Genomic DNA, 72,089 nt, shown 5'->3' with positions numbered 1-72,089 from the left:
ACTACTTATGGTGAATTTACACAAAAACTCTTAAGTAGATTCAATCAAAAAGAACCATAATGGTATTTTCAAGAATTAACCGACCTCAAGCAAATCAAAATTATTGAAGAGTTTGCCAACAAAGTTCAAAGCCTATAAGTCATGGTTCCTGACATATCTCAAAGGAGAAGGGTATATATGTTCATTGAAGGTCTTAAGGAACATATCAAGATAAGGGTGAAGCCTTTTGAACCTCAAACACTAGAAGAAGCCATCCAAAAAGAAAAAATGATAGAATGTGATACTTCAAAGGAAAAAAAAAATATCAGTTCTCCAAAAACAAATTGAAATGAAGGACCAAAAAGGGGACCAAAAAAATATTTTCTTTGTCAATAGCCATGGGATAAAGACAATCGATGTAAAGAAAGGAGCAAATTCTTTAAGAAGGGATTATTTTTCAAGTGCAAGAAACCATGGACTAAGGAGCATTGATGCAAAAGAGGGCAAATGAATAATCTAGAGGAAACATTTAATAAAGAATCTACAAAAAGGGCTAGAATGGAGGATTATGAGCATGAGATATTAGCTATCATCACTCAAGGAAATGAGAATAGGAATTTTTGACTTAAAGGAATTGTTAAAGGATAGAAGGTGACTACCTTGGTAGATATAGGAGCCTCACATGATTTTTATCAGCTAGCAGCTTGTGGATAGGTGAAAGATAGCCACTCAAAAGTTTGAGGGATTCAAAGTAATCGTGGGTAATGGCACCATGGACCGGTGTACCAAAATTACTCCACAATTAGAAATCAAGATAGGAGATCATATAATCAAGAGAAACTTCTTTTTGGTCAAACTAAAAAATGACATCATTCTAGAAATGCCATGGATAAATTCCTTGAGAAGGTTTACAATGGATAGCCCAAACCTTGAGATATGTTTTCAACACCAAGGGAAGGAAGTAATATTAAAGGGAAAAACTAGACGACTCTCCAAAAATGGTATCATGTAACAGAATGGAAAAAATACTTAGGCACAATCAAGGATAATGGATAGCTCAATGTATGATCCTTGATGAATCCTCCACCAAGAACTAGACTACATATATTGACATTCAACCCATATTTAGGAAGCATTAGAGGATCTTTGAAGATATTCTGGTAGGACTACCCCCAAAAAGAGGATTTGAACATTCAATTGAATTAGAAGGAGCAAAACCTATAATCACCACTCCTTATCACCACCCTCACAAATTTAAAGAATAAATTGAAAAAACCATTAATGAATTATTTGAAATGGGACATATTCAACCTAGCAGCAATCCTTTTTCTTCTTCAGTAGTTCTTGTAAAAAAGAAAGATGGAACAATGAGAATGTGTATAGATTATCGATCCCTAAATAAAAAGACAATTTAAAAAAATATCCTATTCCTAGAATTGATGAACTAATGGATGAATTACATGGGGCCAAATACTTCTCAAAAATTGATCTAAGATCAAGATATCACCAAATTAGGATGAGGAAGGAAGATATTCCTAAAACAGCCTTCCATTGTTATTCTGGCCAATTTGAATTCCTAATTTTTCCTGTTGGCCTCACTAATGCACCTGCAACCTTCCAATCTTGTATGAACCATATCTTCCGTCAACAACTAAGGAAATTTTTACTCATTTTCTTTGATGACATTCTCATTTATAGCAGGACATGGGAAGAACATCTCAAACACATTGAGGAAGTTTTAACCATTTTAGAAACAAAATCCCTATATGCAAAATTATCAAAGTGCAAATTTGGACTTGAGGAAATCATTTATTTGGGACACAAAATCAGCAAGGAAGGAGCAAGTGTAGATGAAGAAAAAATTAAGGCAATCTAAGAGTGGCAAACTCCTAAAAACTTAACACAACTAAGAGGATTTGTTGGATTATGCAACTATTATCAATGTTTTGTGAAAGGATTCTCAAAAATTGTCGCACCTCTCACGGACCTAATAAAAAAGGGAGATCTCATGTTCTTACAACTACAGCCATATAGACAGTCCACTCTTAAACAAAGTGGAGCAAAAAAATTAAAACCTCATTTCTGTAGACCGTACAAGGTATTACAAAGTATTGGAGAAGTAGCTTATGAACTTGAACTCCCTGAAGGTAGTAAAATCCATAATGTATTTCATGTGTCCTAACTTAAGAAATTCATTGGACAGTATACAACTCCTTGCAGTGAACTACCCCCATTAGATAACAAAGGAAAACTCATCTTATGTCCTGAAATTATCCTAGAAACTCAGGAAAAAAATTAAGAAACTGCACCATCAAAGAATATATAATTAAATGGAAACATCTGCCAAGTGAAGATGTCACTTAAGAAAAGGAGGAAGTTCTTAAGTTGCTTGAGGACAAGCAAAATCAAGAGGGGGAAACTGTGATGATCCTCAAATAGGGTATATATGTGAATATAAATTGTAACTTGTAAATTAATATATCAAAATTAGTTGTACCTTGTGATTTAATTTAATTGTACTTTTGTAATTTAACATTATAATATATCAAAAATTATCATAATATAAATATGTTTTTCTTTGTTTAAAATATATTAAAATTTTCATAAGATAATATTATATATATAGGGACATTACAGAGACAAACCAAAATCTTGCATCAACACTCACAATAAAATCACATGTAGTCGAAGAATAAGGGATTAGTAGTGAGTACGATATATCATGGATGAAAGTCAATATGAAGATTGAACTCCATTACTAGGCAACTAGTAGGGAAAGAAATGAGCAGATATAATCATAACAATATTGAATAAGACAAGAATGAATATCAGTTGACTAAACGCTAATAATGGTTACACCAAACTAATACAATTAGCTGACATATTTTTAAGCATTGGTTATACAGTAGATTAAGGAAGGATTACCTTAAAGAAACTAGATGGCAATAAGTATTAACTTGGGAATTAATTGAAGATCATATGATCAATGTTAGTTATGCATGAATTAATATTATCATGAAAAGGTGTGATTAGCAAAGGAGCATGATGGAAGAAATGAGACTGTCTCATTCACTGCATCTCTTCACTTGTAGAAGACAATATAAGAATGCATGCTTATCAGTCCTTGAAGGGGAAAGAAAATTACCTATTTATCTATTCCAGTTTGGATTGACTTTATTTGAGTGAAGGGCCTCTTTGTATAATTGGCATCAACCATTATAAATGTTAAGGACAAACCATAGCGGCAGTTCACTAAAAGGAAATTACCTTTTCAATATTTTAGAAGGTAAAATTATAAATTTTATATATATATGTAATTGTTGTTAAATCTTACCTCTTTCTACAATTTCTTTTGCATCCTGTTTACATCTTACTTAGCTTGGATTCTATAGATGATGGATACAATATTCATTAGAGATAGATTCTCAAGGATGAGGTTGGGACTCCGTAGAAGATGAGTGTAATGCTCATTAGAAATGGATTTCGATATTGTTAGGGGGGCTATTGGTGATTGTCATGGTCACCATAGTCTCAGGGTTCATATCCAAATTTAGGCAGATATGGTTGTAGACACCTAAAAATCCTTTAGAAAATAAAGTATTTTTATTTTTTGAAAGAGTCCCTAATGACATCATCATTTATTAATTATTTATTTAATTTATTTATTTATTTATTTTTATGTCATTAAATCCCTTTATCTTAATTAAAAATATTTAATTAAGGAATCCCTCCCAAAAATGTTTAAATCTTATTTAAACATTATTTCCTTATTTATTGATTATTTAATTAATAAATTGACCAAAAATTCTAAAATAAATAATTTATTTATTTTTTGCCCAAAACTTGGCCAATTTCCTTAAGACCACTAACCTCTTCCAAAATTTTCTAATCTTTCTTTAATTTTGATTAATGGCTAATTCCATCATTTTCTACCCTTAATCCCAACTCAAAATATTTAATTAAGGTTAAATATTAATCCTCGTGTTTATTAAAAATATTTTAATGAATATCTCCTCAACCCAAACCCATGAAATAAATTAAACTTTATTTATTTCCTAAGAAACCTTTTATCCTCATCTTAAGAAATTTTAGACTCTTCTAGAAAGTCTTCATCCTCATCCTAAGCCTATCTCTAAACCTCCATTTTAGCCTAATCCACCCCATCCACCCATACTAACCAAGCTTAGCTACTAACTCACCCACCCTCATTGAATGCCATCCACTTGCATATCTCTAACATCCCTAATCTAAATCCTAAATCACCTCTAATCCCCCCCTAACCTTATCACATTCCCTAAGAAAGCTTAAGACTTTCCTAAGCCAAGCAAAGTCAACAATCTCCAAAATATTCCAACCACCCAGCCATGAATGCTCTTACAAGGCCATAAAGACTCTTACAAACCCATTCATTGCTCTTACAAGCCATTTATGAGGGTTTTTAAGGCCTTGAGCCTCCTTTGTTGACTCATCCTTGCCCTTTCCTCCATCCACTCACCCTATGACATGTGTCACTCCCTAATTGGTTGTAAGGAAGCACAATCCATGTGCTCTCCTCTCATGCAATCTGAGCCCTCCATGAGCTTTTTCCCATCCTTGCATCTTAGCCCTCAAATCCTCAAGCCCTTAGCCTATAAATTAGATCCCCTCCCAAGCCATTTCATCACAATCCTTAAGCTAAAGTTATAATGTTATTTTGAGAAGTCAAAATTCGTACTTTTTACATACATCCACATCCAAATCTCAACATCCATTGAAGCAAATTTGAAGCCCTTTGAGCATACATACCAATCCTTTACTTAGACTCATCTACCAAGCAAAGAGTGAAATCCTATTGGGAGAGTCCATTCATTTGGCTCACATTCTTAATTAGGGGTTCCTCTTTAGTCTCTCATATATGTTATATTGATCTTGTTAGTTAATGCTTTGGTTTTTAAATAGATTAGTGTTTTCTTGCTAACATATTAGTGTATACATTTTGGCACGCCCGGTGGGACCCTGCTATGGGTTATTCAATCCATGTTTTGTTATTGTAAACTAACAATCTAACATTTTTTGTTGTTTGAGTGGGTTGTAGGGTGTTTCTCTTATTTTTGCAAGTTGAAGGACGCATTTGGGAAGAAAATATATCCTCAAAAAAATTTTAAATACCAAAATATATATATATATATATTGGAAAAACCCGTGCCCATCAGATATGTTCACGCAGTGTCGTCTCCGTTGTATCATCTCTACAGTTTGGCGTCTCCACCTGGTGAATTGTCGTCTCTGCCAAATCAACTGTCGTCTTTGCCTAACAAACTGTCATCTTCACAGTTTGGCGTCTCCACCTAATCTCTTGTTGTCTGCGTCGCCACCAAACTGTCATCTCCACAACCTTAATTATTGTCTCCGTACTTCAGCGCCTCTGCTTGGTTTTTCGTCATCTCTGTCGCCACCTCTAGTTGTCTGTCATCTCCCCCGCCGCCTCTGATTAATTGTCATCTTCACAGTTTAGCGTCTCCACCTGGTTTCATGTTTTCTGCGCCGCCAGATTAACTATCATCTCTGCCTGATTTTTTGTTGTTTGCGTAGATTAGCATCTCTGTAGTTCAGCATCTCCTTAGTTTGGTGTCTCCGCCTGGTGAACTGTCGTCTCCACCTATTATTGTTGCCTAGCTGCACCATCATCATTTTTGTTTTAGCGTCTTTGTGGCTTACTAATCCCTATACTTTTTATTTTAACTTTTAGTGGTTCCGTAGAATAGAGGTTTTTCTAAGCATTTTTATGTCTATGAAAAAGAACAAAAAAAGTTGATTTTATTTTCCCCATAGTTAAGCTTCAATTTTTGAGATCTTTGGGTGACTAATCAAATTGGCTTTTGTAGCTTTGTAGGTTGGAGCATCTATGAAACCACTAACCATGTTTCTTGCAGGTTCTCCATACATGGTTTAATACTCTTGAAAAATGAACTTGAATGTTTAAACACTTTTCTTTGAATGCATGTTGCAAAAATGAACTTCAATGTTTAAACACTTGTCTTTGAATGTATGTCGCTTAAATCAATCTTAAATGCCATGGATTAAAATCAATTTTTTTGGAATGCATGCTTAAAACAAAAAACATAATCTTGAATGCAAAAGGTCAATTAATCATTACAATATCTCACACTTCATCTTTTGGGGCATAAAAAGAATCCACATTTTAGAAACTTTCTAAGTTATAAAAACCAAATAAAGACGCTTTGAGTGAGTTTGTTGTCGGACTCACCTCCTTTAATCACCCATCATTCTAACCATTGGTTGCAATCTCAGTGCCATATATGGGGATGGGTCTACCTAAGAGGGTGTTAAGTGCTCCACAAAAATCAAACTCCACTTACTTGTGCTTTTATTAGTTTTTCTAAGTTAGAAAATTCTTTGAATGCACATTAGTCTCGCTAACACTTCATTTGGGCATTAAAAATTTGAACAAATCTTGACGTGGAGGGCCTCTGGGTGCGCGCTTGAAATTGAATTTCACACATATTTGTTTTGGGCTTAAAAAAAACTCACACTCAATCTTGAATGCCTTAAAGAAAATCAACTGATACTTGACATGGAGGGCCTTGAGGCGCACAGGTTTATTTTCTTGTTGACCTTAACTCTTCTTCTTGCTTGCATTCTTCGATCGATTTTACTTTTTGTTGACACTTCAAAATTGGAATAAACATTGTATCTTAAACATGAGTGCTTGCAAACTCTAGATCAAAAAACTTAAGCATCAGTTGGAAAAGAATTCTATCTTTTAGTCCAAGATCATCCAAGTCTTCTCTCCCCTTGTCGTCTTTCGAGGCCATCTTGGGTGCATAAGATTAGGATCCAAAATCTTATTTAAGTTTTAGGAGGCCTTCTTGGGGATTTCATCACCCCTTGGGACAACCTCAACTCCAGCGTTCTGATGGAGTATAAAGATTGGGAGGTGAATCCAAAGACACCTCTTTTGGAATCAAGATTTTGTCACTCGGGCTAAGCCTCAAGGAACTTTATACCCTTGAGAAGTGAAAGAGGAGAAGTGGGTTACCACTCCTCTTAGCTGTGTGACATTTTTTTGGTTTCATCTACGGATTTGGGCCTCACATACCTTGGGTATATCGAGGACTCCCTAGCTAAACCAACTGTCAGCCTTGTAGACAACCATCTAGGATGTTAATGTGTTTGAAGTGACTGATCGAAACATTTGTAAAACATACACACTCCTTGGTGCAAGTATCACATTCTAAGAATCACAAACTTCTATCTAGTTGTTCCTATCTATTGCTTGATTTTTTACTTGTTGAATGAATGTTTTCCAAACTTGGTCAATCCTAGCTTAGGGCACACTTAGCGTAGTCACTGCCTGTTTCAGAAGTTGAACAAGTTGAAGCAAAACAACCACAATCTCTCAAAGCCAAACAAGATTCAGGAATTTATGTCAGAACAACCCAAACCCAAACAGAAGTTTCACAAAGCCAAACTCAAGCCATCCCAGGTATATCAAGAAATTTTAGCCAAGAGAAAGGAAGTAACACCAAGCCCTCGAATTGCCAAACTCCACAAAGCGGAAGACAAAGCTGTCGACAAAGTCCTTCAAGTTGCCTGGTTAGATCGCACCTTAAAATTTAGCAAACATCTAGGAGTTAACCTTGCTTATGCCTTACCAACTAGGCATGATTTCTATGATTGGACCCCCTTGTTTCTCCACATCTTCTTGCATAAGCTTCACTTTTGCATTAGAGTCATCTTTGTAGGTAAGCCAGCCATCCTTAGTCATCCCCTTAAGCATTTTAGTTCACCATCTCATTTAGATCCTTGCCTTAGAACCAAACCAATCCCCTCAAACCTAGCTAGCATCCCAAAAGCCTAAATTTTCACATCCAAGCCTTCAAAATTGTTGTCACCTTACCAAAGGTTTTCCATTCCTACCATCTTGCAAATCCACCAACCTCACCGAGATTATCCCTCTAATAGAGCTTTGTCTAGGGTAATCTAGCTTTGTCACTTGTTATCCCTCATCACCTTGAGCTAAAGGTTGGGATCCACAAGTAGTCAATCTCGTGTTTTTCCTAAAGGATCATCAGTCTATCCTTAAGTTGACACAATCACCACCAAGCTTGCACATAGGAAAGCAGACCTTTCATGCTTTGGCAACATATCTTTGAAGTTAGAATCCCCAAATCAATCCTCCTTAGGTTTGTCATATAGCTTTTCCTCAACCTAGGAAATCATTTGCATAGAAAAGCCTTCCCCTTTTGCATCCATCAGCATTGTTGTATCTCATCCCTAGGAACATTTTGCATTTTCATGCCACCCGTCACTTGCTTAGCCAAGAAGAAGAAGGAAACAATGGAGCCCTATCATTTGGATCAAACAACATCACTCCCCTTGAGCACTCAACCATCCTTCAGCCCTGAGAACACTATACCATCACCTACTGACATTGAAGCTTTCATGAACCAACCAGGAAATGCAGTATTGGTGAACGCCATTATAGACAAGAATAAAGAAACAATCATGGCTAACTTTCGAAGGGACAACATAGGAGCCTTCGAATTTGGAAGACCTCCTCCCTTATCTGATCCATCTCACCCATTGTTTGCGCAACTACCATTCCCGATAGGCTCTTATGATTCAAATTATCCTCAATATGTGCCAAAAGAAGAGCTTCAAGCCAATCCTTTTGATCCAACTGACCCAAACATACCATCCTCCACCCAAGTTGAAATCTCCATTCCACAAGCCAATCCAGCTACCACCACTCCATCATTGGTCCATACCACTCCATCCCAAACCCCCTTTGCCCAAAACACCTCATCATTTACTCCCTTCACTATTGCTACTACTGCTCTCCAACCCAACCTTCCAAATCCACTCATCTCCCAAATCAATGCTAGCACCTTTGGCCAACCTCAGCAATATACAACTAGGATGCCACCCATGGGGCCAAGTAATCAAACTTTCATCACCCCCAGTTTGTTTACCTCAGCTTAGAGCACAATTCCATCATTTCCACTAGGTCCTTGGAGCTCAGTGCCATCAGCCACAAATCCATAAGCTACTGCCCTCACTCCACAAAGCTATCAAACCCCACAAGCTACTACCAATGTTTTGCCAAGCTCTCAAGTGACCCAAGCTCCTGCCACCACCCTACCAAGCTTTCAAATCCAGCCACCAAGCTATCAAGCCCCATCAGTTCCATTTCCAAGCTTTCAATTCCCATCACCTCCACCACCAACTAATCCATTACCTCCTATTACTAACTATTTTTTTATGCCACTTCTAGGAGGAAATCCACCACCACCAACCACCAATTACTTGGCCTCTTTTTCCATGCAGATACCTTCCCAAATGGGGGCACAACCTACATATATTGGTCAAACTCCTCAAATCCAAAGTCAAGGTCCACAAGCTCCCCGATCCTTTCCCCAAGCTTCACAACCATCTTATACCTTACCTCCACAAAGCAATCCATTTATCCCACAGCCAGCTTATGTTCCTCAATCCCAACCTCAAATCCAATATCAGCGGCAAGCCTCACAACACATGTAGCAATATGTGCCACCTCCACCTTAGCCACCCATCATCCACCATCCAATTGCCCAAGACATGTACAATCCCTACCAGCCCATACCTCAAAGCCATCCATATTCCATTGACCCATCTAGCACATTCCTACCTCAGGGCACTCCTACATTGGGGGTACCCCAGCCATCACCCATTAATTCAGAATGGGAAGCCATGAAGACAACTTTGAAGAACATCCAGGAGGGAAATGATCCAAAAACCTTCAAGTTTGAGAATGTGTGTCCTTACCCATTTGACAGAGCCATTACCATGACACCATTTCCCAAACACTTTGAGATACCCAAGTTTGACAAAATCAGAGGAAAAGGGGACCCTGTCACACATATCAAAGAATTTTACATGCACTGTTAAGAAGTGGCATACGGTGACGTCTTCCTCTTGCGTCTCTTTCCCAAAAGCTTGGCCAGACCAGCTTTTGAATGGTTTTATAGAATCCCATATGGCACAATTAAAAACTTTGTTGAATTGTCTGAGGCATTTGTAGCCCAATATGCCCATCTTGTCGAAACAGAACTATCCGTAGTTGATCTTGTCCGCACTAAGAAAAAAGGTGGAGAAAGCCTTCCCGAATATCTCCAAAGATGGAAAACCCTTACCACTCGCATATCTTGCACCTTGCCAGAGTGCCATTTGGTGAAAATGTTTATTGATAATGCCCATCCCAGCTTGGCTCACCACATGACCATGAACTGTTTACAGACCTACAAAGATATCAAAGAAAAAGGAATGCTCCTTGAGCAAGGACTCATTAAAGATGGTGTGGTCAAGATTTACAAGGAGGCCAACCAAAATCAATCACATTCCAATGACAAGTCTAGGTATTGGAACAAAAACAAGCACGTTGCAATAGATGGGGTTACCGATACAAGACATGTGAATATTGTTGGTCCTTCCCAAAATCAGTCCAACCCACCGTATCAATCAAACAATCAACAAGCTATCAACTACCAACAGCAGAATCACCAAAGCTATCAAAGCCACAATCCAAGACCCAACTTTCAAGGGTCTAGCAATCAAGCTAATGCCATCAATGTAGCTACAAGACCAAAGCCTAAGTTCCAACCTACACCTAGAAACTATACACCCCTTGGTGAGCCATTGGATGTCATTTTTGAGAAATTGACTAAGGAAAACCTCATCAAATTTTCTCCTACCCAGCAAATTGACCCAAGCCAATCCAAAGCTGCATGGTACAAAGACAATGAGTATTGCAAATTTCATAGGGTAAAAGGTCACACCACCCTCAGATGCATAAAACTGAAAGATTATGTGCAGGACCTCATTGATCGGAAAGAAATCATCGTTGGTGCCCAAACCTCTCTCAATGCAGGCTTACAGATCTATCAAAATGCTTTTCCTCCTCACAACAACCAAAATCCTGGAAAAGCACCTATCCAAACCAACAACAACAATACCAACAACCGCCTGCCAAACCAACAGCATGGGAAGAACAATGACCACACTTCATCCTACATAGACTGTGGTAGCCTTATCGATTGTATATCTGAAAAAAGAGCCTTCCGTCAATGTTATCAATATCCAAGGCCCAAACAATGAGTGTGCAGTCACCACTCAAAGAGCGCGATTGAACATCGCAGCCCCATTAGTCCCATCAGCACTATCAACCCCAGTAGTATTATTAGCTCCGTCCAAAAGCCAATACAATATCTTGGAACACCTCGGGAACATGCCAGCCCAAATCTCCATTTTAGACCTTCTCCACACTAGTCTTGTGTACAAAAACATCCTTGACAGTGCTCTCATAGAATCTCATGTCCCTTCAGACATCAACACTACTAATTTTCATAATCTCGTTGGACACCTATCCTCCTCATGTGCCCTATCATTCAAACCCACCGACATACCCGTGGTCGAGCCAAATCACACCCTTCCGCTTTGCATAGCCATCATGGTATCCAATTTTTTCGTAAAAAGAGTAATGATAGATAATGGATCAGCCTTGAATATTTGTACCCTAAAATTCATAAAAAAAGCTAGGTATACTAAGGCAAATATTATCAATGAGGTTATCACCATCAAAGCTTATGACAACTTGGAAAGAACCACAAAAGGAACTATTTTGTTGCTAATCAAGGTTGGGCCAGTCATCAAAGAAACACTATGCCATGTTATTGATTTGAACCTACCATTTAACATCCTCCTCGGTCGCCCATGGATTCATGCCATGAAAGCCATTCCATCCACTTACCATCAGTGCGTCAAATTTTTGCATTAGGGTATTGAGGTAACCATCCATGCCGATCCAAAACCCTTTGCGTACTGCAATGCGGTTGAAGCTTCATATACAAACTATTGCCCTGGAATTGATATCGGCACAGCCATCGCTAGTTCATCCCACACTTGTAATGACCCAAAAACCATCCTCGCCTCCACCCTATCTACTGTGAAGATCAATAACAATGGCTATGGAGAGTATAGTCTGTCAGATGCATTTGTTGTCGAGGCACTCCCACTTGATCCACACGACCATGGATGACTAACATATCACAAATCTAAGGAGATTCCACCTCCTCAATACAAACAGTTTGGCCCAACAACCTTTGTATCCTCAAAAATCCCTCTTCATGAGGAGCTCACTCCAGATATCAACAATTGGTTACATAAGGATGCACCTCCAAGAAATCAAGCACGCCTTGATCACTTCAGCCAGAAGTATCCCCAAGAACATAAGCTCATCACTAACAAATGGAACTATCAAGGTGGTGGTCTAGGACCAGAAGAAAGAGGCATGCAGTGCCCCATCGACGCACACAAGTGGGAATCGAAGTCAGGTCTTGGCTTTGGCATACCCACAACTGGGGGCACTAATGAGAACGGTCATGCTTTTTCAGACATTCACCACAACCTTGTTGAAATCGAAGACATTCTTGAGGAAGTTGAAAAGAGAGCCTACGATGATATCCCAGACCAAATCTTCCTCGTAGACTCTGTTCTCCAAGAACTATCCATCCATTTCATTGACCTACCACTCGCCCATTCACAACTCACAGATTGGGACCAACCAAGCGTCATACACATTGATGAGTTCACATCAGAGGAAGCGCTTATGAGATTCATGGGAGCTGAAACACCTCACAAGCAAACAAAGCCAAACTTAGCATATATCTACAAGTTGGATCCAAAAGCATATTTTTGAGAAAATCCCCAACCTAGTTCTGATACACCCAAAACTGGAACTAAGGCGAATCCGAGACTAGCTAAGGCAGCGAAGTGAGCCCCTCAGTAAGAAAATCTAGAGTCACAAGTAGAACATGAAGATTTAGCATTGCCTCTTCAAGATAATCGACCAGAGGTGTCTTGTATTCTAATTGAGGATACTAGAGAAGTCAACATCGGTTCTTCAAAGATCTCCAGACTTGTTCATGTTACTGCATCTCTATCACAAGACCAAGTTGACCTCCTCTTTGATCCCTATCAGGACATGCCAGGATTTGATCCAAAGCTTGTAGTTCATCATCTTGCAGTCGATCCAAAGATCAAGCCCATCAGACAAAAGCTTAGAAAAATGCACCCCAAGGTGGCATTACTGGTCAAAGCTGAATTAGAAAGAATGTTAGCTGCTAAGGTTATCTGGCCTATCAACTACTCATAGTGGATCTCCAACATGGTCCCCATCACTAAACCTTCCGGTGACATCAGAATCTGCACTAATTTCAGAGATCTTAACAAAGCTTGTCCAAAAGATGATTTTCGCTTGCCCAACATAGATATGATTGTAGATCTTACAGCTGGACATGAAATTTTGTCCCTCATAGATGGATTTTCTGGGTATAATCAAATCAAGATTGCAGGAGAGGATCAGCATAAGACAGCATTCACTACCCCTTGGGGAACCTTTTGCTACAAAATGATGCCTTTTGGCCTAAAGAATGTTGGGGCTACCTATCAAAGAGCTATGATAGCCATTTTTCATGATCTTATCCATAGCATTTTGGAGGATTATGTGGATGATATCTTGGTTAAATCTCACACCTTCATGGATCATCTTGCTGACTTGGAGAAAGTATTTGATAGGTTAGCCAAATATCATCTCATGATGAATCCCAAGAAGTGTGTCTTTGGGGTCACATCTGGCAAGCTTCTAGGCTTTATAGTTTCTAAACGAGGTATAGAGATCGACCCCAAGAAGGTCAAGGCTAACTTAGACATGCCTCCTCCCTAGACATTACGACAGCTTCGTACTCTTCAAGGAAAGCTTCAATCCGTTCGGTGCTTCATCTTCCAGCTTGCAGATAAGTGTACATCGTTTGCACACTTACTAAAGAAGGATGAAAACTTCAAGTGGGATCCTTTATGTCAACGCAGCTTCGATCATCTCAAGCAGTATCTCACCAATCCCCCTATCATGGTTCCACCAGTTCCTGGTCATCCCTTGATCTTGTACATATTAGCAACGTCTACTGCTCTAGGGGCACTTCTAGCACAGCTTGATGACTACGGCAGAGAAAGAGCCATCTACTACATCAGTAGAACCCTAGTTGGTTATGAACTCAATTATACTCCTATGGAAAAAGCTTGTTTGTTAGTTGTCTTCTCAACTCAAAAGCTTCGCCACTACATGCTAAGTCATACCATCCAACTAGTCTCCAAGATAGACCCTCTCAAGTATATGCTCTCTAGAATAGCACTTACAAGCCATTTGGCCAAATGGGTTATGCTCCTTAGCGAATTTGACATCTAGTATGTGGACAGAAAGGCAATCAAAGGGAAAGCTATAGTAGATCACCTAGCTGATGCACCTCTAATAGATGCATATCCTTTGATCACAAAATTTTCAGATGAACATATCTGTCTGATTGAAGAACAGCCCCCATGAAAACTTTATTTTGATGGCTCATATACATCTCATGGATCAAGGGTAGGAATATTGTTGGTCACACCTCAAGGAGATTACATTCCAAAAGCCTTCAAGCTACAATTCCCTAGCACCAACAATATAGCTGAATATGAGGCTCTCATAGCAGGATTAAAGATAACTACAGAATGGAACATCACTGAGTTACAAATCTTCGACAATTCTCAGCTCATCATCAAGAAATCCCTAAATGAATATCAAACCAAAGATGAAAAGCTATTACCCTGCAAAGAGCTAGTTGATCAGCTAACCCAACATTTTACAAAGCTTCAGTTTACACAAGTGCCTCAAATGCAGAACAAAGTAGCAGACGCTATGGCTACTATCGGCTCGCTCTTGGAAATTCCCCAAGTAGTTATGCAGTATGAGTTTTTAGTCGAGCAGCTCCTCACACCTGCCTATGCGAATGATGACTCAAATTGTGTTTGTATCTTGGTTGGTCCCCAATCCCCTTGGTACCATGAGATTCACGCTTACCTTAAAGATGGTATCATCTCCCCTCACCTCACACGTACCCAACGCCAAAACCTCATCCGAAAATCATCCCGCTATGTTATCATAGCTAATAGCCTATATCGTTGAGGTTATCATGATACTCTCTCTCAATGTTTAGATGAAAATGAGGTCACGATGGCGTTAAAAGAAGTACACTCCAAACTTTGCGGTGCCCACACGAGTGGTATTGTCCTAGCACGATAAATCCTTAGAGCGGGCTACTATTGGCCTACCATTGAAGAAGACTCCTGTGACTTTGTCAGAAAGTGTCTCCCATGTCAGCAGCACGCAAATCTTGTGCATGCTCTAGCACAAGATCTATAGCCTATTGCACCACCTTGGCCTTTCGCTTATTGGGGCCTTGATCTAGTTGGAACTATCACACCTCTCTCATTTGATGGACATAAATGGATAATAACAGCTACAGACTATTTCACTAAGTGGGTGGAAGCAGTCCCCCTAGTCTCAGATACACAAGTTCAGGTCTCCAAATTCATCTTGTACCACATTGTTTGCCGCTTCAGCATCCCATCCACCATCTTCACCGACCATGGAGGTAACTTTGAAAATATCAACATGGAAGAATTATGCACTTCCCTCTGCATCCATCACCACTTTTCTAGCCCATATTTCTCACAAGGTAACGGGCAGGCAGAGGCAACTAACAAAACCCTCCTCAAAATCCTAAAGAAAGTTGTCAATGATTTCGGCCACGATTGGCACCTACAAATAAATCCAGCCCTATGGGCCTATCAAACTTCCTTCTGTGCATCCACAAGCACAACTGCATACTCCCTAGTTTATGGTGTCGAAGCGATACTACCTATAGAGGTTGAACTTCCCTCCTTGTGCATATCTTTGCCAGGGCAAATATCAGATGAAGAATACAGAGTAGCTCAGCTCACCCAACTAGATCTCTTAAACAAGAAGAGACAACAAGCCTATGATCATCTCACAGTCTATCAAACTCGTCTCAGAAAGAATTTTAACAAGAAGGTGCTTCCATGACACTTTCAACTGGATGACATGGTCCTCAAAGAAAACATGAAAGTCCAAGTTGATCGAGAAAAGAAAGGCAAGTTTGAACCTACATGGCTTGGTCCTTATGTTCTCACTGCCTCCTTTGGCTCTGGAGCCTATCAACTATCTACACCGGAAAGAGAACTCTTGAATGATCCTACTAACATCATTCATCTCAAGAAGTTCTATGCTTGAAGATCCTTGGTATACCCAACTTCTGAAAAATACAAAAAAAATAGTAAAGAGAAATAAGTGTCCAATGGTGAAAACTTGGCAATTCAAGTGCCTTGGATAGGTACCTTGGTGAAAACCTGATAATTTAGGCACCTTGTGTACTAAGACTAATCCATTATCTATCACTATCATATCCCTCATCCATTCACCCACCATCCTATAAAACACCTACTTGTTCCAATGGTGTTCCGACCAAATATCCAAAATCTAATGGAGCTTGTAAATACCTCATGTACAGCTTGTAAATCTTGTACCTCATCTTGTAAATCTTTTACCCCAGCTTGTAAATCTTGTATCATCCCTTGTATCATAGCTTGTATATCCAAATCTTGTCCAAAGCTTGTACCATATTCTAGCTTGTATTATATACCAAAACTTGTATCCTAGTTTGTATCCTATCATATACACACAAAGAACCCCATTTTCACTTAAGCTTTTCACAAACCATCTACCTATCCGCCTATCAACTATTACAGACATCCCACCCTTCACAAAAATTTCCATCTCACAAAACCAAAACATGAACAACCTTGTACATTTGTAACATATCTTGGTCTGTTAGCTTGTACATCCTCTTTAGCTTAGTACCATTGTATCTATCTAGCTTTCGTGTCAATTCCTCCTTGATCAGCATCTTGCACACATCGTACAACCCTTGGTTAGCTATTCCAATGCATCCTTTAGCTAGATCTCCTATCACTAAAGTGTTATCCTCTTAGTTCAGCTTGCAAGACGCATCACTCATCCAGATCCATCAGCTTAGGTGCTCTCCAATAGATCCTTGTAGGATATAGCTTTCCTCATGTCTGATCTTGGTCCGTTAGTACCTCGTCCTACCCATCTCGTTGGAAAACTGTTCTCTTTTGGGATTTTCGCTTTCTTTTGATTTGGAATCTTCCCTTTTGGGTCTTAAAGTATCTTTTTCAAACAATCTTTTTGTTCCCTCCTCAAGGTTGCCATGATCTTTCATATCATGCTATACTGCGAATGGGGCAATCTGGGTGTAAGGTCTTGATCAAGTCTTTTGTTTGTTTTTCTTTTCTGCTTGTGGGTTACCTAGTGTTGGTTCCACTCTAATTCTTTCGAGATTCATGTGTGATGCTGAGAGAATCCTTGCGTGTTTGTTTTGAGTCAGTTCGTCAGTCCTCTGGACGGTTGGTGACACGACCTTGATGTTCTTGGTAACCTTGAAAATTAACCAAAAGTCCTATAGCAAATCTAGTGCTCAACTACATGGTGGTACTTCTCTTTGAAGTATCCCCCTGCTCAAAAAGCTTCAATGGATTCCCTTCATCTTCATTATCCCCCATCCATATCCAGCATCTGTCTCTCCTATCCCAGCTTATGCATCAGTATCTCTTTGAATCAATCTTCACTTTTAGCTTTAGGGATCCACAATCCTAGTCTTAGGGATCCACCAATCCAATCAATCCACCAAGCCTCATCTTTCAAGATCCACAATCCTAGTCCTAGGGATCTCCGAAACCCATCTTCCGCTAATCTGACTCTTTGAAATCCTGTTGCATCAGCTTTATAATCCCCTCATCCATCTCCCTCTCCTGGATTCCTTTTTATAGCGCTCCGCTCCTTCATCCTCCACTTTCCCTAAAGTCTTAAGCTTGCTTCCTCTTGTGCCTCGGATTCTCCTTTATCATTCTCCCATAGTGAGAGTTTGAACTAATTTAGCCCTTTCACTTTGCCAATCTGAGTCTCCTTGCTTATCCCGAATTCTTGTATTTTTCAAGAAGTCATCGCGCCTCATCTTCTCTCCCTACCACCTTCTTGAGGGGGCATCTCACAGTCCATTCTCTCCTCTTCTACTCTGGCCTTGGGCATCTTATTTTCTTATCTTTGATGCCATGCCACTTGCGGCATCACATCAAACAGGGGCAAAATGTAGACACCTAAAAATATTTTAGAAAATAAAGTATTTTTATTTTTTGAAAAAGTCCCTGATGACATCATCATTTATTAATTATTTATTTATTTATTTTTATGTCTTTAAATCCATTTATCTTAATTAAAAATATTTAATTAAGGAATCCCTCCCAAAAATGTTTAAATCTTATTTAAACATTATTTCCTTATTTATTGATTATTTAATTAATAAATTGACCAAAAATCTCAAAATAAATTATTTATTTATTTTTTGCCCAAAACTTGGCCAATTTCCTTAAGACCACTAACCTCTTCCAAAATCTTCTAATCCTTCTTTAATTTCGATTATCCCGTCATTTTCTACCCTTAATCCCAACTCAAAATATTTAATTAAGGTTAAATATTAATCCTCATGTTTATTAAAAATGTTTTAATGAATATCTCCTCAACCCAAACCCATGAAATAAATTAGCTTTATTTATTTCCTAAAAAACATTTTATCCCCATCCTAGGAAATTCTAGACTCTTCTAGAAAGTCTTCATCCTCATCCTAAGCCTATCTCTAAACCTCCATTTTAGCCTAATCCACCCCATCCACCCATACTAACTAAGCTTAGCTACCAACTCACCCACCCTCATTGAATGCCATCCACTTGCATATCTCTAACATCCCTAATCTAAATCCTAAATCAGCTCTGATCCCCCCCTCCCCCAACCTTTTCACATTCCCTAAGCAAGCTTAAGACTTTCCTAAGCCAAGCAAAGTCAACAATCTCCAAAATATCCCAACCACCCAGCCATGAATGCTCTTACAAGGCCATAAAGACTCTTACAAACCCATTCATTACTCTTACAAGCCATTTATGAGGGTCTTTAAGGCCTTGAGCCTCCTTTGTTGACTCATCCTTGCCCTTTCCTCCATCCACTCACCCTGTGACATGTGTCACTCTCTGATTGGTTGTAAAGAAACACAATCCATGTGCTCTCCTCTCATGCAATTTGAGCCCTCCATGAGCTTTTCCCCATCCTTGCATCTTAGCCCTCAAATCCTCAAGCCCTTAGCCTATAAATTGGATCCCCTCCCAAGCCATTTCATCACAATCCTTAAGCTAAAGTTATAATGTTATTTTGAGAAGCCCAAATCCATACTTTTTACATACATCCACATCCAAATCCCAACATCCATTGAAGCAAATTTGAAGCCCTTTGAGCATACATACCAATCCTTTACTTAGACTCATCTACCAAGCAAAGAGTGAAATCCTATTGGGAGAGTCCATTCATTTGGCTCACATTCCTAATTAGGGGTTCCTCTTTAGTCTCTCATATATGTTATATTGATCTTGTTAGTTAATGCTTTGGTTTTTAAATAGATTAGTGTTTTCTTGCTAGCATATTAGTGTATACAATGGTCACCATATTAAATGAATTATATATTCATTAGAGATGGATTCCTATTTGAGGGTGATTAAAGGAACTTATAGTTTCCCTAATCTTCCATAGGTAGTATATATAATGAAACCCAGTCATATGCATATGCTTAGGCTTGGATAACAGTGTTCATATCCAAGAGGTCTTGGATTAGTGCTCTATGGAAAGAAGACATGATGCCCAACCTAGAAGCAATCCTAGGATCAAATTCCCTTACTAACTTAGAATAGATTATATTTCTTACCAATATATTTGATGTTATGATATAATAATACTGGTTTTGCAAGTAATTTGTGAGGAGAATATCCAGTGACATTACTCTTTTGGAGGCTGGGTTTTTTCCTCAATGAAGATTTCCGAAGGTATATCTTGTGTCACAATTTTCTTGGGTATGTTTTCTATTCTCTTGCATGTCAATTTCAATTGCATATTTGATTCAAATCTATTATGGGTTATGTGGAAACGGTTATATTCTTTGTTGCAAGTTTCCTTTCACTTTGTTTGGTATAAAAAGGGGGTCATTAGGATCACATGGACTGATAGGTGGTGGTGGTCATCCAAACAAAGGATGGCTAGGATCAATTATGTCGAAAGGTGGTGATCTTCCAAAGTCGAAGGGACCAACATTATCTCTTAAAAAGTTTCCCATGATGGTTTCCCTATCCCAATCTATGATAATGTTGATGATAGTTATGTTTTCGGGTTGATTCATAAAGGCATCTATGTCTAGTGAAGGGTCAGATTTCTCAATATTTTTTGGTCGTGGATCATACATGATTGTAGATACTAGTGGGTATGGTTGTGCACTAGCTAAACTAATGCTCAGACTAGGATCCATGTCTTTCTTCCTTTTATTCTTGGTGAGACGTGGTAGGTGGCATGAAATCATGATGTTCCTAAGGATGAAGTGCAATATGGCAGGAAAATGAATATATTGATAGATTGGTGGATGCTCAAGATATGATGGTGATGAAAACTCCAAGGTAGACTTGTGACCTTTTAGAAGAAAAATGATGATCAAGTGTGGAGCCCAACCTTTTCCTCAAGGTGATGAGGGACACACGAGACAAAGATAGTTTACCCTAAACAATGCTAAGTTTGATGGATAACTGAGATAGTGTGATGGATGTAGGATGTAGGGTCAACAAATTCACATCAAATGCTTAAGTATGATGGAGATGATATAGGATTGTGATCTATGATGTTTGATTTGGATTGTTTTGGATTCTTAAAGCATGACCTAAAGATGATGGATCTATAAAATGCCTAAGTAGGATAAAGACCTACATGGAGACCTAAATCTATGATAGATGCCTAATCTATGATATGATAAGTGCAAAGTGTGTGCGGAAGAAGAAGATCCTAATCAAAATGGGTATAGCTCGTATAGTTGATAAGCCTTTGATTGACTCCACGTAATAGGGTTAAGTTCTGAATTTTGTGATCCCACTCGATTTGTAGAGCAACTTCAATACCTTCTTTCTTAGTTTGATCTTACTTGGAGAGTTTTGGATTAGGTGTATACTTTTTGTGTTTTGCTTCTATCTCTCTATAAATTGTTGTTTGTGGAAGCTTGACCTTTTTGAACTTGGTTTTTGTTTGGTCTGACATAAGGTTTTCTTAATAGGTTTATCGTAACCATTGGTTTAAGGTAGTGACTATGCTAAGTATACCTTTCACTTTAGGTTGGACAACATAGATCTTTGGATAACAAAATAGGTCTAAGAAATGGTGTTAATCAAAGGACAAAATGGCTTTAGTTTAACTATAAGGAGTAAAATGGAATAAACTAGGCCTAGGATTGTTGCAAATAGACTTGCTAAAAATCTTTTTGAGATAGTGAAGGTAAATTTGGTCTGTTAATGGATGATCTTGAGTAGATATGTAGTGATTTCTATCAGCGGATGGCACAATGATGTTTGTTTTCAAATAGGTGAAGTAAAACGACCTAGACTAAAGTTGTTTCAAATAGACTTGCTAATAGCTCTTTTGAAATACCAAGGATAAGACTCTTTTTGATAGTTGGATATGGTGTTTTGTGATAAAACAATCTCTCAAAGGATAAAGCAACTTTGAGAGAGATAGACACGTGATCTCTTTAGCAAAATGATTTTGATAGTAACCATAAAAATGTTTATGTTCTAAAAAAAAATTCATAGGTATTTTGCACAAATAAGACAATTCAAACACACTTTTTATCCCTAAGGTCACTTTGGTTTCAATGTATTACTCATTAGGCTTGTCGGGAGGTTCCCATCTTGATGTTTTTTGGATCTAGTGTGATATTTCCCTCTAATCGAAGAGGTGAGTTGATATAAGAGTCGATCAAAAAACTTAGATGTTAATGATCCTTCAAGGTATGACAAATAGAAGCCCCCCTTCTGTGGGGACAATGAATCTTGGAGATGTAACCCAACTAGCCTTATGCCTCTACCAAGAAAAACATATATATTAGGTAACTTCAGAGAAGCCTTATATTCACTTGCACCATGAGTAATACCAGGTATGAAAAGGTAGCTACTAAATTGGTTCATAATTAGGTCTATACAGTTAGCCACTCGATTGTTACGTATGTGATCCACTTAAGAATCTATTCCAAACATGCTAAAATCATGAGAAAGTTTCCCACCTTAGGCTACCCCCAGAAACACACTACCCGAACTTGTCTGATGGATCAAGAAGGTTTACCCTTCCTATCATTTATATACTGGCCAGATTATTTATCGGTTTGAGCTTCTATCAAAGGGGACGCTCTTCCTAGAGGGTGATGAACTCGCTAGAAGCACTCCTAGGTTATTGCGAATGATCTTGCTAATAACTTTCGGTACATACGTCATGTATTTAAATGGTCCTAATTTACAAAAATAGAGAAGTCAAAGATGTACTAAAAGACACAATCTCAAGACACATAAGGCACTTGATTCATTCTATTTTGGAAGCTTTTAGTGTATCCATCCTAGTGACTACTTTGAAGACACTCATGATTTAACATACAAGGTTCATTTCCAACTTACATCGATGGTCAACATAATAAACAGCGTCAACAAAAGAAATTGATCAAGTGAAAATTTTGAAAGAGATGGGAATAAGGACAATTTTTCTTTAAGGCATTCGAGATTGTGTGAAGTTTTGTTTTAAGCCCCAAAATTTGAAGTGTTTGCCCACAATGTTCATTAACACTTAAACTAAAATTTCATCGCATTCATTCTTTTTAGTACTTGAAATTAAAGATTTTGTTTTCTAATTACTTAATCATTCATTCCAATGAAAAACATGTTTAACTACTCAACCATTCATTCCAATAAAAATGTGTAAATTTTGTCCTTAAGGCATTCAAGATTGGTTTTATGTAACTAAACTAAGGGAACCTACAAAAACAATTATCCCGTTGACAAATTTATTCGCAAGTTTGAAGGTAGAATTTGGAAAATAGCTTTTTGATTTGGTTGCTTTGGTCGAGCGATCTTGCAGGTTTTTTCGACAATCCTGCTAGAAATAACAAGCATTCTTGGGGGAAGATTGAATAGGGAGAATAATGGGGAAGGTTTTAACTACCACGTGGTAGATAGGAGTCATGGTGAACGTGATCCCGCGTTCGCGGGTTCACAATCCTGCAGGTTTGTTTCCCATGAACTCGCAACCGCAGGTTCACAAAAATTATGTGTTTTTGAATTGGTGGAAAATTGGTGATATGGTTGGGAGCACATTTCCTAGATTGAGATTTATGCACATGCAAAAAAATGTTTAAAAAATTAACACACACAAGAAAAAGCAGAACATGTTAGTTTGGTTAGTTAGCAAAATAGATGCAAATATGAGCAAAAGTGACCTAAATGCGGGGTCCCACTAGGCGTGCCAAAATGTAGAGCTATGGAATCTAGTATACTAATAACATCAAGAATTAAACTAACATTCACAACTAAATAACAAGCAAAACTTATGATAAGATGAAACGAACACTATGGAGGAAGACATACCAAGAATGGTAAGCTCCCTGAGTGTGGCCTTGATGTTTCGATGTGCCCAGCGATGAGGGATGTGTGCTCAGATGTGTTCAAGCTTCAAGTGTTAGATTGGTGATCAAGTGTGGAGATAGGTGAAAGATTAAGCAATGGTAGTGTGTGTGGATTTTGACATGGTAAGGATGTAAATAGCTATGTTGTGGTGGTTGATGGGGCATTATAAGTTTACATTAAAAGTTGATATATTTTGTCAAGGGAGAGGGTTTTATTTATAAGCCAAGGGGTAGTGAGATGGAGGGTTAGGATGCAAGGAAGGAAGAATGGTAAGGAAGGGCTAGGATGCAAGGAAGGGGATCACATGGATTGTGTTTCTTCAAAGCTCTAGCCTTGTGACAAGTGTCACAAGGGATTAGATGGCCAAAATGGAGGATCAAAGGGAGTAATGAGGGAGGAGTGTGGAAGAGGGATGTAAGAGGCATTTAAGGGCATTTATGGCATGTAAGAGCCATTAATGTTCTTGGATAGGAATGTAAGAGGGTGAGGGGAGATTTTTGACTTTGGCTTGGGTTAGAAAGTTTGAACCCTTGCTTAAAGGTGTGCACATGTTTAGGAGGGGGCTTAGGCTTAGCTTAGGAGGGGGGTAGGAGGTAAGTCACTTAGCATTGATAGGATGGGTTAGTTAGTTGGCTAAGTGAGGTTAATATGGGTGAATGGGTTTGTTTAGGGTTTTGGGATTTATTTATTAAATGTTTTATATAATAAAATGGGGATGTCAAATTAAATTAAATAGATTTTTTAATTTATTTAATTTTATAGAGGAATAGGGATTTAATTGATAAATTGATTTAGGGCTATCATTTGATTTTATCAATTAGACTACAGTCAATTAAATGAATTAATTCACTAGTGGATGACAATTAATTAATTAAATATAAAATATATAATCACTAATGTCCTAGAGGATGACTAAATAAGATTACATGGTGTAATCAAATTTAAGTGTCTACATGCATTAGGTCGACTATAATAGCAATTCAGTAGTTCCAAAAAAATTACCAAGTTGGTTCAATGTTGATACTGAGGTCCAATAGCTTACTCGGGTGATATGGAGACACTCAGGAAACACTGTCAACTCGGTTGTCTCTAGCACTCAGTTGACTTTGGATGTTCAGTTCACATTGATCACTCAGCAAACTTAGCTGACTCGATTCACACTACTCTATCTGCTCGATTCTCATTCTAAAATTGGAATGCCAAACTAACTCGGTTTACACTAGAGCTCAGTTGACACTGTTAGCTCAGTTCATACATTAGCTTAGTTAACACTCTTTTGTCTAGTAGCTCGGGCTATACTTACTTCCTAAGATGACTAAGTGTTTTGGCACTAATAGACAATATGTCTTGTCGTAAGGTCAACAATTTCCCCCTTTGGTATTAGGGACAAAATCACATGTCATGCTCAAAATTTTCAATCAAAATCTTTCAGTCAAACTCCCCTTTTTATGTGCTCTATTCTACAACTCGGTTTGAACCAAAAGCTCTGCTTTTTTTTCAAATATTTTTTTTTATTTATCTTATTTTTACAAAAAAGTTGTTTGCATATCTTTTCTATAATTCTTATGTTGTACACACACACACACACACACACACACACACACACATACACCCTTTTTTTTTAACATGCAAATGCCAAAATTTACAAGGTTATGCCAAAATGAGAGAGAAAATCATGATGTACCTTCAAAATTAAAGACACGGTCTTATACCAATTATCTTGCAATACCTTTAAGATGTGCAGATCTATCTTAAGCTCGGTTGATAATTTCATCATATGCTCTATCACTGAAAGGTTTGTGTCTTTGCATGTTCAATTCTCTTCTGCATAATATCCATATGCAGAAGCATCATGCTTTGAATGTCTATCACATTTTCTCTTATTATGGCTTGAAGATCTGTCAAAAATCTAACTTTCTCAAAATTAGTTGAACTGGAACTTGAGTTAAGTGCCAATTGACTAGCGCTGGCCTTCAAGTCCATATCAATCTTAGCCAGTTTATCTTTGATTTCCTTGGTAAATTTTGTTATATCACTCGACTCCACAAATAAGGATACAACATTCTCCAATGTCGCAACAAGAGTGGATAACTCTACTAGGTGAATAGCAATTTTCTATGCTACATTTTCTAGCACTTTTCTTTCAAACTTCCTTTCAACCTTTTCAAGAAGTTTGTCAAGACCATTTGCATCTTCATTAAATTTATGTACAATTTCAATAAGTTGTTTAATGATGGGGACCTTTTCATTTACCTCTATAGACAATGTATCAAAAAATATGTCTTTGATATCCTCAAGGACTTTTTGCTTATGTACATTTTTGCTCTTAGCATCAATTGCTTGGCTTTTTTCTTCCAAAGTTCACCCAATATGTCCATTTTCTTGGCAGAAAGATTAGATTAGTCCCAATTTGGAAGCACAATCTCTTCATTAAGGTCAATATCATCAATGATCTTTTCTTTTCCTTTGTCCTTGATAGCTGATGAAGGTATGATTTCTTGCCCTTTGCGTTCATCACTCCTTTCTTCAATGCTTGGTTGAAGCTTGTCTTCTTTATCTCCTTTTTCAACTGCATCCTCATCCTTGATAGGTTGTTTCTCGGTTAAGCTTTCCCCAGGGGAAGTTAGACCCTGTTGCTTGGTTACTACTGGGGTGGATGAAGGATTTTCTTTCTTTTCTTCACCACTCGATTGAACTATGTTCAACTCTTTAGACTACAGCTTTGGTGTTGCGTTATTTAAATCAGAACTTGATGGAGTGGTTGGAAGAGATATCATGACCTCTGCTACAATTTTATCAGGATCAAACTCTTCAATAGTCTAAATTCTAGTAGATTTTCCTCTTCTTTTAAATCAAAAATATTTTTGTGGACTGTACAACATCCCCAATTTTTTTAGACAAAATCTGAAAAGCTTTGAATCTAGGGGTTTTTCAATCTTTATACTTTAACATTGCCTCCTTTATTTCCTTTTCAGAGAGATTTGGCATTATCTTCTTCAGAGTTTGTTCTCTGGTGTATTTCTATGTTTTGACTACATTACCTCAATGGTGAGAAAAAACCTTTAGTAAGGCTTCAGGAGCATGCTCTTTGAGTTCATTGGGGTCATACTTCCATTTTTCCATTTTCTCCATCAATGCATTTTCAATCTGTTTATGCTCATGCTTGCTTTTGGTTTCATAATTGAGGTATTTGAAGACAACCATGCCACTTCCTTCCATTACTAATTTCAACCTTTGTTCAAAAGTACATGGGGGCTTCTTCAGTGAGATGATTGGAGTGTTATCTTCATCTTCATCATCATCATCATCCATCCTCAATTTCCTTCTTTGCTTCCTAGGCTTGGTGGCAATAATCACAGGAGTAGAAGACCTTGTTGGTTTTCTTGATGGTATCTTTTCCTTCTTCTTTGGAGGTTCCTCTGCCTCTTCTTCTTCATGATCACCTTCCTCTTCTCCTTCTTCTTCTACATCATCACCTTTTCCTTCGATAAACATGAGAGGGGAATTATATTTGGCAAATTTCTTCTCAAGGTTTTCTGTCATTTTCTTTTCTCTCTTCAAGATTTGAGGAATTTGAATCTCAAGTGAGACTTCAGTTGTGGCTTCTTCATAGGTTCCAAAATAAGTAGCCTTAGGATCCATTGGTTCATTGGCAAGGGCTTCTATGATGTTTCTAGTGTCATCAATGTTATCTTCATAACCTAGTGGTCTCACCCATGCAATCCTAGGTCGGATTACTTGAATATGAACTTTGATTGTCACAGTCAACTAGGAAATAGATGTTTTGCTCATAATCGCCAACCAATTGTTTAGGGATCCTAAACCTATTTTGCATCTTCTCCTTGAAGTTCTCAAAATATGCATCCATGATGCCATCAAAATTCTCACCCATTTCATCAATGCAATCACTAATCTAATATAGCACAAGTGTGTCCTTCCATACAATATTTTCTTTGGATGGAACGAATTTTTGCACATAGAAAAATAAACACATCAAAAGAGAGCCAAACTTACATGACTTGTTCTTGGAAGCTTAGCTGCTCTCCATGTTCTTACTAAACTAAATACGATGTGGCTCAACAAGATCAAATGATAGGTTCTTCTTTACCACCTTGTATGCTAGGTCAACTACTTCACAAGGAACAGTGTTTGGTTAGCTTGAACTATGGATCTTGTGAGCTATGAAATGAATTCCAAACTTGATTTCCATATTAGTAACGTTATTCAACTTCATGCCTCTGTCGTCCTATTTAGCTAGAGTTATTTAGACAGTTCTCCTCGTGCTAGGGTTTTGGTTGCCTTGGACTTTTCCATCATTCGGTAACCAATAATTCAATGGATCATCTTCTTGGTGATTCTGACTGGTTGCTCGAGCCAGAAGGCCATGTCGTGGACTCGGCTCAATATAAACCTGATCCACTTCACTTGAAAGTTCATCGGCATATGAAGGATGTGGGTCAATCCCTTAACTTCTAGATGGTTGTGTTCAGATTTCAACGCTCCATTCTCACACAACGTACTATATGCTTGATCTAGCTCGAAATTACCCAACTCTTGAATTGAACCGTGGTAAAATGTTCTTACATCATGAATTAGGAGTACCTTCGAAGAAATGGTTGTGTGCTCCTTTGGGATCCTTATGTTCAGCAATTGCAAGGTATAATTTGAAGTTAGGTGCTTTGCAATCTACTTTCTTGACCAACATTTTAGAACCCTTCCTGACCTTTGTGCTTGATGAAGTTGTCATAATACTCAGTTGATGAAGAACTCTAGATAGTAGACTTTCCTATAAACTTAGCTCATCAACAAGTTCACTCAAGATCGCTCAAGGGCTCGAAGAATGCTTTGCATAGTTTGATCTCTGAATTCGCGGTGAAAAAATAAACCTTTGATTTCTCCTTTTATCTAAATTTCAACTTTTAGGGTCTCATTAATGATTTGTACTATAGTAGGTGAAGTAAGTTCGGTTAAGTCTTCAAACTTGAATACATCATGAAGCTCAGTTGAAATTAGCTGCCAACCTGACTTCACTCAGTTAAGTCATATGACTTGGTTAAGTCATAGAACCTGACCTTGCTCGGTTATGCTTGAAACTTGATTCAGTTAAAACACAATTCTTCCATTTGTCCTAGTGCATCTAATATGTTGATTTGGACTTGCTTGCTTGCTTGATTAGTATTGATGTAGGATCTTATTTTGTTCATAGCTTCATTTGTTTCCTTGTATGCTTAATTAGAGGTGATTGAATCACCCAACTCATTGACTTGGGTGTCAATGACTTCAGAGTTTTGACTTGAGTTTTCTAGAGATTTCCTTACTCATTGTTGATTCCTTTAAGTCTTGATCTCATCAATCTTGGTCTTCCCTTTATTTTCTTCATTAGTGTTTATAGTAGCTATGTTCATCCAGTTTCTTCCTAAATGACCAAGTTCTTTGCATACATAGCATATTTTGGGAGGATTCATTTTTTCTGAAGTGAGTCCTCATACAGTTTGCTCCAGTGTGTCCATATTCTCCACATAGATAACATCTATACCAAGTGTTGTAATCCCAACTATTTATGACCTTGCTTATTGCATGTAAAGCACTTTCCTTCAAACTTTGGTTTGTCTTTACATTCACTTGCTCTATGACCCAACTTATTGCAGTTGTAGCAATTTCTATTGAATTTTGACTTTCCATTACGCCAACATTTGTTTGATGAGTGTCATATCTTTCCACAATGGTTCCATGTAGGCCTCTTGTTCTTTTGAGCTCCTTGTTCAGTGTAACCCAATCGTGCTTTCCCTTTGTGTCTCTTCTAAGATAGTTCAACCAACTGATTCATGTTTTCTTGTGATCTCGTCATTCTTTCATTGGTTTCTTTTTCTGCTCTAAAATCATTATTGATTCTTATCAATTTTTTGTCCTTAAATTGATGACTTCTTCTTCTTCTTCTTTTTTAAAGTGCGCCTGGTAAACTTTTTAACGTGACCGGTAGCGCTAGCGCGACACGCCCACCGATACCACGAGGAGGGGGGAGACTAGAACCCGTGACCAACCCCCTGCATCAGGGAAGATTTCGCCAATCGAGCTAGGGCCCCCGCCCTTAAATTGATGACTTCTGGATTTGCATTGTTGAGTTGATTTATCATATATGCCTAATGTAGTGATAACTAGTGGATTTCATTGTCCTTTTCTTCTAGTTTGGTGTTGAGTAATATTTTGTCTTCATCTACCATTTCTTTATCATTTTTAGCTTTGTTCTTGTGTTTCATAACTTCACATATCCTAACTGAATGAGTCTCCTGTTCTCTTTTCATTTTTTTGACTTCTTGCAAAATGACATTCCTTCCAAGTAGATCTTCTATAGCTGCATCTGCTTCTTTTGAACTTCTCTCTACAAATATCTTCAATTCTTTCTTTTGTGTATAGATTGTCATTCATCTGTATTGCTAACACTTTTCTTCTTTTCAGGGATCGAGAAAGTTGATTCTTCAAGTTCTTGATTTGTTCCATGGCCATATGTAGATCTCGTTTTTCATTCTCAATGGCTTTCTCTAGCTTGTACACTTTCATTGCTTCTAATCTTTGTTCTTAAGCTATTAAACTTCTCATAGGAGAACCTCACTCTGATACCAATTGTTGGAAATGTAATCATGACCGAGTGACTGAGGGGGGGTGGAGGGAGAACTTCTTTCTCTTAATCCTACTTTTAGATTATATAATCTACTTGCATGCATGGAACATAAAGCAAGAAGAGTAACAATACCATAACACTTTGACACAAGATATGTTAACCCAGAAACCCTCAAGTAGAAGGTAAAAGTAGGGTGGGGATGACACTCACAATGCTTCACTACTATAGTAAGGACTGTTAGGTCCACCTTGTTAAAAGATTTATACAATACAATTTAGTATGCATTCGGTTAAAAGATTCTGCAAGGACTGTTAGGTCCACCTTGTTAGAGGATTTGAGACTGATACACCAGTTAGGATGATTCAGCGAGTTAATCTCTATTATGCAACTTTGTTTTCTGATGAACATTCTTTGAAAATATATTGATCACCTAACTGTGATAGATGAGTCTTTGATTTGCCTTTGTATTGCTTGATAGCCTCCTAAGCAATTTGCTCTTCCATTTTATTATGATAATAAATTGAACTCAATGATATGTCTTTGGATGAAACGAAATTTCTTCCTTGTATATTGGTCCAATTAGTAACTCTGCATTAGGTTGCCTATAATAGCAATTCAATAGTTCCAAAAATAATTACCAAGTCAGCTCAATGCTTATACTCGGGTGATATGGAGACACTCGAGCAACACTGTCAACTCGGTTATCTCTGGGACTCGATTGACTTTGAATGCTCGACAAACTCAACTAACCTAGTTCACACTATTCTACCTGCTTGGTTCTCATTATGAAACTGGAATGCCAAACTAACTCAATTTACACTAAAGCTCGATTGACATTGTTAACTCGATTCATACATGAGCTCGATTAACACTCTTCTGTCTGATAGCTCGGACTATACTGACTTCCCAAGATGACTAAGTGTTTTGGCACTAATTGACAATATGTCTTACTATAAGGTCAACAACTTGGTGTACCACAAAGTTGCACACAAGCACCTAGATTATATGTGTGCAAGAAGACAGTTCCAAGAAAAAGAGATCACAAGATACAAAGATGCAAGCCTTGCACAAAATCCAAAGGAATACATAGAAATATACCAATGCCAAACCAAAGATATTCAAATGTGTAAATGCCCCAAATCTTAATTGCAATAATTCAACTTTGGTCATTCAGTTATATATAATCTACTTCTGTATCAATCAATCTAAATATCTTTTTTTATATCACTCAAATTAACTCAAATTAATTAATTGTCTTCGTTTGTTTTCCGAATATCTCAAATTTTCACATCACTCAAATTAATTGTCTGTGTTTTCCAAATATCTAAGATTTAAAAATGTGGACAATTAATATTAGTTAAATCTAACATAATTATTACTTGTATTTAATATAAAGCACTATTTTTTTATAGAACCAATTAGCAAACCAAAATGTTAAGGTCATCTTGAATTTGACTTAAAATTTATCCATCTCAAAATTAAAATTAAATAAACGACAAAAACATTCAGAAATACAAGTTTTTCATGTAACAACAATTAGAATAATTAAATAATATCTCACAAAACATTACAAGCTCCAAAAGCTTTCCCATTGAAGGAAGAGGGTAAAACACGTTAGTGAAGCGAGTCACAGGCCTTCCCATACAACAAAATCCTAATTACTAAAAGATGTTGAGAACTTATAGACACAAATAATTGGAAAGAAGGCTAAAGACAACAAATATATGTGAACATTCACAATTTCTTCCTACACCACCCATCAAAAGTGGTACAGTTCCTTTGTTTTAGTTATTATCAATAAATAAAAGTCATTAAGATTTACGTAATTTTCAAAAAAGTTATTTAAGGTGTCCCTTTCACACATCCCAGAAAGTTTCTTAATCCTTTTATAAGTTGATTGCATATATTTAAATACATCAATTCTTTGACCGTTTTCTTTGAACCCTCTTTAAAATAGATTACATGAAATACTTGTGTTCACAAGACAAATCCAAAAAAATCAACAAGAAAAAGAATTCAAACAGACAAATTTCACTAAAATTATAATTACAAGAAAAGAGCAAATTATAATATATTTCATCCTCCCAAGCTTCGGTAGGAAATGAACTTCTACAGCCGTGCTACATATGAACATTTGCTCCTCCATAATTTCTACTAACAAATATAAAAAGAAAGTGTCAATTTTTTATCGAAAAAAGTTTGAAATCAGTACCACTTCGATATCTGCAACATAGACTTGGACCAATATAAATTACTGATAGAGATTTTTTTATTTCTCAAATTTCATAAGTGTTGTTTGAAAGCAAACCATCGACAGATCAAAATGGGTCGTTGAAAGAAGAGACTGAAGATGTTGGCACAAAGGGGAGATTGACAGTCACTCTATAAAAATATATATTGGTACACCTTAGTAACGACTCTTACCTGAAAATCTTTTCTTTACACTTACATTTTATAACACTAGAGTACAATATGCATGACACAATTTCGATGGTATTGGAGATATAAGGTGGTATATAATTAAGAGAAACCTAAGATGCATAAACATAATTTGATCCACAGCCTATCATACCACCTTTGCATGCATAGAACTTAAAAAATCTTGATGAATCTATTTCAATACCGTCTGAGAATAATTCCTGCCTGATATAACTAGGCCCCCAAAAAGAACTAAAATATTTCCCCAAGGCAAATACTCTCAAATTACCACAAACTAAAAGAAACATATTCGGGGCAAAACGCCATGCTAACCCAAGGTAATTAACAAAAAAAGTAGTTTTTCAATGCTTGCATATCAAGTTATTTAGGCGATTGAATTACAATTCATTATTAAAAATAAAATAAAAGCTGTTAAACAACAATCAGCAATCAAATAGCCATTCAGATATAACGGTAAATCAACTCATATTCCAGCAGAATTAATGACTCGATACCAGAGAACTAATTAAAAATATAGTGAATTAGCATGGTTCCCCAAGAACTCGATACCAGAAAACTTATGACTATACATAAAAGAAGTCTAATAAAAAATATAATGAATTAGCATGGTTTCCCAAGAACTCTGTGAAAATTATCAGCAAGTATTTCTGGATTTGGATCTGATTGTGGTAGTATTTTTGCATCAATATTTCAAATCGCAGAGTGATGAATCATCATCAGAATGAAATCTGACATAAGAGAGCACAGGGAAAAATGTATAAAAGAGCACAAGAGAGCACAAGGAAAAATGAAATATGACATAAGAGAGCACAAGGAAAAATGGATATAATTGCACATCTAGAAGGATTTACAAATTATTTTCCAACTATTGATAAATTGAACTTAATGACTTTTAAATATCACATACATGGGATGTCGGTTAATGCAAAGTCATGGATGTTAAGGAGCTCCCATCCTTAAAAGACTCTTAAAATATACATAAATAATACATACATGGGAAGTTGGTTAATGCAAAGTCATGGATATTAAGGTGCTCCCATCCTTAAAAGACTCTTAAAAATACATACATACATACACCAGAGTTCAAAGCCTCACAGATTTAGTATCATCAAAAAGAAAAAGAAAAAAAATATGGACAAGGTCTGTCAATCAAAAAGAAAACCAAAAACGAAAGAAATATGCGCGCACACACATGTCTACACATATCCATCAATGTGTATCACAATTAAATGTAAAATGCATGTCTCAATTAGTGCCATACACAGCTTTAAAGAGCATGCATTGTCCTCGTGACTCCCAGGTTGAAAAATAATAATAACCTTAGAGCACTTTTATCCTTTTAAATTCCAAATTTAAGAAAATTACAGATCATAATCAGTCATTAGGTATAATATAGAAACTTAGTATACCATTTGAACCACGTGAAAAATGGAAGCACATACCAAACCTGCACTTCCATTTGTTTGTTTCCACTCGTAATGTTTTACATTTAATCCATTCATAGCGTCAAGTTCAGAGTGATTTGCAGAGAGTAAAGGGCAAATGATTCTAAAAGAAAGTGCCTTCTGGAGGCTGCCCTAACTTCTTATTATGAGAAGCTGACATTTCCCTTTTCAAATGTGTCAAGATATCTTCCATAGTATACTCACGCCGCCAATTTGCAAGCATCGAAAAATGTTTTGGCTCGACCTGCAATTTATTACCCAAGAGTGAGAAACAAGAAATCTACCAAAACATATTCTATATCAGATATCCGAACTAGCCATGCATATGACTTAAGTAATATAATAGCTAAAATTAAAATAAAATCTGATCTTCACAGCTGAATGTCAATACATTGGCTTACACAATGCCTCACATGGAGGTCAAGAGTCATCTTATTACCAATCAAAAGATTGAAAACCAATTCTTCAAGGATAGATTTCAATTATATTAGGTCTGCAAAAGTGTCATAGCTCAATTAGTTAAAGCACAGGTGGTGAGCACAACGGCATGAGATTAGAGAAAGCCATCTACTAAAGTTCAAATATCTGTAGGCACATTTGGCCCAGGTTCGACCCCTGGGTGAATATTTCAAACAGGATTCATCTGCATGCGGCTGCTTAACCGAAAGAGGCTTGTAGCTTGAATGTATGCTTAATATGGTTATACTTATAATTAGCTATATAAATAGTGAGAGACATTAAAGTATGCTGACATGCTTTCATCAAAATCTATATAAAATAGATTATTTAGCATCATATTTAAATGTTCAATGTAAATTGAAATTCAGCTCTCTTCTTTGGTGAATGGAAACTGTAATTCTTTTTGAGACAAGATTAAACGTTTTTTAAGCGGCAGCTTTGAAAGACAATATTAGGTATGTCTTTTGGATGGACAATTTACGATGCTAGGAATCTTGAAATTAATCAATGGAACTATTTAAGGATACTAATTAACAATACAATTTTTTGTATACAACTACAACATCAATAAATTATTAGAAATGTGAAAAATTCGTATTGCTAATTAGTATCCTTAAATAGTTCCACTGATGTGCTTCACGATTCCTAGCATTGTAGATTGTCCATCCAAAGACATTCCTAATTGTGTCAATACAAAGCTGCTAAAAAATTGCTTAATCTTGTCTCGAAATTTTTTTAACAGTTTCCTTCCATCAAAGAAATAAATTTTATCACACTTATCCTTCCCTTAAAGAAGATATGCCTTATACTCCTTATACAGAGTAAATGTGCCTTGTCCTCAAAACCTTGACAATCCTCTTTCTCCTTATTATTATTTTCCAGCTTTGCATATCGTGTATGACTTGTTAATCTGCTCTTATTTATGCGCATTCCCCTTTCCTTAAATGTAGTATTATTTCTCTTTTCCTTAATTATCAAGTTTTTCCATTTCCAGAGACACATCCATATTGAACCAGATTGGATATCGGTCCAGATCTGATTCCACTTAGGTGCACCCATGGTTCATACTCGAGACTGTGTGCTTGTCCACAGCATGTCTGAGACAGATCTGGCATGAATCTGGAAACCTGATTGAGCCCGCAAAAAAAATACTTTCCTTCATTGAAAAAAGAAGATTTTCAAAGCCAAATGATAGCAGTTAACGTCTGTCAGTTTTCTTCTATAGCATGCTTTCCAATTGCAAGTAAACTCTGTAAATTTTCTTCTCATTAACGCCCACAAGAAGATTCATCTGGACACAAACCTGTTTTGAACCTATGACTTGAACAGTATCTATGACAATTTTTCACCATACACTGAATTTGTATCCTGTACCTGTTGGTTGAACTGATCTTTCATAGTTTGCACATTAGGCTGCAGATTCTGCTATATACTGCAATGGAAGCTATGTACTACTCTACATATGATTCTTCTTCAGTTCTTTGGCTTTTCTTTTATATATTTGTTACGGGAAGATCACAAATCGATTTGTAGTTTTTGGATCCCTTATAATATCTAGATACATAGCAGTCTTTGTTCATCAAATGTTTACATTTAGCCACTGACGTTAGACAATAGAAATGATAGAACCATAATAACATAAGATAATCAAATGAATAACTCAATCATTTCCATTATCATTGATTGAGCTTAAATAGAATGCACCCCAGCTCTATTTGATTTGAGTAATGTATTAAGGGACAAATAGAATTTTTTTAGCAAGACCATACTTCTTCTGTTTTATTTCATACGAACATGGTTTTTGTCAAGGTTATTAAGAATGTGTTACAAAAATTGAATGTAATTATTCATGAAATATGCAGTTCAACTCAAAAGATAAATAAGTGCTTCTTAAGTTGATATTGTCTGTGTTGTTCAAAGTCGGTGCAATTTATAGAAAGAAACATTTGACCATAATAAGCTCTCATCTTATTAAGCAATAATAAATTAATATGTTTCTCGTTCTTTTACTTAAGGTGACACATTTAATAAAAGGGAAATAGAAGTATTATATTATTCCAAAATTATGTTTCCTAAATGTAAGTCATTCCATACAGAATATAAACACAATGAATGATTCATATGAACTTAGTTTATTCATGTATTGCACTAATCCACAAAATTGAATAAAACAAATAGGGCATTTTGTACCATATTACATTGTAAATCCTGCTATAAAATTGAGAACGAAGTACAAATCCATTTGTATCTCATTAATGCAAAATAGTAATACAATTGCTAATAATACAAATCCATTTGTATCTCATTAATGCAAAATAGTAATACAATTTCTATATGATACAACAAACCATAAACCCATTAAGGTATTCTATATATTTTGACAGATTACCTTAGTATTACCTTGGTTGTAGCTAATTGCACTATTCTTGTATTGCATCAAAGATGCATTCAAGTTATTATCTCACAACTATATACAATGACAAGATAAAATCTTGTAACAATAGATCAATTCAAAATTTCCAGCTCTACAAAAGATAGGTTTGGAAATGTAAGTAAAAGACTAACTCTTGAGATAATACACACAATTATTTCCTCTCCTAAAACAATCTCTCATAGCTATAATGAACACTGCTTTTCCTAGCACCCTGCATTCAACATTTGGAAAACATGATAGGTTGCTTAAAGTTTGGAGCCCCTAAAACCCACATTTCCCGATTTCACTTACCCTATTCCAAAACCCTAAATTTCTATTCATATTATTTTCTTCATGGATTTGAACTCATGGAACTTTGATGAATTAAGGGGAGGTGAGAGTTACAGCTGAATTAGAATTAAGGTAGTGTTAGGGTTTAGTTAAGACTGGGATTGGCGTTCCTTTGTTTTAAACTAAAGTGTTATAGTTAGATTTCGTTTAAGTTGAATTTTCAAGTTAAATTTTTATTTTAAAGATTTATTAAAAGCTATTCTTAACCCTTTGGCTCCCTTCACATAAGTTTTAAAAATTTGTGAAAAATAGATGAGATGCCCACTTCAAAACTAACTCTTGAGCTCAAAAAAGAAAAAGAAGAAAAGCATCTGCACCTTAAAGTTGCCAAAAGAACAAATATTTATGGTGCTTCGGCTACAAATTTTCTTTGATAGCTCTAGAGTTGTGGAACACTGCAGTCTATATGTTGTGGCAATTGCAAAACTATTTCTCACTGTGAAAACGAGTTGCAATGGAATCAGTGCTCCCCTCCTCCTATAACAAAACATGCTCGGTGTAGAAGAAGAAGTCGTCACTTCTGTGCGCACCTCCATGTCCTCTTTCCCAATACATAATAGTTTGCTATTTAGACATTTTTCATTGTGTGTGCATCTATATTTTGTGTATACATCATTTTAGACAACTTCATGATCAACATTTTACAAATATCCCCTTCAAGCTATGCTTTTATGGACGTCCATAACCTCTGCTAAAGCTACCATGTAATTTAGTTTTAACAAACCCAAGGACATCCACTTGAAGATTTCTAAATCCTTTTCAACATATTATTTTAGAGCATATCCCTGAAATTATTGTAGAGTCCAATAAATTAATTTTTGATGTATAAAATGACCCACATACCCGATCTGGTCTTTGGTATGGGTTGATGAATAGTAGTACTCTGTTCTAGAGTTTGCAACTATGTGCACGGTCTTGAAAGCAGTATACTTCTACTTACACATTTTCCATTTATATGTATCAGACCATTTTTTAGACAGCTAACGGTTTTTGTGTTTGCTTGTATAATATGCACATATGCTCGAGGCCAAGTTATTTGGAACTACACCATCTGGCAAACTGCCTCTCAGCTATGAATTGTGAGGCCTTTCATCCATCCCATTCTCCTTGCCATTTTGATCTCTACCTCAAATAGATGGTTGCGATTATCCTTTATCCCTTCATGAAATCCAACTGTATCCATCTTCATCACACTAACCATTGAATCTAATGTCCAAGTACTCCAATAAAGGCAACAAGACAACTGCAGTGGGAAATGGCCGAACAAATTTGTTGTTGCTGATATCCAACTCAAACAACAATGTGAGGTTCTTTAAGCTCTTAAGCACAATACCACAGAAACTACCGGTACTGACATGAAAAAGGGCAAGATCTGTGAGCAGACCAAGCTAGTCTGTAAGATAGCCTGCAATGTCTGCATGATTCAGATCAATGCCAGAAAAAGCTTGAATGCTGTCATTGTCCAGTGCAGGAGCACAGACGACGTCATTGTAGCTACACTCATGTGCTCCAACCCTGTTGCCAGTCACACTGGAAGGATCCGCTAAAAATAGCAGATTTTCATGCTTATAGAGCAATGTGAGCAATCTTGAGCCTTGGATAAGGGAATACAAGAATTAGATCAAAAACAACCCTCTTTCCAAACTCAAACCCATTCCCTTCAATGGCCAATGGCTGCCTACGCATGATATATGAATCTATCAATGTCCTTCCCAAATCACCTAACACACTATCTAGCTGACATAAAAGCAACAGAACAAAAGCCAAATGCCAAGCTGCCACTCCAACAACGCCCAGTTGCTGCATTGTGGAAACAAATTCACCTCAAATGGTTTGTCAATGGCTTGAAGCTATGTGCATCAAAATGATTTCATTTTTCTGAAATGAACTGAACAGGGTTTAGGTATGATTATGTTGGAAAATATGTAGAAGAAATGCATAAAGCAAGTTGAGGATATATTTTGAATATATGAAAATTGGTAGAAAAAGCTTTAAACTGTGTCAGCGCACCCTATTGCTCTGCATCTTTTCACACAACACCATCTCACACATTTCTTAACCTTTCTTCCGCTGGTTTCTTACACAAACCAAAAGTTCGATATATAGGTATAAATAGTCTGGTCTCTGTTCTGAGTAGATACTATATTGTCAGTTGGGCAAAATTTATGTTCTGACTAGTTAAATATGCCAAAAAAGAGTGAGAAAATTGATTATTCTTTCCTGGCAACTTTACTTTTCCAGTGATTTTCAGTTTATAATAGCCTATCGGCTAAAAATATATTATGATACTGAAATAGTAAAATGAGCTCACTAGCATATATTTGTTTGATAAAAATGAAAGACTGGGAAATCCATCAATAGAATTTCCAGTAGTGTCATGCCCCAACAAATAAATGCAACAAAATCACAGTTTTAATAAGATTAAAATTGCAGCCTCTCATTATATTAAATTTGGGTAGTAGAAATTAATGCGGCTAATTATGTTCAAGAAAATAATAATGCTTTATTCTAAGCAGGCCAACTGGTATTCAGAATATAATGATAATAATTAGCGTTGGAAAGCGGGCCAACTAAGCTATGAGATATAATTTCAGCAGTTTATTGGCCAACTAAGATTAATGGAGAATAATTATTCGCAGTGGTTACAAAAAGTCATGATCAATAAAGAGGCAGCGGTTAGTTTAAAGGAGACACCTCATTAAAAATCATAGTGCTCTTATGAAGAGGTGTGACTCCCACAATGGAAGATATATAAAAGGGGATCAATTCAATTGAGAAGGCGTCAATTTATAATCAAATACAATTAATTCAGAATAATAAATCAGAGCAACGGCAAAGATAAAATTCTGAACAGGAATTTGTAACCTAGCAATGTGATGATATTGTTTAATATATTATCTCTTTTGTATTTGATATAGATAATAATGAGAATTGCTAATCTATGGAGATTCTTTAATTATTTATTTAAGTTATGTATTCTCCTACAAACAATCAAGTATAGGTTAGTAAGGAGACACGAATGGAAGGGCAGAAAAGATTTCGTTGTCTTAGTAAGCCACTCCATGTTGGATGGACAAGAGTCCCTGGTACTTGTAGACCAAGGGATGTTACATCATGCCCTAGGGCTTAGTTGCAGGTATGTCCCAGCAGCTTATTGATCTCTACAATGATTGGTTGTTTCAAGTAAAAGTGTAAAATAAAAGCAAACATGTATGGGTTAATGGGAGACAGTTAAAAGCTTAGACAGGTTCCCATCTCAATAGGCCACCTCTTGTTGGATGGACAACAGTTCCTTCCACTTGTGGACCAAGGGGTGTCATATCACGCCCTTAAGCTTAGTTGCGGCAAATCTTCTAGGCACCATATCGCACTCTTCTCTTCAATCCCTACTATGGTTGATTATTGGAAATGAAGCTATGGACTTTAGTATGTGATGTTATTACTTATTCACTTTATATACATCAATAGCTATTATATGATTTAATTATAAAATACTATTTAAAATAAATTATGCTGTGGAACTGTTACTGCAGCAAAAATCAGGTATATGCAAATCTGCGGACATAACAAAGGGGTAGGATAGATCAATCAAGGGCTAGGATAGATCAATCATGGATGACTAGGTTTGACCAAGGACTAGCATTAGGATCAATGATGTAGTCATGCGACAAGTGTCACCTTGTCATGTGAGGGATAGGGTCTAGGTTTAGGATTAGCATTACGGCAACATTCTTATTTAAATGTGTGAGATTAAGGGGCGAGTAAAGTTTGACAACCACCGAGGTTCAATAAATTTGGACAAAGTCTTAATTATACATGTGAAAGGGGCAATTGTCACATTATGGCACAATCACACTGTGATCCATGTGTATCATCGATAAATCTAATTGCTAGGATTAAATAAGCAAGGATTGAGAGATAAAGGTGCTTGATTTCAAATAATAGCTTGGGATAGGCTAAAATTAGGTATTCCTAAAAATGGACAATCTTAGGCATCTACAGCCACAAGTTGGCTTCTTGTAAACTCTGAAGGATACAATTTTGCAATAGTATTTCCCTTTAATAAATAAAGTATTTCATGCAAATATATTTCATTGATCTATTGTTTCTTGAATTTTCTTATATATATGTATGTATGTATGTGCTTACATAGGTATAAAAGTATATGCATACATACATATATATAGCCAGACCCAACAACCATACAAGCACTAGAAAATAAAATCACTATATTATAACATTTATATATCTATGTAATTATGTTTCTTATTAATAATATTTATATTCATCTATTTCAAAATAGAAAACACAGCTGGATTGATCTATCCTACCCCTTTGTTATGTCCACATAAATGCTACAAAAAAAAATTGTAAGTTGTAAGTAAACACTTAATATTATGTGCATGCTTCTGGGTGAGATTGTGTGTGAATTTTTCAGCATCTCACCCAAAAATGCACATAATATCATGGATTGTGGAAATATGTTGCAATTAAACACTTAATAGTTTGCAAAAAATAGTAGAGTTGCATTAGAAAATAGCCCAAAAAAATGGGTTGCTAAAATAGAATAGCATTTCATTTGTCTTTCTTATTTGGTGAAATTTTTGTTTATACCAAAGCTTCTTTTTTTTTAAATTGCATTTATTAAGTTTCTCTAAATTAAATTTGGGAAGATTTACATCAAATCAAAAAACAAATCACATAGTCTTCAGCATGGTTGGAAAAGCAAGTGTTTTTTAGGCACACATAGGTACAATACTCAACGTGTATCCAGGCTGTTTCAAATACATTTCCAAACTGGGTACAGAGATACACGTGCTCAACAAGGGACAGGGTTTTTGGCAACTCTGGTATTAAAAATAAAACTATGTCTAGTTCCACTAACATACATATATATGGATAAATAAAAATATGTTTCTAGTTTCACTAATACATACCCAGACATACCAAGCCCTAGAAAAGAAAATCCTTGAACCTGAACCTGTAACATAGCTATTTTCCCTTATGTTTTTTTTGGTACATATTTGACTGTAAGGAGTACAGCACTTCAATTTCCTTCTTGTCCCCAAGTTTAAAATGGATTGGATATAGTTAAATAAATATTAAAATTATCCAGTACAGGTCAGGGGGGTCAGGCAGGCCAGCCTTTATGTTCTCTAAAATAATGGACCATCTTGTGTTTTCTAAACCATTTGAAGTGACATATTTTCCATTTCATTTTATAACAGGCAGCTAGGATAAAAGATTTAAATTTGAATTTAGATAATATTCATTTATTAAACGTTTGGGTTGGTGGCAAGTGTTTTACATAATAAAATTATCATTGTTTATATAGATTTAGTTTAATTGAACTATCAAGGTAATACAGTCAATCTGAAAATGAAAAATCTTAAACAAATATCAATTGTTGATGGAAATGATTTTTCTCAACTGGGTAAGAAGCAAATATTAATCAATTAAAAGCAATCAAGTATAAAGATATACATCCAGATCAAATCCACTCACAACACTACGTTGGGCAATCATGAATGGAGTCAAAGCTTACCCCTAGAGTCCAAAAACTGCAACTAACCCTACATGCAAGATCCTGGATGGAAATGAGGACAATAAATTAAAGTCGTGAAAGTCGTGTTTATAGTTATACTGATGAGGATATTTTTTCTATTTAATGCTGATGAGGTAAGATCTAAAGGCCAATGTTGCCCGGCACATTTTCTTGCTAAGTTTAAAACCCAGTGTGCAAAATTTGGATTTATGTAATTGCCATCCTAGACTAGGCATATAGGTTGTTGTAGACGGCAGCGGCTATGCAGCCATGAAATCAGTTTCTCATACCAAGGAGAACACTTAGTTTTTTGTTTTAAGATACAAAAAATGGTGTGGGGAAAAACTAAATTCGTGGCTGCATAACCACAACCGTTGTAGACCAGGCAACCTGGTTACCCACTGCAGGCTAAAATATCATACAGAAATGACATAAAAAACATGATAGCTTCGCAGCTGTTTTCAACTTTTATCCATAGCCAACTTGAACCTCATAAAAACTAAATCACACACACACATAAGGAAATGTGAGAAACACGTAACAAAATGCCAAATTATGAAAAGAAATAGAAAAGAATGTTGACAGATTCTAAACATGAATTACTGAATATCTAACAGACCCTAGAAATAGGAAGAACTTATAGTAAAATCTCCAAAATTCAAGGTAACGATATGAGAACGGATTCTGGAGATGAATAGAACAAAGCCTATAAAGAGAGACACACATGAAATATTAGAATTTCAAAATGAACACAAGAATTGTCCTGTAAAACACCTCGAGCGAATGGTTTCGTTGCATACCATACTTGCAGGCTACACAAAAAATAAGTTTGAAATAATGGGCTTACATCCTCAATCTTCATCAATGTAATCCCTCTTTAGTGACAATATGGGAACTTCGAAGCAAGATATAATAAACATCCTCCAAAATAAGAGGAATGGAGATTTTCGTCAGGTATCACAGTTGAAAGCATCCTGGTCAACATGTATGTAAAATTTATAATTATAGACATGGCATGAGGACTATTAATGACCTTCACAGGAGTCTCGTGGAGTTTATTGCTCACACAGTACACACAAATCATATTTGTCAAAAGAGATCCAAAATATTTCAAGTGAATGTAGTTGATAGATTTTATGCCAAATTCTACAACTTTTACAACATATGGATACCGATCAAGGATTAACAGTGATAGTTTGTAGATATTATAGTTGAAAATGTTTTGGTAGATATATGTGCTAAAATACTTAAATAGGGACAAACCGTTAACAACATAATAAATGCTTCAAAAACATGTCATCTCATGGAATGCAATTATTGCAAGAAGTACGAAACTGGGGAAATGGGATGGATTTCAAAAAGTAGATTGATAGAGGATAGAGGAATGAAATAGCTTTCTATATGCAGTTTTGAATTAAATGTCAAAATGAGACGTGAGAAGCAACAAACAAAATGCCAAATAATGAAAAGATATAGGAAAGAAACAAGATGTTGAAAAATTCTGGATATGAATTAGTGTATATGTAACATAGCCTAGACATAGGAAAAACTTATAGCAGAACTCCCAAATTCATGGTAAAAAATGACAACGTAACAAGACGCTAACAGATTCCACGGATGAATAAAGCCGAAATTATATAAAGCGGAAGACATGTATAACATAGAATTTCAAACTGTAAAGAAACATGAAACTCAGATGTCAATCGGAATATATAAGCATTAATCACAAGGCAAATGATTTCACAGTAAAATTACCATGACAGACCCATAAACAAATCAATATACATATATATTATAAATTGAGTATAAGAAATTTTAAAAATGGCATGCAAACAAACTCAAAAAAACCTAATTGACACATAACAAATAGAGAAGCTGAGATGCCAGTACAGACCATAAAAAAATAATGAATATAGATGATCTTACCACACCGGTCTCCTGATTGACACATGTCATGTTAACCCTTGAATAAAATCTCACGGTTGGTGGCTTCTCAGGATAATCTTTGTCACAAAACAACTTGAGCTGATAGATGCGACCTTCATGCACAGACTGCAGATACCAATTCAAAGATCAACCAACAAAGACAAAAATGAAAACAAGGCAACAAAAGTTATAAGGAAACAGAGCCGCATACATTGTGAGGACCAATGATGGTACCAGTCCATGAGCGCATGTATATATCATCACTGTCATCCATTCCATAACTGACAGTTCCATCGCCTATGCCCTTCTCCCCTCTCTCTAGTTCTTCCAATAGCCTGAAATTCCTGGGCACTACACATATATATCGCAAGCCCAAATTAATGAAATTCATGGATATTACCCAGCACACACCGACATAACCATTTCAAGACCAAATTAATGAAAGCCCTATGCACTAAATAGTATATACCCACATATCCTTCAAAAGCCCTGGGTACCACAAAGTACACATAACCATTACAAGCCCGAATTAATGAAATTCTAAGGCAGTACATAATACACACCAACATGTTCATTACAAACCCAACTTAAATACATGATTTGAAAAGATTGCCACTAAAATGATACCCAATTCATCACTACTTACCAACAACACTGGATCCTCCTGATCCCATCTTCATTGATGATACAGACGGGGGTTTTCACAGATAGGGATGAAAGCAAGCGCAGAAATCCTTTCGCATTCTTTTCTTTCTTCTTCGACTTCTTGGAGAAATTAAAGGGGAAGGGAATAGAATTTATGCATCGTAGCGCACTCAGCACCGAATCTCTCCCCAATCAAATCGAGGCCGCCTTATTCTTCGAACCCCATTAAAAAGCAATGGAGGATTCTTAGGAAGAGTTTAATGAGTTTTTCAAGTCCGGTCTGGATTTCACTCCGAAGGCATTTCTGGAAATGGTGTGCCTTTCTTCCAAAGGATTTCTAACTCACGGGTGGTTTTATTTTTTCCACACACGGGTGATTTTGTATCTATTTGTTACACTCAAGACCCAAACAATCAATGGGCCTATTTGTATGAAGATTTCACACAAAAGGGTTGCTTATTACTTTATTCTATATTGCTAAAACAACATATAAGAAAAAGAAGCTATACACGGAAGATCCCTGTGAAACCATAAATAGGGACATACCTAGTTCATTATTTATCTTAGGGGGATAATTTTCATGGGGACTTCAATGCTAGAACTTTAAATAATTAAACAATTTATTTTAAAGAGAACGAACGTTCAATTAGTGACCCATTGTAATTGGAAGAAGGATCCCAATTTGAGAAAGGGTCTCTCAAGATGTAAGAGGAGGCATTTCTTACTTTAAAGTTAGACATTCTTTATGATTTGGTCGTTTGTAATGGGTTTAGAATGTGGTTAAGATCAAGGAACATCACATGTCAAACTTACAATGGACGAAGTGTGGTAGATTATTTCATTTGTACACAAAAGCTTGTACTAAGAACAAAAGAAATAGAAATTGATAGCTCTCATGTAGACACGAAATCTAGAGGCTTTCTATGCTTGTTGCTTCCTTTTTTTGATAATATTTCTTATAGGTCATTTAATATTTGTTCTAATTTTTAGATACAATGATTGACTGACCCATTCTATGTATTCGTCTATAATTTTTTCCAACTCTTGTTTAATCCCCTCTAACTTTATTACATGTTGTATCTCTTCTTCTTCTTCTTCCCTTTTTCTCCTTTCTTCTCTTCTCTTTCTTCTTTCTTTCTCTTTTATCTTCCTTTCCTCTTTGTGTTTCTTCTTCTTTTATGAATCCTAATAAGCCTTCCATGTAACCCATGCATCGCATAACACTTTCTCTTCATAGGATATCTTCATCATTTTTTCCTCACCTAGGTTTATCTCTACTACCTAGTTTCTTGGTCAATATCACAAGTTCCTTCTCAACCTAAAAAAGACAAACACACAACCCACGCAATATCCTTTGCCCATGTCATTTGGGCTCTAATATCAATCTGATGTAAGGACAAGAGGATTCACAAAATCAAATAAAAAATATTTGATAACTTTCCAAATAAATTTTGTACATTTTAGCAAAATTCTAACAAAATTAATAATAAAAAATTGATTGGTAAACGGCCAATGGCCATGATAATTGATTATTAATAAAATAAATAAATACAATAGCGTTCTAGCATTCAAATGGGCACTGGTAGGAAAGAACTTGGAAAGAAAACCTCCAATCTAGCTCAGGACCATGGTCCTTTATTATTACAACATAAAAGGGGCATACCCTAGTCAGATTATTCTTATCTTAGATATTACATTATAGAGATCAAATTTAAACAAAATTTTTTGAGCATAAAGCTCCTTGAGACATCACAAGATCTCTTAAAGAAGTTCCATCACTTTCTTTACGTTCTTGCATAGTTGCCAAGTACGAACATCCCTACCTAACTATCTTGCCAATCAAACTGGTTAATGGTAAAACTTGCAAAATTCTTTAATCAATGAAACTATCTAGATCTAAATTTATAATTACTAAACTCATTTTAATTAATGTAGCTCTTAACTATATCAAGAGAAGTTTGATATGCTCTCCTAAACTTATTGAGATATAGAAAACATATAAACCTACACTAAACAATACATTAAGGCAGAATAAGAAAATTTCCTAATGGGCCTCAAGTGGAAATCAGAATAGATACCAAAACTAAATATAGTATTAACATTAGCTAAAGCTCAACTATTGAATACCAACTAATACAGAGGGAACAATCAAAACAAATCCATCTATCTTAATAACTTCACAATCTATCCTATTCAGAAGGAATACCAGGAGACATAGGGCACACTACTACCACCCCAGGCCCGCTTCTAATACTCAAGGGATCAAGAAATAGGATGACACAAAACTACACACCAGCCTTTGGGTTAGCCAAAATAGAGGACATCTATAAATTCTATGTATCTAATCTTTCAAACAATATCAAAATCTAAGAGTATACATCAGAAACAAAGCTTAGAATAATAAGATCATAGACCTTGCCAATACCTATATCAGATACTCAAAACAATTATATCATCACAATAAATATGGATAGAAGCAATACTACCAAATAAAGCAGGTGGCACCATGGATGATCTCAAACATATTTAGATAAACATAGTAAAATACTACTTAACATCATTCATCACTTCTGTACTCATTACTTGAAATCAAAATGCTTGTTATTTGTCATTGAATTATCAAAATTTGCCCTATTACAAAGCATAGAGATAGAGAACCAGCCTATGGTATAAATATAGCACTCTTTAATTATCTCATTCAATTGAGAAATTAAAAAAGATCATACAGACCAAACCACATTTTCGGCGTTGAGCTTTATGTCTATCTTAAGAATCCAAATAAAAATGAAAAATGTTCACATCCACTGTGATGTATAAGAGACAAACCTAACAATCCATGAATGCCATAAAACCTACCAAAATTAGAGCACACCAACCCATAAAATTAGAGCAAGATTATTATATTGTTCTAAATATTGCTAAGGAACCATAAGCCACGAGGGCATCCAAATCCAGAGCACTCAAAGGGACAATAGAATAAACCAAACTTCTTTTTATTAGTTGTATAGATGAAATTAGATATTAAAAAAATTTAGGATGAGTCTATACCTCCACGCATCTAAATCTATAAAGATTCTTATATCAAGGGCCTAGAGTTCATAATTGCTACTACCATGCAGTAAAATGTCATAAACATATTGATAATTACAATAACCATAGCATAGAATAGAGGTCTATAAAATGAATCCCTAATACATAATTTTGTCTAACTATCTTCCAAAAATGGAGCAAAACTTCCTGTAAGAACACCAAAGATAGCACCTTACTTCCAAAATACCATAATGACTTCGAGGATATCATTAAGATTCTCCACATAGAAATTTGGTGGGAATTCAAAATCAAATTTAACCCTGCTAGTTTTCTCCAAATTCGGAGTGTAGAAGTCTAGGGCATCAAGATTGTCGAAGATCACTCCAGGTTGAATTTATGCATTGAACAAGTTGAGGTAATTGGTTAACCATGCTCTTCTTTCTTCCACAACAATTCCTCTCCACCAAAGGAGAAATTGAATACTTGCCTCCATCTTGGGCCATTCCTGGTAAAAAGCAAAAATTGTGCAGATTACCAGTGAAGGACGGCGATAGGTTGTCTCTAATTTGAGGGACCCCAAAGGAAGATCCATATATTTCTTTGAAAGAGGAATACGTAGTTTTTCGTCTATGCTATTAACTACTTGCTCAAGACCCTTTCTCCAAACTGGATCAAAGATGTTGCAGCAGAGTCTGATAATGGCCCACGGCTCAACCTTCACTCTTGCCATACAGCCAATGAAAGAGCCAATTATATCACTATTCGTCCTCCATGAAAACTTATTATCAAAAATCCCTTCACCAATGGCTCTTCTTATAGTGATTCTGGTCATGTCATCCACCGGATTAAGAATTCTACTCCATCTCTTCGGTTTAACATTATTGCAAAATACCATAGTGCGATTTTTGGAGGTATGATAAATGATGATGTTAGAGACCATCTTCAAGGTAAGAAAGCACCAAATGAAAGCAATGGAAGGTGATACCCGAGAAAAGACAAAGATAGGTGAAGGTCCTAGAAGCACACTCTGTCATGATGACAGCTAATGATGTCACCCGCATTAACCTAAACACAGGCGAGACTTAACTGCTAAATGATGATAAGATCCAAGAGAAAAGGCCAAAGACAGAAGAGCAAATAGGAACAAATAAATGGCCCACCCAACTTAATGATGAAAATTAAGTGGAATTAAAATCGAATAAAATAAAACTAATAAAGATAGTATAGAAAATAAAGATTAAGAACCTAAGAAAAAGGGACCATCAAATATATATTAAAAGATCAAATGCAGACTTATACACACACACACACACACACACACACACACAAACACACATAAGGATAGATATTAAGGGTCAAAAATACTAGGAAGATCTAAATAAACCAATTATCACTATAAACTAGGTATAGGTGATACATCTTTGATAATCAAGGAATCAACACCATCAGCCCCCAAATTTGTTGAATAATCCACCTTCTGATTACCTTCCTGGAAAATATGACAAATCCTACTATCTACAAACTGATCTAAAAGTACAAGAACTTCTTCTAGGTTAGAGTTAAGGACCCAATTAGGGGTCGCTCATTTTCTAATTGCATTTAAAATAATCTGAGAGTCTCCTATGATAACTTTTGATAAACCTAACTTATGACACAACTACAGACCAAAGCCTCCAATTTTGCCAGATTATTGGAAGTCAGCTGAATAGACATGGCTTTTTTGGCTACCCAATGACCTGTGTCATCATTAATGATGCAACCAATACTTGTTGCACCTAGGTTACCTCTGGCAGCACTGTCAAAGTTGAGTTTAGCCCATCCTTTCAGAGGGGGTGACCGTTTACATCTTTCTCTTGCCTCCTTCCTATTCTTAACATAAAAAAGAGGAGGATTAATCAAGTTTGACCAATTCTTCTTCATTTGACCATCCCAAATAGAAAAGGAGCCTTCTTCTTTCTGAGCATTTCTGAGATGAGAATTAGCTATTTAAACTATGCTAGCTTCTATTTTTAATATTAGCTCTTTAGGCTTCAATTCTAAGTTATAGAAAACACGCCAATTCCTTTCCTTACAAATTTCCCATGCTAGGATGGAAGGATAGATGTTCCAGAGTTTATTATAAATGTCATTGACCAGATTTGTAGGCCATCATTTGAGGAGTTCAAAGAATGATTTTACCAAAGGCGTTAACCACCCTAACATGTGTCTAAGCCATTCCCAGCATCTTTGGGAATATGGATAGCTAAATAAAAGATGATTAGCGTCCTCGTAATTTTGTTTACATAACACACATCTAGATGGACCTTGAAAACCAAATTTACGTAACCTACCAGTAGTCAAGATTCTATTTTGGAAAGTCAGTCATAAAAAGAATCCTACCTTTGGAAGGCATGCAGAATCCCAATAGAGTTTGAGTGGAATATTCACTTTGTCCCATTTTTTAGAGTGTAATAGAGCCTTGTAACCATTTTTCATGCTATACGTCCCATCATTTGAGGTTGCCCAAATAAGTTCATCTTTCCTCTTTGATTGCTTAATCTTCTTATCTACTAATATCTTTTCATAAGCTTTAATCGCATCTGCATCCACACTCATACCATCCAAAGGTTTCCGAATCCATCTAGATTTACCTTCTAAAATAACCACTGCCTTGTAATCACAGACTTTGCTTCCCCATAGATTAATTAATTTATCTTTGAGATCCTTGGGGAAAGAACTATGATGTAATGGAGGGTACCCATCCCAAGAATCTTCCCAAAATAAGGCCTCACCATCCTTACCTACATCCCAAGTCAGATACTTTCAAACCAAATGGTGACACTTTATCATAAAATTCCAACTCTCAGAATCTCTAGGAAGGTTCTTCATCCTAAAAATTGATAGAGGATCATCCACATTGAGATATTTATTGTATAGAATCTTAACCCATTTATGCTCTCTTTCCTTATAGAGACACCATATTAATTTATCACCTAAGACTTCATTTTGCCATTGTAAATTCTTAATCCCTAACCCACCCATGTCCTTAGGTTTACAAATATTCTCCCATTTGATGAGCACCAATTTTTTTTCTTCTTCACAATTATTCCAAAGAAAATCCCTGAGTGTAGTTTTGAATTTGAGGAGGTGCCAGTTGGATAAAGGGAGATAAGATAGAGGGAAGGTTGGAATGGTGGATAGAATTGATCTGATCTTGGTACTTTTTCCAACCTTTGTTAGCCATTTATCCTTCTAGCTACCAAGACTTGCATCCATTTTCTCCAAGGTGTTGCACCAGACCTTACTAGATTTCAAGCCTTTCTCTAGGGCAATTCCCAAATACTTACAGGGGAATAAACCTTTTTTGTATCCCATGATCTTGCATATCTGATATTCTATTTTAGGTCTTGTATTTATAAAATAAATCTTCGATTTAAACTCATTCACTTTTTTTCCTAAAGCTTCCATGTAAGACTTAATGATGGCTTTTAGGCCAAGAGCCTCAAAAATTGCACTTTTGCCTAGTAGAATAGTATCATCTGCATATTGTTGATGTGTAATGTTGGACATATTTCTAGTAACAGTAATGACTGAAATCTTTTGATTCTTATGAGAATCAGCCACCGCTCTCCCAAATGCCTCTGCCATGATAATGTAAAGTGAAGAAGATAATGGATCTCCTTGCTTGATGCCTATAGATATATCAAAAAAACCTTCAAGTGTTTTGTTAATAAGGACTGAGATTTTGGGAGATGATATGAATTTAAAAATGAGGTTGATCCATTGGTGAGAAAACCAAAAGGCTTCACGGACCTTACAAAGTAACCACCAATCAACCATGTCATATGCTTTTTGAATGTCTAGTTTCATAAACCTGCATGCCTCTTTGTTCTTACAAGTAGAATGAATTGTCTCCTGAATGGTAATAATGCCATCAAGAATGGATCTACCTGGGACAAATCATGTTTGTTCCTTTGATATTATTTTTGGAAGGATACCTTTTAGTCTATTTGCTAAGACCTTCGAAAAAACTTTGTAAACAGTGTTACAAAGAGCGATCAGTCTGAAGTCTCCTGGGGTCTCAGGCTCCAATTTTTTGGGTATCAAAGTGAGAAAGGAATGATTGATTTCTTATAATAGAGCACCACCATTTCTTGAGGCTTCAATAGCTTTCCAAAGATCTATACCATTAATATCCCATCATTTCTCAAAAAAGAAGGCTTGAAAACCATCTCGACCAGGGGATTTATCAAGATTCATATTAAAGACTACCAACTTGACCTCTTCCAAAGTAATGGGTTTATTTAAAACCCTATTATCTTCGATTGTAATAATTTTTGGGATTACTTTGAGAAGATTAGCTTGCGCTACTCTATTGGACCCTTTATAATTGTTTAAAATAGTCTGAAAGTGTCCTACAAAGGTACCCACAATTTCACTCAGTTTATCAGTTAAGATGCCCAAGTGATTTTTTATACAGGATATTTTACTCTTTGATATGTTATATAAAGTGGAATTGTGAAAGAATTTTGTATTCTGGTCCCCTTCATCTAACCATCTCTCTCTTGATTTTTGTCTCTAAAAAATTTCTTCTTTGGATAATATATCCTCTTGCTTCGCTAATAGTTCATTTTCTAACATATAACTATCGTTGTTCATACCTTTCTTAATTACTTCTGAGTTTAAATCCTTTTGTTATTTTTCTATATCTAGTTTTTCTTTAAAGATATTATTGAAGTGTTCTTTATTCCATCAAAGAATTCATTCCTTAAGCATCTTCATTTTAGCGACAAAAATGAACATCTTTGAACCTTCAAAGTTGTCTTGTGCCCACCATTCTTTCATATTATTGATAAAACTAGGGTCTAAAAACCACATTTTTTTTCACATTTAAACGAGTTCCTAGCAGGTTTATGTGGCTCTGAAAATTCAAATCTAACTGGATAATGATCAGGCCCAGCAAATTGCAACATAGAAGATTGAAAATTCAAATTGTTAACATCCAAATCACCTTTAATCAAGAACCAATCTAGTTTTTTAGCAATGTAAGCGAAATCCTTCCTCCTATTATTCCATGTGAAAATCTCATTATTGATTGGAATATCAATCATGTTATGAGTAGCACACCATTCTTTGAAATCTTTGGATACTTGTGAGATTTGTTGACTTCTACCTACTTTTTCAGTAATTTTTAAAATTGTATTAAAGTCTCCACCTACTAAAAATAGACTACCCTTAAAATTATTCATAAATATGTCGATATCTTCCCAAACTTCTTTTTTACCCAGATTACTAATTGGACCATAGACATTAATGAGAATAAACTTAAGGTCTGATTTTATACTTTGGACAGTACTCCTAATCCAGTTGTTACTAATGTTTAAAATATCCATGGAAACCTTCATGGGGTACCAAAAGATTCCTAAACCCCCTGAAGCCCCTACTGATTCTTGAAAGACAGAATTCCAAAGACCTAACATCTTATCTAATTTAGTTCCTTCTAAATTATTTAATTTAGTTTCCTAAATTAAAATGATCTCATATTTAAAGGATTTAAGGTTTTGTTTTAGTAATATTTTTCTGCTAGGAGCATTAAGACCCCTAGCATTCCATGTTGTAATCTTCATGACTCCTTGGGAAGGCACTTCCCCTTCCCATTGTCAAATAACTTATCTATCTTTTGTTGTTCTTTGTTGTGCCCATCTACTTCCCTGAGTTCCTTTAAGGATCTTCTTCCTCTTTCACCTTTCACGTTGCTGCATTTAGGTGATTTAAGACCTTCTTAGTTCATTTGAATCCCAAGTTGGTCTAAATTTATTTCTGCATTCTAAACAATAGTAATCTTATTACAAGAGTTCCTTTCAGTTTCCTCATTTTTGAGTTCTCTTAATATCTGATTTATTAGACTGGGATGATTTTCCAAATCTGTATCTGAACCTACTTTGTTGTCATTACTCATACCTTTATCCTTGTGCTCTAAAACTATTCCATGCTCTTTTATCTGAGATTGACTCATGTTATTATCCTCATTCTCAATGTTTAATGATCTCTTCTTAGATCTTCACAAGTGTAAATGTTACCTCCTAATTTAAGAATCCTCTGGATTAAGTCTTCCTTATGAGCTTCAATACTTTTGTCAATGTTCTCAAAGCTAAATACTTGAACTAATTCATCAGTTAAAAGATTAAGGCTATCTTCTTCTAATTTTGATGTGCTCAAAATCTCCACTGTTGGGTCCAAGATACTATCCTTATTCAAGAAATTATGAAGTTCCTCTATAAGAGACTTATTTGCTTTCTTTGTACTAATTTTCTTACCCTTTTGATCACTAACTGGGGTAAATGGTGAGTTTATAGAGGCTACTAGAGTTTGCCAAAACTTGTATAAACTATTAGAGACTAGAGTTACTCCCTTATCATCTAGCACCTGCAACTAGCAATGTTCCATTTTTCTATTTTCCTTCTGGGTTTTATATTCCTCTTCATTTTTTGCATTTGGTTCAAATAACAAAGAATTCTCTATGTCCTCTATATTGCCCTCTTTATTGTCCCATGCAGCCTCTACTTGTTGTAATAATGAGTTCACTCTATGTTTGAAATCATTTCTTGTAGGACTCAATTTATTATCTGTAGAAACTCTATTAAGAGGTGAATCTAAATCCTTATGATTATCTGTAATGGGATTAAATTTTTTCATTTCCTTTTCTTTATATGTCAGTTGTTCCTGCAGATGCTATGAATTTTTGTTTCCACTGTTTTCCCTGACTTTTCCATCTCCTACTATCTTACTCTATCCCATACTGCTTTTTAAGACTTTTTTCTTTCCTTTAGATCTCTGTTTCCTAATAGAACTATCATCTTTTGTCAATTCTGGGTTCTCCTTATTATCAGCCACTATGACTAATTTAAGCTTAACTTTATCTGCTGGAGATTCACCCATCCTTCCACTGGCTATCCTTTCTATGCAAAAAGGTTCTATATGGAACTCAAACTTCTCATGAAAAATTGTGGAGGTGTTCTGATCAAAATTCCTTTGACTCATTCTCTTTTTCTTGATTCTCATCATTGGGAACTACTATTAAAATCTGAAGTGAGAGGCAGTGTCTTGAATCTGATTTTGCTATTGTCATCTAACCTTACAATTTTTGATATTTTACCTTCAAAGGATTGCAATTTTAGGTCATGCGTAGCTTTGTTTGTTATCACTTTCCTCTACATCTGTGTTGACTAATTAAACTTGGTTTTGATGAGCATTTTCATATTATTATAGTATTGAAAGGTGGAATCAATACCTATTAAGTCTCCCAAGGCATATCCTAAAGACCTAAGTATCTCTATTTGGATAAGCTCTGGAGGTAAAGATTGAATATTAAACTAGGGTGGTATCATAAACTCTAACCCTTATTCTCTAAAATCAAGGGTCCATTCTACAAATTTAACAATGTGACCTTTAAAAAAACACTTAGACACTAACATAAATTATTTTTTAACAAATTCATCCAAACAATGCAGAAAGAAAATTATGTTTGAAAAGTGAGAAATACTTACCTATTCACCCCAATTTTATTCTAGCCAGTCAGAGAGAAGGGGAAAATCTTTCTTAGGGCCATTCCAAACTGTGAAGATTCCTACCTTTTGACATTCAAGCCAAGTATCTTCAACTTCCTCATTGGAAATAATTATAGAATTATCTTTAGATTTTGACAAAGACTGAGGACCATGATGTTTCTTAGGTTTTGCTGAAGAAAGAGCTATCTCAGTCGCAGGGCAACGATGAGGGGGAATATAAGCACTCGGATAAGCGATAGCAGATGAAGGGTTATTCCTTAGCCTATCAGAGTGATGTAGGTCAAAAGACAAATGAAGATCTAAACTTATTGGTTTTAGGGAAATCTTGCAAAAAATAAAGGCGAGCATACTTAGTCAGATTGAAAACCCTAAACTAGTTTTCTAGGCTGCCAATGGTAAAGAATGCATGGGATTTGAAAATACCTAGAAAGCCTAAGTAATTTGGAGGAAATTTGGCCTTGGAGTACTTGAACTTAGGCGTATAGGTTATCTACCCATTAAATGCCTTTTGCTGTAAGCATGCCCCATGTTGACTCTAATGGCTCTGGTTTTCTTTTTCTTTGAATTTCTCTAGGATGGAGAATATGTTTGATGTTTTGATTGCATAATTAGATCTTGTTGAATCTTAGATAGCCAAAAAAAATCATGATCTTGTTTGGTCCTTAGTGTATGCTTGTGAATTGCTACCAGTCCAATGAAATGATCTAGGGTTTTTGTTTTTATTTCTCTGATAAATCGACTGCTCTACTTTTTTCGCAATTCTGGAAGAGTTCACCATTTTTTTAATACAAAATTAATAATTGGAGTTGAATATAGAGCTTCTATTTAATCATTCATAACTTTTAGAAATGAAAACATGAATTAAAAAAAAATTGTGAGATTGAATAATAATGAATTGAAGTTATTTTTGCATATTTATGACCAAATCTAATTAGAGAAATAAAATTTATTCATTTTTTTATCGAAACTACTAACCCAAAGATAGATTCAAACCTGCCCTCACTAGAACCACCATAACTTCTGCAAAACTTAATGGAATTGGATCAAAATAAAAGGTAAAGAAAGATAACTCATTAAACTTTCTAAAATTTTTTTTTACATCTATATCATTCTATATATGGTCATACTAATTAAAATATCAAATAAATTTTCAAAAAACATAACTTAGAAAACTATAATATGAAATTAAAAAAATAAGTTCGCTTTCATTAGAATTCTTCTCCAAACTTCTTTAACTTTTCCTCTTTATCAGTCACGACTAATACATGAAATTTTAAAGTCAAATTCTCTAAATGATGAAAACACCCCATGATGGGTCACCTTCCCTTTTACATCCACTTTTCATATTGACAACTTTTGCATGTGTCTAGAAATGATCCCAAAACTTTGTAAAATAATTAATAACACATCAAACTAGACTATAAATGACATTTTTTAACATTATTATCCTTTCATGCTCTTATTTTCATAATTTGACCAGATGGACCAATCCATGACCTTACAAGGCAACTTTGACAATTCTTTACAAATGACTTTATTTAGAGCACTCCTAAGGCAAGTACAAGCACTATAATAAATGTTGCATAGAGGAACTAATATTATGAAAACAAATGAAAGTGAGGATGAATATGAAGAATAAGGACACGTTGAAGAAGAGGAAGAAGAGGTTAGAGATATTAAGGAAGCTATGATTTTGGGGTTATCTATAGGATTCAAAAGAGAGATAAAATTTAAGTTTCCATATTTTCTATAAATCTTTATGCAAAAGAATTGATCAATTGGATCAATCATATAGAAGATTATTTTGAGTATGAAGAAGTAGAAGATCCTAAGAGGGTTAGATTCACATAGGCTAATATGAGAGGTCATACCAATTGGAGAAAAACATAAGAAGGGAGGAGGGTGATAAGACGATGTGATTGAATGGTGGAACTAATTCCTATTGACTATGAGCTTGATTTATTGAAGAGAATGAAAGGGTAGAAGCAAGAAAGAAGATCTATCGAGGAGTACATAAAAGATTTATATTGAGCCTTATCATAATGGATCACTCTAACTCTAACAAGGAGAGTCTTTCATGTTACATAAATGGGTTGATATTGAGTATTCAAGAAGAGTCAATATAATAAGAATGACTAGCATTAAAGCTGCATATATGTATACTCTAATAGCTTCAACTTTTCTTCTTTTTTCATACTTCACACCACTCTATAGTTTAGTGTTAGCTACAACTTAACAGTCAAGATTAATTAAAAATAATGACGACAATCATAGCAACACATAACACATTATTTATCTCATAGTAACACATCTAGTGTAAAAATCATAGTGTGTGAGTTGGTCCTCACAAAGCTTGCACTCTCTTGAAGTGTGCTTGGTTAGGAGCTTATCTTTGTTAAAGGATTACAATGACATTTTTAAGTGTCACTTGGTTAAGGTATTTGAATAAGACCTATGAAAGTCTTCCCTTGTAAGGAGTGGCCTAGTTAAAGGACTTCAGAACACAAGTTAACTTGTCACTCTATTAGGGGATTTAGGACAAAGAACTGGTTATGGTCTACCCTTGACAAAAAAATTTGTTGTAGAGACTAGTAAACAACAAATGAATAATCTAATAAAATGCATACTACACTTAGCTCGGATATAGATCCCTTTACCACTCGTTGGACTTTTCTGCAATTGTGCCCTATCCTCTCTCAACTCTGCAACTTCAGACATAATCACTTACATTCTTGGCACTACTTGCTCTTGCACACATTCTCACTTGTGTTGTTTGGGCTCACTAGCTTCTCCTCAACACACTAACTCCTTGTTCAAGACTTCTCACTATTACTATTTCTCACTTTGAGATTACACTTAGCTCAACTCTCTTGGATCTCTGGCTAATCAATCTATGATCTAACCTTTTCTATTGAGACAACATTCTCTTTTATAGTCTATTGTATTTAGCTTTAAAACCCTAATCTGTGAATTAAAATTTTGAATTCTCAAGCTTACTCCTAGCTTGACTTTCCATTGCTAGAGAGAATTCAAATTCGAATTATTCTAATTTTTCCTCGATATGACAACTTCATCAGTATTAAGTGCAATAGTGGATGCACTTCTACCTACTTCTTGATGTGGCAATCACAGATATCTTGTTGCATGCTTCACCTTGTTGACTCTTCCAATCCACCCTATATGATCACCAATCATTCTAATCTCCCTGCATACTCAACATTTGTCTTCACATTCTTATTTCACTTAGATTAATTCCATCTAAGTGGATTTCCTTTTTCATCACCTATGTTGGGCTTGTCCTTCACCTTTATCTGATCACCCTTGTGAACTATAGATGGTCATGCAAGATTAACGTACCTTGTTGTTCATGGATTTACATTGGTTGGCATTCCTTCTTTACCTTGAGATACATAACAACATATTCATAACTAAATGCATCAGTCATTCTACTAGTCATTCCTTGGGCTTTGTAATGTCTCCTTTTTGGGACATTAGAAAATTTAAAGGACACATTTGTATGATATTAAAATTGACTACATGAAAGCATGGACTCAAAATATAAAAGGTCAATTTAATATTCAAAGTGGGCTCAAAATGACAAGGAGAGATAAGGTGAAAATCCATGAGGGGAGTCGAAGAGTCACAATTGAGAAGATAAAAGGAGAAGAGACTCATTCATTTAGCATGCTTGATTTATGATTCATATTTTAGTTCTCTCTTGCAAGAGTTATTCATAAAGCTTCAACTTTCAGCCAATGTGAGGATGTAGCCCCTCATATTGGTAGACAGTGGATGCAAACCCAATCCCCATGGAGACATCACTTCAGGTGTCTCATATGTGCTTACAAGTTTTTCTCTTAGTGTTCCAATTTGACTGTAGCATGTGTTTAAGATTGGATTATGAATGTTGGTTATTGTATTGTTGTTGTATAATGCAAAAACATATTTTAAGGAAGTTTTATGAGAGTTTACTAGTTTTATATTGTTAGTTTGTAAAGCATTTCCATATGCTTGAATCTTGAATATTATTTTGAAAGGAACGAGTTTATATCTATTGGAGAACCTATGTGTTTCTATTATTGCTTTATAATACATTTTCTTATGTTTTAATTCTGAATATTTTTTTGAAAATAAAATTGGGTCAATATCCATTTGGGATATTTCAGTGGTATTAGAGCTTGCATCCTATCATCCTGTGAGGTTATTGATTTTATCAAATTTGGAGAAACAAGGAATATTTTGTATGAAAACAATAAAATGTTGAGGTTTCTTGAGGCAGAAGAGCTCTATCTTTGTAGGAGGATTAAGTGTAGCAATAATATTTCATGTGTCAAGTTTTAATCAATGCATAAGACTAATATATGTTGGACCTTGCTAAATATAGGAACATTTTTTCTGAAGTGCATTGAATTTATTTACTTTGGAAAATAAAAAATTATCAGAACCTGTCTATTGGTACAATCTCTAATCTCCTATACGAACATTCAAATTTAACATGAAGGAAAATTATTGGGCTTTCATCTGAAGATAGATTTTATACGAAGTCCACACCAAAAAACTACTAATGACTTTGGTTCTTTGTGTTGTGCACGAAGTTGCAACATATTAAAATTATCATTGCTTGAGAAAGAAAGTTGGTTGGGATCTATGATCTTGTGTCATCCTGAATAGCCGAATGGTGTATGAATGATTCGATGGTCTCCACATTTCATTCTTTAGACATTAGGAAAATGCCTTGGAAAGAGAACTGATAGAAACATTTAGGGATAAGTTATTTTGGGCATAACACAAGTCATCTTAAAAGAGAACAAAAAATTAGACTAGATACAACTTTAGGTTGAAATTGGTGCTGAGGAATTGTGCAAGCTAAGATATACATGTGAATCTTTAGATGAGCAACTTTGGAAGAAGTCAAGTCTATTATGAGAGATCAGAGAGAGGGTCTTAAGATAAGTTGTGAGAAACTAGAATGGATTATAGAAAGAATTAATTTGATATCAAATCATGAAGTATTGAAGGAAGCATCTGCTTGAAGAAAGAAAAGGAGTATGTCCACCTTGAAAATGACAAGCAAAAAGAAGAATATAATTTTTGTCAATCGATGGACCTTCAGTCGAGGAGGTAAGAGCTTTGTAACTTCTGTGAAGGTATATAGAGAATTCAAATGGTACTTTCGGTGCTCATAATCAACCACAAAAATCTGAAGTTTTTGGCAATATACGTTCGTGGATAATTATGAGGAGCTAATATTGCAAGGAAAATTTGATGTTGCCCAATATTGGCAAAGTAGGGTGCTTGGATAGGATCGATGGTTGGTGTGATTTGTACCCACAAAATATTGTTGGAATCTGAGTGTTGGTAATAATTCCAAAATTTGCATAATGATCGAAACTGCAAGTCGAGTGTTATTCTTAACGATTGGTTGGCTCAATATTTATATAACATCATAGAGCGTCATTAAAAATGGACCATAAGCATTACTCAACTTTATAATAGAGCTTTAAGGTAACACATATTCTCAATCCTCTTGGACAATTATCTTTTACATGGGAATGAGTTTTGGCGGAAAGGTTTTTTGAAGACATTGTCTTTGTTGGATGTCGATGGGCATAGCCTTGTCTTATATACATGATGTTAAGCTTTAGTCTACTCATGTCTTCAATGCACGCGATCTGGAGGTGGAATTCATGAACACCACTTGATATGATTTGTTGGTTTATAGTTATTCATTACTACTAAATTTGTCTTCCCGTAGTATCATATCAAATCGCTTTTGCACCCACCATTACTTCTGTTGGCAATCCCTGCAATCTATCAAGTGGTAGAAATTCATCTGAACAAACTCCTGATTACCATTCCATCACCGAGTTTTTGTTCATGAGAGAATCATTGATACTATCTATCAAGTATTTCTTTGCTCCTATGATACTTAAGCTTATAGGTATGGGATACAGGGAATTTATTGACAAGGGCAGGTTTTCATTTCTTGCAGTTGATGTTGATGAGTTCACTATTAGTTATTCAAGTTCTCTAGAACTTATTAAGCATCTTTGTTCTATTGGTAAAACCAATGCTCTTTTGCAACAAAATCACATATTAAAAAAATATACTGCTTTAGCAACAACTGGTGTTTATCAATCAATATTCGGAGCTGAAGATGGAACAATCCCAACTACATTTTAGGTCATTTATATTAAAAAAATATACTGCTTTAGCAACAACTGGTGTTTATCAATCAATATTCAGAGCTGAAGATGGAACAATCCCAACTACATTTTAGGTCATTTATATGACTGGTTGGGCACCACATCCATCACAATAGAAGGCCAAAATGGAGAGGTTCAACAAAGGTTTCATTTGAAGATATTTAGAGTGAGTTTGGGAACCAGGAAACCTCATAAATTCATGGTTACCTAACCAGGAGTTATGAATGTCATGACTTAGCATTTAGTATAATGTTTAACTTACATGTTGGGCTTCCAAGACCACATGCTTAGGTGTATTCTATACATTTTATTCTATTTTCTTTGAAGCATAGCCATGGAAACACTAGGGTAACAAATTGGGTTTTCAACCAATTATTGATTGAACTCGATGGATTAAAGCATTGACAGGGGTGTTCATATTTGCAGCTACTAGCCACCCAAATTTACTTAATCCTACATTGTCATGTCTTGAGATTAGATCGTCTTCTCTTTTTGTGGTTTTCCTTTAGCATGAGAGTGACTAGAGATTCTTGACATTCTTTCTAGGAATCTTACATTGGCAAGTGATGTTGATCTTGGTACCATAGCATCTATTACAGAAGGATTTAGTGGTGATGATCTACAAGCTCTTTGTCGAATGCCCAACTTGAATCTGTCCATGGGTTTCTTAAGACTTGAATGAATGGGAATGATGGCAGAACCAACCATCCCCTCATAAGAAATAGGGTTTTAGAATCTGTGCTTGCAAAGGCAAGGCCATCAATCCTAGAAAAAGAGAAGTCTAAATTGTATGATACTTATGACCAATTCTTGAATTCAAAGACATCACTATGCAATAAAGGCAAGTGATGTAGAAGTAAAATAATCAACTTTAGTCCGAGATGGTAAACATCTATTTGTGGGAAAGGATCACAAGCATCTATTAGGATTAAACCATGGACATAAATAACAATTACATGCATATATAACCAATATCAAAAAATAATAGATCACATAGAAAAGAACACAAGACACCAAGATTTAACGTGGTTCACCCAAGCCTTGGGCTATGTCCACCTAATAGCAAGTCCAATATTTTTATGATCCAGTAGTTACAACCTAATTACAATCTATAATCCCTTTAGCTCAATACTGCCGCAAGAACCAATTTTTGCATCACCTTATGAAACAATCCCTAACCCTAAGCCCTTTTATACAAGTATTTTTACCACTTTAGGTTATAATTAATAATTACATGTTGGCCTGAAATCTCAATCAGTCAACACAAACTAACAATCTCCCTCTCAGGGATTGATCAGGCTCCACACTAAACAACAATATCCACTTGGAGACTGATCTTGTAACTATGTCGCTACTCCATGAGGCTCCCACTGGATCAAACCACCTTGGACTCTGATGTTCTTTTATTCATGTTCAGTCTAGAAGACCAACCAAAGTTGAAGAGGAGTTCAATTTCTCCCTTGTGACTACCTTTGTAAACATATCTACTGGATTGTCATCTGTATGTACCTTGTCCAACTTTAATTGTCCATCCTCCAAAACTAACTGAATGAAATGGTACCGTAATTGTATGTGTTTGGTCTTTGAATGCAGAGCTGAATTATTTGCAAGATGAATGGCATTCTGACTATCTGTAAACAAATAATTATCCTTTTGAGGGCATCCCAATTCTTCCAAGAAGAACTAAAGCCATATCATCTCCTTGGCTACCTCTGTAGTAGCTACAGACTCTGCCTTTGTAGTGGATAAAGCATTAACCTTTTGTAACCTAGAAATCTAGCTCATGGTTGCCCCACCAACAGTAAAGACATAACCTGTAGTACTCAACTTGGTATCAATATCCCCTGCCAAATTTGAGTCAACATAGCCCTATAAATCAGTAATTGAGCCCCCAATGAGTAAACACTTATTGGATGTTCCTCTCAAGCTTCCTATAGCTGAAGCGTAGGGTACTTTGGACATCTTATCCTCCTCTTCTTGTGTCTTGGGAAACATCTCCTTAGTCAACTTTAAATGACCAAGTAAAGGTGTGCTGACAGCTTTAACATTCTCCATAAAGAAATGTTGCAGCAACTTCTCAACATAATCAGCCCAAGATAGCGTCAATTTTATGTTCTTCCTATCTCTGCAAATCTTCATACCAAGGATTTGTTTTGCTGCCCCCAAATCCTTCATAGCAAATGCATGTGCTAAATAGCATTTCAGCCCCTTAATATGATCCATGTTAGACCCAACTACAAGCATATCATCAACATATAAACATAAAATAATGTAGCTATCATCATCCAACCTCTTGAAATAAACACAATGATCTGAATGACATCTATTGTATCCATGCTCATGCATAAAACTGTCAAATTTCAGATACCAATGTCGAGGTGCTTGCTTCAAGCCATATAAACTTTTCTTCAATTTGCAAACTAAGTTCTCCTTACCTTTGACCTCAAATCCCCATGGCTAAGCCATATATATCTCTTCATCCAAATCACCATGAAGGAAGGCTATTTTAACATCAAGCTATTCCAAATGCAAATCTTCAATAGCCACAAGACTTAAAACAGTACAGATAGAAATCATTTTAACAACAGGAGAAAATATCTTACCAAAATTAATTCCTTTTTTTTGGGCAAATCCTTTTACAACTAACTTGACTTTAAATCTTTTCTCACCTCCTTCCTCTTCTTTTAACTTGTAAACTCACTTATTTTGTAAAACTCTTTTACCTGCAAGCAACTTGCATAAATCCCATGTCTTATTCTTCAGCAAAGAGTCCATTTCATCTTTCATTGCAGACTCCCACTGAATCTTAGTATCCACCTACAAAGCTTCATCGTAACATTCAATTTCACCAACATCAGTAAGTAAAATAGAATACAAAGAGGGAGAAAATCTTTCTGGAGGTCTAATTTGCCTTGTTGACCGTCTAACATTCACTGGTGTGTGTGGTATTTGTTGTTGCACATCATGAGGAATGGTTGGAAAATCATCTTTTGGAGTATCATTCATCACAACATAATCATCTTCTTTTTTCTCATGTTGTTGCAATAGATCTTTGTACAACACGTTCTCATTGAATATGACATCCCTACTTCTTACAATTTTATGATTTTCAAAATCCCAAAGCCTATAACCAAATTCATTAATGCCATATCCAAAAGATACACATTTCTTTGGCTTAAATTCCAGCTTGGTTCTATTTTTAGAATTTATGTGAGCAAAAGCTTCACAATTGAAGGTTTTGAGAAAAGAATAACTCACCTTCTTACCAATCCATGCTTCCTTTGGAATACCACAACCCAAAGGAGTAGAGAGACCCTTATTAATCAAATATACAACAGTATTGATAGCCTCTGCCCACATGTGTAAGGGCAACCCAACATGCAACCTCATGCTCCTTGTACGCTCCATTATAGTCCTGCTCATGCGTTTAATCACTCTGTTTTCCTGTGGAGTCCTTGGAATAGTTTTTTGTCTACAAATACCATTAGTGGAATAATAATCTTCAAATTCATGACTAAAATACTCACCGCCATTATCAGATTTGAGACATTTTAATTTTTTACCAATCTCATTTTCAACCAAGCATTTCCATTTCTTAAAAGTTTAAAATACATCAGATTTCTATCTAAGGAAATAAACCCATACTTTTCTAGTTGCATCATCAATGAATGTAACATAGTAATGAGAGCCACCAAGGGAAGATACCTGAGCTAGTCCCCATACATCTGTATGCATAAGCTCTAATTTCTCCTTTTTATTTTCCTTCCCAGTCTTCACAAAACTCACTCTCTTTTGTTTTCCATACATACAACTTTCACAAAAATCTATATTAACACATTTTAGACCCAGTAAAATTTTTTTTGAATGAAATAATTTCATACCTTTCTCACTCATGTGCCCAAGTCTGTTGTGCCATAGCATTGTATCAAAATCTACAACAACTATTTGTTCTCCCTACTCAATTGTAGCAATTGTTCCTGAACATTCATTTTTCTTTGAAACAATTAAAGTAGAAGGAACAATATGACCTCTACAAAGATATAAGGTGCCTACTTTCACACCTTTTGCTACTACAAGGGAACCTTTTAAAGCCTTTTAATTTTTATCATTAAAAGTAACTACACAACCCTCATCACCAAGTTGCCCTGTTGAAATTAAATTCTTACTCAGCCTTGGAACATGTCTTACCTCATGTAGTAGCCAATAATTCTCATTCTGCAACTTAATCTTAATTTTTCCCTTTCCAACAATTTGACAAGGTTCATTATCCCCCAAATAAACAAGTCCAAAATCCACTTGGACATAATCAATGAAATAAACTCTATGAGGTGTACCATGAAATGAAGCACCAGAATCTAAAACCCATCAATCATCAACACTTTCTAAAGATAGAAGCAAAGCACCCTCTTCGAATTTGTTACTTACCACATTTGCCTCCTTGTCTCCATTTGGTTTGTCTCCTTCATTTTTTTTTCCATTCCAATAATCTTTCTTTTTATGCCCTGGTTTCCCACAGTACTAGCAATTGTTCGGTCCTCTCGATTGAGACCTCCTCCACTTTGACTTTCCTCTTGATTTCCCATGATTCCTAGAATCACTTCCTCTCTTAGTCATTTTGCCTCTGCTTTGTGCATTCAAAACACTTCCTGATGTAGATCCACCTGAGGTTTTCCTACAAGTTTCCTCACTCAAAACAACACCAATCACATCATCATAGTTTAGGGTACTAGATCCAGGAACATAATTACTCATAGCCATTACCAAGCCATTCTAGCTTTTAGGCAAAGAACACAAAATCAAGAGAGCCCTAATTTCTTCATCAAAATTGATACCCACAGAAGATAACTGACTAGTAATAGTATTAAACTCATTTAAATGATCTGCAACAAATCCACCTTCTGCCATTTTCATATTAAATAAACCCTTCATGAGAAATACCTTATTTGAAGTGGAGGGCTTTTCATACAATTTCGCTAGGGTTTGCATCAATTATTCTATTGTCTTCACTTTTGTAATATTAAATGCCACTTATGGTGCCACACATAATCAAATTCTTCCAAGTGCCTTTCTATCTCAAAGATCCCATTCGTCATTTGACATAGATCCCTGATTCTTGGTTTTGCCTTCCAACGACTTCCATAAATCCTTCTGATATAGATAGTCTTCCATTTACTTCTTCCATAACTTAAAGTTATGCCATTCAACCTATCAACCCTCAGCTTACCCTCGTATGCCATCACTCCCACTCAATCGTGAGACTCCCACTCAACTGTGAAACTTTCTTACAGAGGATAACTAAAAAAACAACTTCACTCTGATACCAATTGTTAGGATTAAACCACGGATAGAAATAACAATTACATGCAAATATAACCAATATCAAGAAATAAAAGATCACACAGAAAATAACACGAGACACCACGATTTAACAGGGTTCACCCAAACCCTAGGCTACGTCCACCTAATAACAAGTCCAATATTTTTACGGTCTAGTGATTACAACCTAATCACAATCCATAATCCCTTATAGCTCAATACTACCCCAAGAACTAATTTTTGCATCACCTTATGAAACAATCCCTAACCCTAAGCCCTTTTATACAAGTATTTTTACCACTTTTGGGTTATAATTAATGATTACATGTCGGCCCAAAATCTTGATCAGTCACCAGAAACTAACAATCTCCCACTTGAGGACTGATTAGGCTCCACATTGACGAACAATGTCATTGTATCTAAGAATATTGAAGTGAAGATCCAGACATCATAGAATAAATCCTTTAAAGGATATTTATGATCAATTTTAATACCTTGCTGTATAAGCACATTTTAGGAACCAAGGCCCAGACACTTGTAAGAATTGATATAGTCGCGATAAGGGATACGAGGCTTGGATAAAATCAGAAAAGATACTATGAGGCTATAAGAGCAGTTAGCCCAAAATTTTGAATCTAATATAAGAACATAAAAACTCAACATTTATTGAGAGTATAAAAAACTTCCTACCTGAGACCATAATGATTTACTGTTCACTAATTACATGGATTTTCATCCAAAGCAGCAAAATAAGATTGATATGCGGAAAATGAAGTATTTGGAATTGGTTTAGGATCTCCTTGCAAAAGACCAATATAAAAATGTGTATGAAGAGTTTCCAGCATATCAAAATTAGCTATTAGAGGGTCTTGGAAAAGAAGAACAGTCAACTATCTTTGATTTACAACCTTCTCATGATCGTGTAAAAGGTGTTACACAGGGTGCAAGTTTCTACATTGGTGATTTGGAGGTTAGCTTTGACAAGTAGATTGACGAGGTTAGTTTCACATGAGGTAATAGTAGGTTGGAATATTTTTATGATGAGCCATATATTCCTAATGTCTATGATATGAATTTAGAGGAACAGTCTAAGATGACACTACAAGATGATGAACCACTTTCAACTTGATAGCAATGAAATGCATACCTTAAAGAACCAGCTGAAGGTTAGTGAAGACATGGTTGTGGCTTCTTTGGTACATTATGAAAACACTCACAAGATGGTTGAATATCTCTACAGGAAGGCTCAAAGGGAAGTGGGAGGAGATTGGCCTGTTGTTTTTTTGTAGGTGGTTAAAACAACTCTTGAAACTATGAAATCATATTATTTATGTTTTCTTTTTGATATGGATTATATTCTTAAGGTTGTTGAAATATATGTTGACCAGTCAAATAAAGAAAGGACTGAGATTAAGGAGCTCAACAAGGAGCTAAGTATGCTCATGAGGCATTAGATGATACTCAATTTTTTCTTCAGGAAGTAGAAAATCATATCAAAATCATGAACCATTTTCAAGAACATGAGGGTAAAGAGAGGCAAGAGTTTTTTCAAGTTGTAATTGAGGAACTTGATAGCAATCAACAAACTTATGACTTGGAAAACTGTCCCAAAATACCAAGTACCAAAGTATCAAATCACATTCAGCTTATAGACAACCCCATATTTGAAGTGGATGCTGATTGGACTTCTGATAATCCCTTTTTTGAGATAAATGAGGGAACTCCTTTTGATTGTCATGAAGAAGATGATTCTAATTTCATAATATTGAATCCTGGTATAGTTCCTAGCAGTGAATATTGGTCATAGGCTGGGAGCACTAAATTGACTACTATTGATTGTCATTGGATCAATCCTAATATGGTTTCTGATTTCACCCATATAGGAGTTGGATGGATTTCCTACATCAACCATTGAATAGATCTTGGTATAGTATTAATGAAAGCTATGTTACAATCATAATGAATATCTTTTGAGCTTCATACTTACTCATAGTACTTATGTACGTGGGGGTTCTCCAAATTTATGATTATGGTATGGGTTTAAATGTGCCTGTGGTGTTAGTTTTAGATTTTGAGCATCTTGTTTCTTACATCATCTATTTAGTTCAATTCATCACCATCTATTGGGTTATACATAGCCCCTTAATACAATTCTACCTCATCATATCAGCTAGTCATGACAACAAGGTTTGGGATCTAGGTGTGGATAGTATGTATATATGGCTTGTTGAGGATTTCACGGTAGTCGTACTCAGTTTGAGACTGGATGAGAGGATAATCAAGGTTGTACAGTCTACAAGTGCAACGATATTTCATAGATTTATATGGGATCTAGTGATTCAATCAATGGATGGTTTGTAGAATGACACCTTGCTTCACAGTGTGGTCGGATTTGTTTCTAGATTGGGATACAGGGCTACCTGTAAATTCATATGAGATCCTAGTACTAATTGCTTGAGGGTAAGAAATCTCGACAAGGGAAGATTTGTAATGTCCCCTTTTTGGGACATTAGTAAGTTTAAAGGACACATTTGTATGATATTAAAATTGACTATGACAACATGGACTCAAAATATAAAAGGTTAATTTAATATTCAAAGTGGGATAAAAATGACATAGAGAGATAAGTTGAAAAGCCAGGAGAGGAGTCGAAGAGTCACAACTAAGAAGATAAAAGGAGAAGAGACTCATTCATTTGGCATGCTTGATTTATGATTCATATTTTAGTTCTCTCTTGTGAGAGTTGTTTGGAAAGCTTCAACTTTCAGCTAGTATGAGGACATAGCCCCTCGTATTGGCAAACAATGGACACAAACCCATTATTTGTGGAGACATTACTTCAGGTGTCTCATATGTGCTTACTATTTTTTCTCTTAGTGTTCCAATCTAACTGTAGCACTGTGTTTAAGATTGGATTCTAAATGTTGGTTATTGTATTGTTGTTGTATAGTGCAATAACATGTTTTAAGGAAGTTTCATGTCAATTTACTGGTTTTATATTGTTAGTTTGTAATGCATTTCCATATGCTTGAATCATGAATATTATTTTGAAAGGAACGGGTTTATATCTATTGGAGAACCTACTAGTTTCTATTTTTGTTACGTGATACATCCACCTATGTTTTAGTTCTAAATATATTTTTGAAAAGAAAATTGGGTCAATATCTGTTTGGAATATTTTAGGCTTTGAGATAGTTATGCCAAACATTTCTCCCTTTGTCTTTGGTAGCGACATCTCAACACTTTTAGAAATTTGGTGACTTTTTCTTTTCCTTTTCATCTTCTCTCAACATGTCCCCTTTAGATGATGCATCCACATCCTCTGACTACTCTGAGTCCTTCTTCATTGGTATACTTTAACTTCTCAAGTGTAGAGCTTCTGTCCTTTAGTTCTTCTTCTTCTGCTTCTCAATTTTTCTTTTCTTTTCTCCCTCCTTTATTTCTCTTTTTTTGCTTCTCAACTTCTCCCCCTTTGACAACTATGCCAAAAACATGCATCTTAACTTTGTGACTGCTCCTCCTATGGAGTAGTCTCCATTGCTCATCAATCCATATTTTTCAATTGTTTATTTATGGAACATGGATTGATGCCTACTTCATTATCTTACTTTAGACATAATATGGGTAATAACCCTAACTTCTCTCCCAGATATTCGAAGGTATCCTTTTGAAGAGGCTTTTGTGAATATATCAACTAGTCATTTCTTAGTTGGTACATATTCCAACCTTACCTCTTTTTCTTGCACTTTCTCTCTCAAAAATTGATACTTTATTGATATGTGCTTTCTCTTCGAGTGCATTAGTGTTTTTTTTAATATGTTGATTGCACTTGTGTTATCATAGTTGATAACCATCGGTTTCTCCATCTTCTCTTGAATTCGTTCAAGTAGTTATTTGATTCAAAAAAAACTGAGTACAATTCATTGCTATGGTAATGTACTCTACTTCTTCTATTGACTGTGATATGAATTTTTTCTTCTTGCTAGCCCATGCAATCAATCTTCCTCCAAGAAATAATGCACCACCATTCATTCTCTTTCTATCATCTATGTTCCCTACCCAATCAGCACAAGTCTAGGCCATATTGTTTAGTACCCTTTAGATATCTATGATAAAAGCACAAACCTATGTCACCCTTTAGGATATCTAACAAGGTTAATACCGAAAGGGTTATGGTCAAATAGTTACCACCGAAACATTTTTGGTCATATACATGCGTGGGGCCACTTGGTGTTAACATGTTGCGAAGGTGGCTTAAAGTTTATAGTCAAAACCCTTTCAACCATAACCCTTTTGGCCAAAATGGTACATAGAAAATATATATTTGTTGTGGTGACCCTTAGCAGGTCATTTTCACTATAGCAACTTTCGGAGCTTGTGGAGCGAGTTAGGGTGTTTTGGCCATAAGAGGTAGGTACAATTTTTTTGTGATTTTTTTAAAAATTTGGTTAAGTTTTTTTAAGTTATTATATGTTAATATTAGTTAGATTTATTGTTTTTAAAGTGTTTTATTAGTTAGTTAGTTAGATTTATTAGTTAGATTGGTTTTATTTATTTATTTATTGTTATTATATGTTAGATAGATTAAATACATTACAAAATTATAGAGTTAAATTTAATCTAAGTAACCATAGGTGTAG

The 72,089-nt window shown here is 35.6% G+C and overlaps 1 protein-coding gene across 1 annotated transcript; it reads right to left on the bottom strand.

Annotated features, from left to right (window-relative positions):
- Positions 1 to 33,735: 33,735 nt before the first annotated feature.
- On the bottom strand, positions 33,736 to 45,551 carry LOC149555767 (ubiquitin-conjugating enzyme E2 variant 1D). Its single transcript, XM_089829920.1, has 4 exons — positions 45,352 to 45,551; positions 44,917 to 45,056; positions 44,706 to 44,831; positions 33,736 to 34,255 (listed from the first exon to the last, which is right to left on the bottom strand). Exons 1-4 carry the CDS (start codon positions 45,383 to 45,385, stop codon positions 34,115 to 34,117), a joined length of 441 nt encoding a protein of 146 aa, XP_089686046.1. The 5' UTR covers positions 45,386 to 45,551; the 3' UTR covers positions 33,736 to 34,114.
- Between the last annotated feature and the right edge of the window lie 26,538 nt (positions 45,552 to 72,089).

This window comes from Cupressus sempervirens, chromosome 5, assembly GCF_028749045.1.
Source record: "Cupressus sempervirens isolate cs-2001-9-10 chromosome 5, ASM2874904v1, whole genome shotgun sequence".
In the NCBI taxonomy this organism is placed as follows: domain Eukaryota; kingdom Viridiplantae; phylum Streptophyta; class Pinopsida; order Cupressales; family Cupressaceae; genus Cupressus; species Cupressus sempervirens.
This window is presented reverse-complemented; position numbering and strand designations above follow the sequence as displayed.

Bases quoted from the DNA above. Each gene is read 5' to 3' on its own strand.
- LOC149555767 (XM_089829920.1), bottom strand. From the start codon at position 45,385: ATGAAGATGGGATCAGGAGGATCCAGTGTTGTTG. The intron at 45,057-45,351 runs GTAAGTAGTGAT...ATATATGTGTAG, and splicing joins AGGAGGATCCAGTGTTGTTG to TGCCCAGGAATTTCAGGCTA. The intron at 34,256-44,705 runs GTAAGATCATCT...AATAAATTGCAG, and splicing joins TCAATCAGGAGACCGGTGTG to GTCGAGCCAAAACATTTTTC.